The 67,267-nt window shown below is 54.6% G+C and overlaps 5 protein-coding genes and 1 long non-coding RNA gene across 17 annotated transcripts in view; 3 read left to right on the forward strand and 3 right to left on the reverse strand.

Moving 5' to 3' along the window:
• Window positions 1–785: 785 nt before the first annotated feature.
• Window positions 786–13,845, forward strand: Btbd2 (BTB domain containing 2). 5 transcript variants are annotated; one of them, XM_076919401.1, is made up of 9 exons: window positions 786–1,156; window positions 8,093–8,212; window positions 8,790–8,946; window positions 10,029–10,134; window positions 11,024–11,221; window positions 11,813–12,023; window positions 12,177–12,276; window positions 12,482–12,628; window positions 12,757–13,845. In XM_076919401.1, exons 1-9 carry the CDS (start codon window positions 801–803, stop codon window positions 12,916–12,918), a joined length of 1,557 nt encoding a protein of 518 aa, XP_076775516.1. In that variant the 5' UTR covers window positions 786–800; the 3' UTR covers window positions 12,919–13,845. The 5 variants fall into 5 exon arrangements, with proteins under 5 accessions (XP_076775516.1, XP_076775517.1, XP_076775518.1 ...); XM_076919402.1 differs by having other exon boundaries at window positions 12,854–13,845; XM_076919403.1 differs by having other exon boundaries at window positions 12,189–12,276.
• Window positions 13,846–15,330: 1,485 nt separating this feature from the next.
• Window positions 15,331–33,235, reverse strand: Csnk1g2 (casein kinase 1 gamma 2). Of its 4 annotated transcripts, none has more exons than XR_013106209.1 (12): window positions 33,090–33,235; window positions 21,549–21,981; window positions 18,097–18,137; window positions 17,954–18,023; window positions 17,727–17,875; window positions 17,420–17,654; window positions 17,244–17,329; window positions 17,070–17,154; window positions 16,795–16,943; window positions 16,384–16,510; window positions 16,174–16,280; window positions 15,331–16,038 (listed from the first exon to the last, which is right to left on the reverse strand). XR_013106209.1 is itself a non-coding variant. In XM_076919408.1 (12 exons), exons 2-12 carry the CDS (start codon window positions 21,733–21,735, stop codon window positions 15,984–15,986), a joined length of 1,248 nt encoding a protein of 415 aa, XP_076775523.1. In that variant the 5' UTR covers window positions 21,736–21,981; window positions 33,090–33,235; the 3' UTR covers window positions 15,331–15,983. The 4 variants fall into 4 exon arrangements, 2 of the variants coding, with proteins under 2 accessions (XP_076775523.1, XP_076775522.1); XM_076919408.1 differs by having other exon boundaries at window positions 16,384–16,467; XR_013106208.1 differs by having other exon boundaries at window positions 17,727–18,023.
• A 237-nt stretch (window positions 33,236–33,472) lies between these two features.
• LOC143435834 (uncharacterized) lies at window positions 33,473–40,544 on the forward strand. The gene is made up of 2 exons (XR_013106210.1): window positions 33,473–33,563; window positions 37,966–40,544. It is a non-coding gene; the product is annotated as an uncharacterized LOC143435834 (long non-coding RNA).
• Scamp4 (secretory carrier membrane protein 4) lies at window positions 39,459–52,755 on the reverse strand. Of its 4 annotated transcripts, none has more exons than XM_076919411.1 (7): window positions 52,574–52,755; window positions 46,974–47,021; window positions 46,362–46,490; window positions 46,026–46,182; window positions 44,704–44,805; window positions 42,107–42,306; window positions 39,459–40,587 (listed from the first exon to the last, which is right to left on the reverse strand). In XM_076919411.1, the coding sequence occupies exons 1-7, from the start codon at window positions 52,710–52,712 to the stop codon at window positions 40,484–40,486; spliced, it is 879 nt and encodes a 292-aa protein (XP_076775526.1). In that variant the 5' UTR covers window positions 52,713–52,755; the 3' UTR covers window positions 39,459–40,483. The 4 variants fall into 4 exon arrangements, with proteins under 4 accessions (XP_076775526.1, XP_076775527.1, XP_076775528.1 ...); XM_076919412.1 differs by having other exon boundaries at window positions 42,107–42,224; window positions 52,574–52,732; XM_076919413.1 differs by lacking the exon at window positions 52,574–52,755 and adding an exon at window positions 47,997–48,188.
• On the reverse strand, window positions 48,228–53,005 carry Adat3 (adenosine deaminase tRNA specific 3). Of its 2 annotated transcripts, none has more exons than XM_076919409.1 (2): window positions 52,938–53,005; window positions 48,228–49,583 (listed from the first exon to the last, which is right to left on the reverse strand). In XM_076919409.1, the coding sequence occupies exon 2, from the start codon at window positions 49,565–49,567 to the stop codon at window positions 48,518–48,520; it is 1,050 nt and encodes a 349-aa protein (XP_076775524.1). In that variant the 5' UTR covers window positions 49,568–49,583; window positions 52,938–53,005; the 3' UTR covers window positions 48,228–48,517. The 2 variants fall into 2 exon arrangements, with proteins under 2 accessions (XP_076775524.1, XP_076775525.1); XM_076919410.1 differs by lacking the exon at window positions 52,938–53,005 and adding an exon at window positions 52,574–52,710 and having other exon boundaries at window positions 48,228–49,758.
• An 11,742-nt stretch (window positions 53,006–64,747) lies between these two features.
• Window positions 64,748–67,267, forward strand: part of Abhd17a (abhydrolase domain containing 17A, depalmitoylase) — a 6,496-nt gene continuing 3,976 nt past the window's right edge. Inside the window, exon 1 of the mRNA XM_076919415.1 lies at window positions 64,748–64,914. The gene's annotated coding sequence lies outside the window, so the exon portion shown is untranslated. The remainder of the gene's footprint in view (window positions 64,915–67,267) is intronic.

Genomic DNA, 67,267 nt, shown 5'->3' on the forward strand with positions numbered 1-67,267 from the left:
CTGACCCTACCTCTCCCTTCCCTTTGGACTCAGCTCCCTCCTCCCACTCCTCCCCCATCTCCCATTTCTCCTCCCCAGGCTCCACTAACCTGGAAGCCCTGGCCCTCATCATCCTAGTTCTACCTCTCCTCCCTCTGCTCTTTACTCCCTCTTTCCCTCCCCTCTGCCTCCTGTCTTTCCGTGCTTCTCTCTTTTGTCTGCCCTTCACCTCTCCATGCTTTCCCTGCCTCTCCTCATCCTCCCTCTCCTGTCTTTGCGCCAATCCAGGGAGAGCCTGCGCCTCCATGGCCCCGACTACCTCCCCTAGCTCCTGTCTCTGCTTCTCTCCACTCCCCCACCGATTACCACATCCTTCTCTTTCCTCCCATCCAATCCCTCCTGTTGCCCTCCTCTCTGCCCCAGTATCCATTTCTCCCTCCCATTCCCCTCCGTCTTTTTTCCCTCTGTCTTTCTCTCTCCTTCCTCCCCTGGCAATTCAGGGCCCTCCTCTTCCTTGTCTCTCCAATCCTGGGCCTAGTCCTGCCACGCCCATCCTCCCGTCCCTCCTCTCCATGCTCACAATCGCTTCTCCCTCATCTTCTCCTCCTCTCCCCTCCCTCCCCTCCTCTCCTTCTCTACCCTCCTCCCCTCCCTAGCCTTGCCCTTCCTCCTTCCTTTCTGTCCTCCATCGGCTCCTCCCTCTTTGTCTCCTCCCCTCGGGTCTCGTCTCTCTTTAGCTCCGCCCCTCCCAGCCTCCTCTCGGATGCCCCGCCCCCAGCGACCACGCCTTCCGAGGCCCCGCCCCGCGCCGCAGCGACAAGATGGCGGCGGGCGGCAGCGGGCGCGCGTCTTGCCCGCCGGGGGTCGGGCCCGGGGCGGGCAGCCTGGGGCCCAGCGCCAACGCGGCCGCGGCCCCCAGCAACGCTGCCGCCTGTGCCCCGGGGCCTCCGCCGGCCCCGTCCCCGCCGCCTGGGCCCGGGACTGACGCGCAGGCCGTGGGCGACGAGCGCGACGACGCGGGCCCGGGCGCGCTGCTGCGCGAGCCCGTGTACAACTGGCAGGCCACCAAGCCCACGGTGCAGGAGCGCTTCGCCTTCCTCTTCAACAACGAGGTGCTGTGCGACGTGCACTTCCTGGTGGGCAAGGGGCTCAGCTCGCAGCGCGTCCCCGCGCACAGGTGGGCCGCCGGGACGTGCCCGGACCCTGCAACCCCAGTCCCTGCATCCCCGGACCCTGAACCCCACCCGGACCCTGCACCCCAGGAACCAACACCCTGGAACCCTGCACCCTACCCGGGACCGTGCATCACAGACCATGCACCCCACCTGGACCCTGCACTCCAAACCCTGTAGCTCACTCAGACCCTGCACCCATTCTGTTCCCCACCCGGATCCTGCACTTCACCTGGACCCTGCACCCGAGACCTTGAGTGCACCTCTACCAGGAGTGCACCTCAGACCCTGCACCCCCATCCAGGCCCTGCATCCCAGGGTCCTGTATCCCAAACCTTGAAGCCAGACCTTGTACTCTACTTGAACCCTGCAACCCAACCCTAATCCCAAGAACCTGGGCTGCACCCAGATTCTTTATTCCTAGATTCTACACTCCAGACCTTGTGTCCTAGAACCCTGCACCCCAAGAACTTGCAATCCGCTCGGCTCAGTATCATGTACCTACCTCAGACTCTACACCCCACCCAGACCTTTCACCACCACCTCTAGACCCTGAATCTGGGGCCTCAGCTTTTACCTTGGGATTGATTCCTGACTCCACCTCCCAACCTGAGCCTGATTCTCATGTCTCCCTTCCCACAGTGTAATTGTTGAACAGAGGAACCTCCCAGCCCTGGGGGTTCTCTTGGGTCCTGCCTCCCTTGAATCTGGTTCTAGGGCCCCCTCCGATCCCACTCATGACCGCCTAGATCCCCTCCTTACCCCACCGTCTCACCTCACACCATCTGACCTGTCACTATCAGCCTCTTGCCTCGTGTTCTTCCCCTGGCTTTGCAGCCTGTCTGAGCCATCACCCCCAGACCTCACCATGGCCCCAATGAGTTGAGCTCTTCAGGGGTTGGCATCAGTCTGGCACAGCCTCAGAAAGGATTGAGGCTTTTCAAGAGTCCTGTGTAAGCTGCGGTGACATGTACTGCCTGCCGACGCAGTTCTGGCCATGAGCCTGTTTGCGTGTGGTGGTTCGTCCGGCTAGGTGGCAGGGTGGGGAATGTGGGCGTTGGTGTGTGTAGACCTGGGGAAGGAGAGAAGTAGTCTCCTGCTCTTGGTGCCAGAGGGGCAGAGGTGATGGGGATTGTAGACCCAGAGCAAGAGGGATGAGGGGCTGTAGCCCCTGGAGAGCTTGTGGACTGGGGGGTTAGGGGTGGGGGACTGGGAGGAGGAACAGTGGCCAGTGGAGGGCCTGGCTTCCAAGTAGCTGAGGTTTCTTCGTGGTGCTGTGGAGGGTCGCTGAGAGGCTGGTGGTCTGACTTGTTGGAAGTCACCAGAAAGACCCTTCAGGTCCTTCTTTATGCTGAGTTCTCTGGGCCTCAATTTCCCTACCTGTGAACTGGACTCGTTTAGATAATCCCATCTGGGACTGCTCAAATGTGTTGCCTCCATATTGTGCTTGTAACAGTCTCTCCAGAAGGTTCTGTGGGGAAGGCACATGAGGTCTGCCAGTGTTGGCCTCCCTGTCTGGATCCCACCCACCAACAGTGTAGAAGCAGTGTGTGTGGTGACCCAGCCATGTGTGTGTGGTGACCCAGCCATGTGTGTGTGGTGACCCAGCCATGTGTGTGTGGTGACCCCAGCCATGTGTGTGTGGTGACCCAGCCATGTGTGTGTGGTGAACTCAGTTACTTCTCGGCTGAGGCAGGGGGATCGCAAACTCCAGGTCGATCTGAGCAACCTCGGGAGATGCTGTCAGAAAAACTAAAAAGACTCAGGTGTGGTGGCACAGGCCTTTAGTTCCAGCACTTGGGAAGCAGAGGCAAGTGGATCTCTGTGAGCTTCAGAGCCAGCATGGCCAATTGCAAGTTCCAGAACAGCCAGGGCTACTTCATGAGACCCTGTCTCAAAAACCAGAGAAAGATTTAAAAAAGAAACACAAGGAAACTGAAGGCTGAGGGCTTAGGAACCCCGTGAAGGGCTGGGGTGCAGCACACGTGTCAACCTGCTTCACTGCCCAGCACTGAAAAGTAAGATTGTTTTCAGGAGGCTGGAGACATGGCTTGTGCTTAAGAGGTTTTGTTGCTCTTGCCGAGGACTTTGGGATTCAACTCCCAGTGGCCACACTGGGTGCCTTAAAGCAGCTTGTAGCTCTAGTTCTCTGGGTTCTGAAGCCTCTGTTCCCAGAGGGCTGGAGAGATGGCTCAGCAGTTTAGAGCACTTCCTGAGGTCCCGAGTTCAATTCCCGGCAACCGCATGGTGACTGTGTAATGGGGTCTTGGGAGGACCTGGGTTCTAGAACCTGGCCTTCAGGACCCATGTCACACTATGTTCCTTTCGTTTTTGGGGTCCTGAGGAAGAATCCAGGGCAGTGTACAGGTGGACAGTCGCTCTCTACTGAGGCATACCCCGAGGTTCTGAATCCCTGTGGTTTCTGGCCACTTTGTGTGACCACAGAACCAGACAGAGCTACTGTAGTCAGAGTGATGGATGACTCAGAGTAAAGGCAGTACCTGCAGGGCTCCCGGCCACTCCATCAAGGTCACAAATGACATGGAGCTTTTCCGGAGTCTGTCAAGCACAGAGGGGTGCCAGGCCCCTACTGTGGCTGGGTCCTGGCTGGGCACCTGGACTGACATTGGAGAAAAGCTCTGTGGCACTTTGGGCCACTCAGAGAAGCAGGATGGCAGCTGACTGGTGCCTGTCACCTGCATGTGGGAGGGAGGCCAAGACAGAAGGACCAGAGGGTCAAGATCATCTTTGGCTGCAGAGTGAGTTAGAGGCCACCCTGGGCTACATGAGTCTCTGTCTACAAAACAAACCAAGACTTGAGGAGACAGTGGATAAAGTTTGTACTGACATAAAAGCTGGACAGACAGCTAAGAAGATAGGGGATTCTTGGAGCAACCTAGGGGTTCAGTGAAAGATCCTGTCTCAGTAGACAAAGTGGAGAGCACTCGTGACAGATGCCCGTACTGACCTGGCCCGAAAAGTAATTAAAAGGACCAAACAAGAAGGGCTTTCGGCTGGGCCGGATGTAGCTCAGTGGTGAGTTCTCTTGGATTTGAGCCCCAGTCTTAAAAAAAAAGTTTTGACCAGCTATATAGTCTCCATAGCAACTCGGCTGGAACCATAGGCAGGAGTTTCAATAAGCAGTTTTGTTCAAGCAAAATAGTTTTGCAAGAACCTCTGTGTGTGTGTGTCTGTCTGTCTGTCTGTCCGTCTGTCCCCAGTGCATGTTCTAATGTTTTTGCTGTTTGTTTTTGAGACAGGCTGTTTAGAAAGTACTGCAGTCTCCCAGCCTGGCCCTCCTTTTTTTTTTTTTTTTTTTTTTTTTTTTTTTTTTTTTTTCTCGAGACAGGGTTTCTCTGTGTAGCCCTGGCTGTCCTGGAACTCACTCTGTAGACCAGGCTGGCCTCAAACTCAGAAATCCGCCTGCCTCTGCCTCCCAAGTGCTGGGATTAAAGGCGTGTGCCACCACCGCCCGGCCAGCCTGGCCCTCCTAAGCCCTGGATGCCAGACCTGCCCTCTAGGCCCTGGCCCTTTGGTAATTTCTGAGGAGCCACTCACCCACCCAGCATTTTCCAAGGTAGCTGCAGTTTCCACACTGTCTTGCCACATGGCTTCTGAAGCCACCTGGGTCCACTTGGGGACAGTGGGCACAGTCCCTGCCTACATGCTTCTCCTTGGGGTGTGGGTGCATGACTCCTCAACGCTGCCCCTTGAGGTCCCTTGTGAAACCATCATCTTCATGCCTCCTTGTGGACAGGTCCACAGGTTTGCCGACCATCCTATTTTGGGACACATGGCTTCCCTTTGTTGTGTGTCCTGTCTGACGGAGTTGAGGCTAGAGCCTAGGCCTTGTGTCTGCTATGTACTCACCCTGGCTTAGGAGGGCCAGGCTGGGAGTCTGTCATCACAGGGCTTAGGAGGGCCAGGCTGGGAGTCTGTCATCACAGGGCTTAGGAGGGCCAGGCTGGCCGGGTGGTGGTGCCACACCACCCACTCCCTTTGTATGGTTTTGTTTGATTTTGAGACTGGGTCTTGCTACAGAGCCCAAGCTGGCCCCAGCTAACCACAGTTCTCCTGCCTCTGACTCCTGGGGCCTGCAGTGACAGAGGTCAGGCTCCACGCTTGGGGGCTGCAGTGACAGAGGTCAGGCTCCACGCTTGGGGGCTGCAGTGACAGAGGTCAGGCTCCACGCCTGGGGGCTGCAGTGACAGAGGTCAGGCTCCACGCCTGGGGGCTGCAGTGACAGAGGTCAGGCTCCACGCCTGGGGGCTGCAGTGACAGAGGTCAGGCTCCACGCCTGGCTGATTTATTGTAGTTCTTAGTTCATTCCGTGTCAGCTGGGAAAACCAGCACTCATTGTAGTTTCTAAACTTCTCTTCATAGCTGGGCATGCTGGCATCTTTAATCCCAGCACTCAGGAGGCAGAGGCAGGAGGATCTCTCTTGAGTTCCAGGCTAGCCTGGTCTACAAAGCAAGTATAGAACTACACATAGGAAACCTATCTCAACAAATGAGAAGAACAGATTTATTTCTCATTGTGTGTGTGCCATGTGTCTTCGTGTGTGTGTGTGTGTGTGTTTATGCCTGTGTGTTCAGGTCTCTGCTCCTGTTGTGAGTATGTGTTCATACATGCGTTCGTGTGTGTTCATGCAGGCTCCGCTTGCATAGTCCAGGCATTGGGTCCCTGGAACCGGCTGTGAGCTACACTGGGTTCTTTGCAGGAGTGGTGTGTGGTCTTAACCATTGAACCATCTGTCCAGTCCTGGTTCATCATTTCAATTGACTTGAGCATGGCTCACTGAGACCAAGCCCACTGACCACTGCAGGCTGCACCACTGTCCAGCACTTGACATCTGCCCAAGGCTAGCTCCTGAGTCCTCCCCAGTCTCTGGTTCCCCGTCTGGGCCATGTGAGTAGCCTTGTTCCTGTTTATGGCTGTGTGGTGCTCCAGTGTGGAGGTAGAGCACACCGTGTGTCTGACCACATTCAGTGGGTTGCGTTTGGCATGCATGTGTGTCCCTGTGTCTTACAAAGAGCTGCAGAGGGACAAGGGAAAGACTGGTGACTAAACTCTGAAGGCAGCTGGGTGTCTGCAGGAGGGCGGAGGCTGTGACAAGCAGTATGGCCTGGTCACCCCCTGGATGGGTCACCTCATTGCTGTGAATCACAGAAGGCCAGGTGTGAGCATCCTGGCAGGCGCTCTGGCTCTGCCGGTGCAGCTGTGTCCCTGAGTCTCTGCTTTGGGTCTTTGCGTGGGGCATGGCTTCCCTGTGAGGACTAGATGCTTCCTAACCAGGAAGAAGCACAGGCAAAGAGGTTATTCCTGACTTAATGCTGCGTGGGCCCGGGAACGCTGTGTGGGGCTGAGCAGTCGTCCCCCAGCCCCCACCCACGGACCAGGATGGGGACAGGAGCTTGCAGGCTGGAGAGCCCTGACTGAGATGTGTCTTTCCACCATTGGGACCCAGAGCCAAGACCTGGTCCAGACAGGCAGCTACATTGTTTCCAAGACTCCCAACTCTAGTTCCTGATGCCCGAAAGCTTGTGGCCACACAGCCCAGCATCTGCCTCCGCTTGTCCTCAGCCATCTCCACTTAGATTTTGCAGCGATGGTCATGAAATCTACAGGCATACACATGCTACGAGGGTGCTATACTGCTGAACCACGCCCCCAGCCCCTCACTGGGGGATTCTGGGCGGGGCTCCGTCCTGACCACGCCCCCAGCCCCCTCACTGGGGGATTCTAAGCTCCACCCTTGATCATTAGTCTTTTCCTTTTTGCATTTTTGAGATAAGGTCTCATTGACTTGCTCAGCTTGTCCTGAATTCCTGCTTTGGTTTCTGAATAACTGGAAATAGGGCATCTCCTGCCAGCTGTCAGCTTTCTTGGTATGTCTGTTCCTGTTTCCCTCCCAAAGATCCCCGTCATGCAGTTAGACCCCTGTTTTCTGGGTGCGCTTGATTGCTACCTAGGGGGTGGTAGTGGCTGTCTGGTCTGACCCCGGCGTCCAAGGTGAGGTCAGTGGTGGCCACACTCTCGGCAGGATGGAGCCTAGGTCCTGTGGAGGCTTGCAGGGCCTTGTGCAGCTTGAGCAGGGCTTCTGATACGGCTCCTAGCTCTGCCCTACGCATGGTGCATGGGCCCATCTGCCTAGCCAGGGTGTCCAGCTGGAGACGCTGCTCACAGCCACCCCATCACTGTGGGGACAGTTGAGTGGGACATATTCACAGAGCAAGCTTATTCCTGTGACTCAGCAGTCATTTTCATGCTCGTGCACGACAGGGCACTCACTGGGCTGGCCCTGTGATTATTAGAAGAACATGAGCTGTGTCCTGAGCCAAGTCACTGAGAGTCTTGAGGCTGGCCACCATGCCTGCCATGCATGCATGCATGCATGCATCCATCCATCCATCCATCAATCGTGCCTTGGCCCATCCACACTGCAGCAGCTGGAGTGGTCACGGCAGTCCCATGACCCTGCTGCTTCTCATCCCCAGCACCACAGGCCCCGTTGTTCTTAGGCCTTCGCATCCTCCCTGAGCTGTCGGTTCTGACCCAAGCTGTCTCGTCACTGGGGTGTTGTCTGCTTCCCCATGTTGAGGGTCAGGTCCCCAAGCTTGTCACTAAGTCCTAGAGAAATGAGGGTAGGGAAGGGAGTGGGTGGGGGGAGAACTCGATTCCTGAGGGGGGCAGAAGGGCTGAGGGAAGGGAGGAAGGAAGAGGGAGACACACAGAAAGAATGTCGACCGACCCTCATGTTGGCCTCCACAGCCTCCTCTTCCTAGTTCCCTCCTTCTAGAAGGATCCCAGGCCTGGGAAGGCCTCTACAAGCGTTGGCAGGAGTCTCTGCAGGCAGGTGTGGCAGGAGACACTGGCTGGCCTGGGCCAGATGGAGGCCACGAGCAGGACTAATGGACAGACGCCCTCTGTTCTTACACAGGTTTGTGCTGGCTGTGGGCAGCGCTGTCTTTGATGCCATGTTCAACGGGGGTATGGCTACCACGTCCTCTGAGATTGAGCTTCCTGATGTGGAGCCTGCGGCCTTCCTGGCACTGCTCAAGTACGTTTCCCGGCGGTTCTGACCGAGGTGGGGTAGTAGAGTGTGGAAAGACAGACAGACCCCTGGGGACGCCTGCAGAGCCCACCAGGGCAGCATGCTAGAACTTTGCTGGAGAGATGGCTCAGCACCCTGGTTGCTCAGTGGTTCCTAGGCACCGCCAAGCCCAATTCCAGGGGTCTAACACCCTCTGGCTCTTCAAGCCACACTCTTCACACAATGCATATACATACTGTTTTTAACCTTTTAAAAGAAGATTTAAAATTTTGTTAATGTTTTGAAATAGTCTGTATCCAAAAATGGCAAGCGTGCTGTATGCCATGCATAACGTGTGGTGTGGGATGGAACCCCAGGCTTTGTGCCCACCCAGCCCATGATCAGCAGTGTGGACAAGCATGCTGTCCCCACTGGGGCCTGGGCTCCGAGCGATTTGCCCATGGCTGCCTAAGCTCCGCCTCAGGGCCAGGGCTGTGGACTTGCCGATTCTAGCAGGTTCCTGAACCGTGTTCTGCAAACCTGTGGTGCCTGGCCGGATGGAGTGGCTGCGGGGTCACACTGTCACAGTCTGTGTGTCCTGCAGGTTCCTGTACTCGGATGAAGTGCAGATTGGACCCGAGACAGTGATGACCACACTGTACACAGCCAAGAAGTACGCGGTGCCCGCGCTGGAGGCTCACTGTGTGGAGTTCCTGAAGAAGCACCTGCGGGCCGACAACGCCTTCATGCTGCTCACACAGGTAGGGTCCAGCCCCTCCTGGGACTCTGCGGGTGACACTCTGCATGTGACACGCCTGTGTGACCACACTGAGGCTGGAGGCTGCCACGTCCTCAGCCACTGGCCACTCTTTCTCTCTTTCTTCCCTGCCTCCCTCCCTCCCTCCCTCTCTCTTCTCTCTCTTTTGTTGTTGTTTTGGTTTTGGAGATGGGGGGTCCTGAACTCACAGATCCACCTGCCTCTGCCTCCTCAGTTCTGAGATCACAGGTGTGCGCCACCACACCGCCCTCACACCCTGGGCCTCTGCTTTAGTTTCTCAGTTTGTGCATGCATGTGTGTGTGTGCGTGCGTGTATATGTGTGTGTGTGCGTGCATGTGTGTATAGGTGTGTGTCTGCATGTGTGTGTGTGTATGTGTGTGTAGATGTGGGGGGTGTGTGTGCATGCGCATGTGTATATGTGTGTAGGTATGCATGTGCGTGTGGGGGTGTGTGGGGGTGTGCATGCGCTTGTGTGTGTGTGTAGGTGTGCATGTGCATGTGTGTGTGTGTAGGTGTTTCCAGAAGACACTGGCCTCCTCTCATGCTGGAGTTCCTCGCTGCTGTGGCTGGGATCTGAGCCGGCTCCTCTGCACTAACCTCTCAGCTCTCTACCTGGGCCTGGACTGCAGACTAGGCTAGCCTGTACTACTCTGGGTGTGGGTGTGGGTGTGGGTGTGGCTCGGGCATGTGGTGGGTAGAGGACATTTTTGCATGAAGTCAGTTCTGTCCCCAGAAGTCAGGTCTTGGAGTCCCCAAGTTCGAACGCAGGCTTGGTGGCAAGCACCTTTACCCACTGGGCCTTGTTGTTGGCCACACCCAGCTCCTTGAGTGTGTGCTGAACCCTCTACTGAGCTCTCCCAGGCTCTCCTGGTGCTTTGGTTACTGTGGTTTCCATTTCTGACGTGTGTGGACATGAGAGGAATCCTGGCCCTTGCTCCTCAGAGCTCAGTTCTAGGGGTGGCCGCAGACCCCAGGTGCAGTGGCAGCACTGTCACCTGCTGGTGCTCAGATTGACCTGAGCACTTTATCCCCCTGCCTCGGTGCTGACCTTACCCTCTCTCTAGGCACGGCTCTTCGATGAACCACAGCTGGCCAGCCTGTGCCTGGAGAGCATAGACAAGAACACGGCTGACGCCATTGCTGCCGAGGGCTTCACCGACATTGACCTGGGTGAGTGAGTCGGGCCAGTGCCAGCCAAGTTGTGAGGGTCGTGTGGGCAGGGAAACGGCGGGGCATTGAAGATGACAGGAAACCCACCTCCTAAGTAACATGACACAGTCAGACGGGGTGGCACAGATTCAGTGGGACTTGGTAGCAGGGCTTGGCCTGTGTGTGAGGACCCGCCCTCCCATTCTGGGGTCATTGTGATTCCGGCTAGGGAGACTTCCTGGGCCTCTCTGGTAACGTCTGCAGCTGCACTAGACGCGCCCTGTGACTCCTGCTGATGGCTTTGTAGGCAAAATAGTTTCTGAGAAGATACTAGACTGTTAGAGTGTCAGAACCAGAGTGAACGATTGCAGGATGCTGGGAGGAGGCTGAGGCAGGAGGATTGCTGTGAGTTACAGACCTTCCTAGGCTATAGAATGAGACTCTTTCTCAAAACTAGGGCTAGGGCCCAGCTGGTGTGGCGACTTCTTGCCTGTGACCCCCACACCCCCTCATCCCCATACGCAGGAGCTAAGGCAGGAGGGCAGGCTCGGTGCTAGCCTTGGCTACACAGTGGTTTCAAGTCCAGTCTGAACTCCATGAGATTGTGTGGAAGGAAAGAAGATCAGAAGGACAGGAGGAAGAAGGAAGGAAGGAAGGAAGGAAGGAAGGAAGGAAGGAAGGAAGGAAGGAGAGGGGAGAGGAGAGGAGAGGAGAGGAGAGGAGAGGAGAGGAGAGGAGAGGAGAGGAGAGGAGAGGAGAGGAGAGACAGTGCTTGGGGAGGGCCATGTGTCAATAAAACTTTATCGATAGACATGGACAGAGGGCCCTGATTGCCAAGCCCTGGCTCTAAGGCGGAACATGCGTGGGCGTGTCTCCGCGTGGCCCCGGGCTCACAGCCTCTCTCCCACAGACACACTGGTGGCGGTGCTGGAGCGAGACACCCTGGGCATCCGTGAGGTTCGGCTCTTCAATGCAGTCGTGCGCTGGTCGGAGGCTGAGTGTCAACGGCGGCAACTTCAGGTGACACCTGAGAACAAGAGGAAGGTGCTGGGCAAGGCCCTGGGGCTCATCCGCTTCCCCCTGATGACCATTGAGGAGTTTGCAGCAGGTAACAGACTTGAATGGCAGCTGCTGCCTCATGGCCCCTCCCACCCACACCCATCAGGCTATGATCTGGGAACACTACCTGCGACTCTGGGGTCTCCAGCCATGGGGACCGTGTCTTACCAGCCACTCAGGATTCAGTTTTGGGCAGGACTCAGTAGATGAGTTGCCTGGTGTGCATGGGTTTGGCGTCTGCCGCCTTCCCGGAGCCCTGGCCTAGGAGCCTGTGCGTGGACCGGCAGGGTGCGGGCTCCACCCGATAGAAAGAAGCAAGGCTGCTCTGCAGCGGGAGGACTAGAGGGACCATACGTGTGGGAGCGGGCCAGCCCAAAATGCCAGGCAGAAGGGCACTGTGCTGGGTCCCGGGAAGGAGGCACCCCTCAATTTGGCCAGGTCCTGACAGTGAGATACCCCACCCTGAGGCCAGGTCCTGACAGTGAGATACCACACCCTGAGACCAGGTCCTGACAGTGAGATACCCCACCCTGAGGCCAGGTCCTGACAGTGAGATACCCCACCCTGAGGCCAGGTCCTGACAGTGAGATACCCCACCCTGAGGCCAGGTCCTGAGTGTGCCTTCCCTTCCTGCTGTCAGCCAGCCCTCTGCCCGCAGGCCCGGCACAGTCCGGCATCCTGGTGGACCGGGAGGTGGTCAGCCTCTTCCTACATTTTACTGTCAACCCCAAGCCACGTGTGGAGTTCATTGATCGGCCCCGGTGCTGCTTGCGGGGCAAGGAGTGTAGCATTAACCGGTTCCAGCAGGTGGAGAGCCGCTGGGGCTACAGCGGCACCAGTGACCGCATCAGGTGAGACCTTGGCGGCTTAGGTGGGAAGGGAGTGGACAGTGGGGACTGGGCAGCGGTAGATGAGACCTCGGTCCGCAGTGGACAGCGTGCCCACCCCACAGCCCATGGCCGCTGTAGCTGCCTAAGTTCGCACACTGTCCATCTGCCACTCAGTTCCTTCCGCAGGTTCTCGGTCAGCAAGCGCATCTTTGTGGTGGGCTTTGGGCTCTATGGATCCATCCACGGGCCTACTGACTACCAAGTGAACATCCAGGTAGCCTGCCAGCCCCTTCCCTGGCCATGCTGCCAGCCTGCCTCCTAGGCACACCCCCACACAGCCTGGTCCCACATGTGTCCCGTGAGGCTCTCGCTATGCCCCCAGCACACCCGTCTCCTTGAAAGCATGCCCAAGTGCCCAGGCCACGCCCTCATGAGTCCCTGTAGTCCCTGCTTGGCCGCTGAGCAGCCTCTGTCCCTAGATCATCCATACGGACAGCAACACGGTCCTTGGCCAGAATGACACAGGTTTCAGCTGCGACGGTTCTGCCAGCACCTTCCGTGTTATGTTCAAGGAGCCCGTGGAGGTCTTGCCCAGTGTGAACTACACCGCCTGTGCCACGCTGAAGGTGGGCCTCACTACACACAACGGTTGGCTTGTTCCCGGTCCCTGCAGGCTGCAGGTGCCCTTCTGTGGGTGGGAGCAAAGGCCTGGGGCATCCTGACTTCACTATGCCTCCTACCTCACCTCCTCCAGGGCCCGGACTCGCACTATGGCACCAAAGGTCTACGCAAGGTGACCCATGAATCCCCTACCACAGGGGCTAAGACCTGCTTCACCTTCTGTTACGCAGCTGGGAACAACAATGGCACATCTGTGGAGGATGGGCAGATCCCCGAGGTCATCTTCTACACCTAGGCCATTCACCCAGGTCACCCTGCCAGCCACAGGCTGCCTCCCTCCCCACCACTTCCCACATCATCACGGAAGAGGCTGCCTGTGTCCACCGTGACAAGTAAGACCGCCTGTCCCAAGGCACTGGGGAGGTGGTTAAGCCATGGGCTGGGCCCTTTCGAGACAGTCACTCAGTCTTGGGGGCAGAGTGCCTGGCCTTGGATGGACAGCGGTCAGTCCCTGAAGCTCAGGACAGCAGGCCAGCTCCAAGCCCGGTGCTGTCCGGCCCCTCCGTTCTCTGCAACTGCACATGCAATGCACTCGAGCCCACACTCGGCTGGAGCCGCCCGGCCTCTCCTCCAGCCGTCTGGGCTTCGTCCCTTTCCAGCTCCGCTGCTCCATGGGGCGTCCCAGGTCTGACCTGTGCGCTGTTGCCCCCTGAAGCCTTGGCCTCCTGGGCACGTACACAGAGTTTCTGGGAGCTCTGTCCTTCTGGGAGCTCTGCCCTAGCGTGGGTGACATGTGGGCTATGGTTCTTACTTCTCATAGCAGCAGCAGTGCCTGGCCAGCGCTGTCCACCCATCTGAAGCGGACAGGCTCTCACTGGTGTGTACAGCGGCGCTCAGCCTTGAGCCTGCAGGGCCTGAGCCATGCGCGGGTCAGACCCATCAAGATGCGCTGGGTACCTGCCAGCCTCACGTGGAACCCAGGGCGACCACAGAACACCCCTGTACATACCACAGCCCTGGCCCTCTGACAGGCCACCACACACCTGTCCAGTGATGTTCCACAAGGCGCAATCTCCAGTTTGGGGTTTCACTTCCTCATGTCTCTGTACCAGTGGCGGCCTGCCTAGAACCCATGCCCATCCCAAAGCCATGGGAGGTGTGCCCTCCACACTGTGTCCCCAAATGATTTTTTTTTTAAATAAAGGAAAACATCTGCCTTGAAGCACTGAGTGCCACATCCTCTGAGTGTTACACGGCTGGGAGCCAGGTGCGTTAGCCACCCTCACTGTCCTCTGAGGACACCTTCACAGTACGCCGAGGGGAGCAAAAAAGCAGGCAGCCAGGGCCAAGGTCCTGAGATGTGGACTGCCATCTCAGTCCCTAGGAGGCAGAGGCTGGAGGTCTGGAGTCCAGGGCTAGCCTAGGGTACATGACACCTGGCTGGTTTTATGACAAAAGAGCTAAAGAGTTCAGTGATTGAGTACCTGCTGCTCCTGCAGAGGCCCCTGTTCCCAGCACTCGTGTTGGGTACCTCGTAACACACACATGCACACTCATGGTTTATGAGAAAAATCAAACTTTGTTTTTTTGAGACAGGGTTTCTCTGTGTATAGTCCTGGCTATCCTGGAACTCTCTGTAGACCAGGCTGGCCTCAAAACAAAGCCCCAACTGTTTTAACTTCATTGTACATGTGTGCTGAGGACAGCTTGCCAGTCAGTTTTCTCTCCACTATTGGGTCCTTGGGGTGTGGCTGCTCTTGTCTCTGGCCAGCACAAAACACCAGTTGAGCCATCCTGCCTGCTCAAGTGGATTTTAAGTTTGTGTATTGTGTCTGTGTATACCACACTGTGTGGGTGCCCATGGAGTCTAGGAGAGGATGCTGCCTCCCCAGGAACTGCTAACACATGTGCTGAATGGTGAGAGACTGGGTGGGATTCAGGGCTTCTGAATCTGCAAGCATTATTTTACTGCCGTATTTCCAGCCCCTCATTTTCTTAAGGAAAAGTTTCTCACTTCTATTGTCCCTTCTCCTAAGAACCCTCTATAATTTTATTTATATTACACTGTCCGTGTCTTCAGACACCAGAAGAGGGCATCGGATGGATCCCATTACAGATGGTTGTGAGCCACCATGTGGTTGCTGGGAATTGAACTCAGGACCTCTGAAGAGCAGTCAGTGCTCTTAACCACTGAGCCATCTCTCATAATTTTGTCTGCTGGGTGGTACCTGTATAAGCATGAAGGCCTGGAGTCCATCCCCAGCAATGCAAAGGAAAACTATCCTAGCAAGCAGCAAGCTTACTTCACCCCCCTGCACCCCCCATTTCCTTTCGGCTCAGGCAGCAGCCTTCCAGCTCTGAAACAGGTAGATTCACACTCCTCAGGGCTTGGTTTTTGAGGCGGCTTCCAGTCTGCAGCTTCGCTGTGTAGACCGATGCCCTGCCCTGGCTGGAGGTGTCCCGTCTTAGCAGGGCTGCTGCTCAGACCCAGACCTGTCCATCTGCTTGGTGACTACTGGGTGCCTCAGGTTTGGAAGCAGCAGTCTTCCTGTCCCGCTGGGTCACCAGTCTCTTCCATCTTTCCCGGAGCAGACAGTGCCCAGCTCCCTCAGTATTCCCATGATCCAGCTGGGTCCTTGTCAGCTCTTGATCCCAGACTGGAATTGTCTGTCCTATGGATGGTAAAGATGGGGCCAACCCTCTGGGATAGTTTTATTTTCTTTTATTTTTATTTTTTTAAAAAAAGCCCCTAAACTCTACGGCTTCAAGGAAGCGCCGGAGAAACATAAGTTCATTTCTGTACACGTCGTAAAGCAAGAACTCAGCTCCCACGACCAAGGCCTGGCCCTCCCGTGGGACCGCCTGTCTGTTGCCCCAGGCCGGGCGTTAAGGCGATTCTGTCCCGTGGGCCCTGCACGCAGGGACACGAGTCACAGCCGCCCTGGCTCTGTGGGGCCCATGCGGTGACCGTCCCGCGCTCCGCCCCGGCTTTGGTGCAGCACTGTGGAAGTGCACGCGCCTCCCCTTTGGTGGCTGAGGCCTCCCCGTGATACCCATGCCCCCAGGCCTGCCCCCCTCGAGAAAATGGCCTTTGGATTGAGGGGACAAGCTGGACTTTATGAGCTAACGGGCGCAGCAGGGACGGCGCGGCGCTTCTCTCCTGGTTTTAAATAGTTAATGCTCTCGAAGGGGGTGACGAGACACGGGTGTAGAGATTTCCGCCAAAGTCCTGTGTGAAGGAAGTGACCCCAAGTCCCGAAAGACGGCCTGTAGGTGGGCCAAGGAGCGCCACGCAACCAAGGACACTGCCAGCTTCCTAGACACCGGCCTGGGGATCTTGGGCAGCGGCCGCACCCACCCTCACTTATGTCGCTGCAGCGATTTTCTCTTTCTCCTCTTGAAGAAGCAGCAGCACCTGCACGGGTGACAAGGGCGGTGACGGGTTATGTGGGGAATGACGACCACTGCAGTGGTTGATCGGGGTAAGGGGTGGTGATGGGTTCCCAGCGTGCAGCACGGGCATGCGCAGCCACTGCGCCCTGAGCCTTACTTGGTTTCATCCGCCACCTCTACTTCTGCGGGGGCCGCGATGGGGGCGTTGGAGTGGCCCGCGGTGGGGTCGTCTGTGTTCAGCTCTCCATTAGTGGAGTTCAGCGCCTGAAAGACGGTGGCTATCAGCCTGGCACCCCTGCCTGCTCTGCAACGCATGTCACAGGACCCTCCACCCCCTCTAGGATGGGGCCCCAGGCCGGGCCCTCACCTGGTTCTTGGTGTGGAGCTGAGCTTTGTCGCGATGTGGTGGCTGGGAGGGCACGTCAGGATGGACGGTGCCGATGGGTGTCGGCTGCGAGAGCGGATGTCAGGACAGGATGGAGCCGCAGGTGTCGCTGCAGCCCCAGGACAGTTCCTGACCCGCGCCCTGGCCCCAGCAGCCTCTCACTGTGGAGAGGCCGGCCCCTCCCACCGAGGCCCCACCCACGCCCTACTGTGTATGGGGGCTGTCTCGCCACCTGCGCTCCTTCACCAGTGGGCATCTCAAGCTGAACCCCTTCAACTACTGGGCCCCCAACCTGGGGTACGTCTTCACTGGTAGGGTACCCACCCGGGGCATGGATTCACCTATGGAGATGCCACCCCTCATACACCGAGTCCTAACCCGGCTCTCCCGTACCAGGGGCTTGCCGGCCCAGTCGTACTCGTAGTCAAACACGTAGCCGCTGCGGTCGAAGAGGTCGGTGAAGAGCTTCCTCAGGTAGTCGTAGTCCGGCTTCTCAAAGAAGTCTAGGCGCCGCACATAGCGCAGATAGGTGGCCATCTCCTCTGCGGAAGAGCAGGACCAGGGGCGTGGTCACAGGGGAAGCCCAGCAGGGACGGACGGCTGTGGGCGTGGCCACACGCTGGGGTGCGGGGAGAACTAGGGGGCGGGGCGCAGCCACAGCTCCTCACCGGGGAAGCTCTCGCACAGCACCTCGATGGGCGTGGCACGCTTGGTGTCTCCAATCTTCTGGTAGCGTTCCTTCAGCGTGTCCGCCTGCGCGACGTGAGCGTGGTCTTAGTCGGGAGTCAGCACCCAGAGTGCAAGCCCGCACCCCATGCCCCGACTCCAACGGCCCCACCCACCTTGAGCCCCTGCCAGGGCAGACTGCCGCGCAGGAAGTACATGAACATGTGTCCCAGCGCCTCCAGGTCGTCCCGGCGGCTCTGCTCTGCGGGGACAGCACCGGCTCAGCCGCAGCTCGGGCGCCGCCTTGCTCCGCCCCCGCCCGCGCGGCCCGCAGCCCCGCAGCCCCGCTCACCCTTGCCCAGGTGCGTGTTGATGCTCATGTAGCGCGCCGTGCCCGTCAGGCTCTTGTGCTCGCGGTACGGGATGTGCTTCTTGGTCTCAGGGTCGATGTACTCCTTGGCCAGCCCGAAGTCGATGATGTGGATGGAGTGCTGCCGCTTGCTGCCCGGCCGTCCGACCAGGAAGTTCTCGGGCTTCACGTCCCGGTAGATGAGGCTCTTGGTATGAACGTACTCCATGCGCGTGATCTGCGGGTGACCCGAGTCAGCGGGGCCCGGGCCCAGGCCCGCTCCCCCCGCCCCGGCCGCCCCCCTCCGCACCAGCTGGATGGCGATCATCAGCACCGTCTTGAGCGTGAAGGTGCGGTCGCACAGGTCGAACAGGTCCTCCAGGCTGGGCCCCAGCAGCTCCAGCACCATGGCGTTGTACTTCCCGCAAGGGCCGAAGTAGTAGACCTGAGGAACGCCCTCTGCGAAGGAAACATCCAGGCTGGGGGTTCCGAGCCCCTGGCCGCCTGCGAGTGCTGGCCCGGCACCCGAGTCCTCACCTGTCGTGCTGAGCTGCTTGTAGAAGCGGTACTCTAGGTGCAGCTGGGGGGCTCGGGACTTGATGGGCTCCTGCGGGGCAGAGGACTGTTACTCCACTCTTCAGGCAAGGGCGCAGGGCAGGGCAAGGGCAGGGCACACTCACCAGCTTGATAGCCACGTACTCATTTGTATACAGGTTCTTTCCTGGGGAGGCAACGGAGAGACTATCAGGACCCTGGCCTACCTAGCCCAGCCCACCCAGATCCCAAAGATGCACTGTCCTCAGAGCAGTCCACAGAAGCACCGTGACTGTCTCCTCCCACTGGCTGGTAAAGTGCCTCTGGCCACAAGTTTCAACTGCCCAGGCACTACCCATCTACTTGCAATGCAGTCATGGGGAGCCGTCTCCCCTGGGCCCTTGCAGTCACGCCAGAACCCATCCTCACTTTGGAGGCAGCCCCACAAAACGACACATACTACCACGATTGCTGGCTGAGGGGATGCAGTGCTCGGGGCCGGTGCTGCTGCCCCCACCCTGGTGAAGTCAGCAGCAGGCCCGGCCTCACTCAGTCAGCCTCTCCTTCAGGGTTCCCATTTGCTGTCTGAGCACAGGCCAGGCCCTCAGTGCTGTTTACCTCAGCATCACTAGTCACAAAGACCATCTCCGGGCCACACCCCAGTGGCTGCCCCTGCCACGCCTGCAGGGAAGGCCCTGCATACCACAGCAAGCAGAGCCACTGGGATGGATTCTTTGGCCAGGTTGTGTCTACAACTGCCTCAGCCGCTGTTAGGGCCTCTGTCCCCAGTCACAGCCACCCACCAACTTGTGAAGAGCTCCCCCCAGGGTGCCTGAGGCATAGACAGCCCTTTGGAGGTGGCCTCCAGCCACCTGCAGGGATGCTCAACTCCCTGCTTGTCCTGGGTGTCTCCATCTTTCTCCAGCTGCCAAGGACATCAGCATGCAGCCCTCTCTGAGCCCACTTGTAGCTGGGCTTGTTTCTCTGCTGGTGATGGCCTCCTAGCTCCTGGGATCCACCAGGGCGTGCCAGGTTGTGTAAGGTGAAGCGTCATGGAGTTTCTTCTAAGAGGAGACTCAGGGACAGTCCAGGTCGCCATGGGTCTCTTCTCGTCCCCCCCCCCCCCCCCTTGCAGGCACCTCAGATCTTCTGGGTGAACAGCCAAGGGCTGTCCCTTGCAAGGGAGGCAAGGCCTGCAGAGTGTGTTAAGCCCCCTCTTCTCTTGGAAGGTTTGTTCAGGTCTCCCTTGGGCCATGGCTCGCATCTGCTGGAAGTCGGGCTTCCCCGAGGAGCTCTCGTCTCCTCAGCTACAGCTGCCAACATGTGTTATGAGCAGATGTCTCTAACTTTAACCACCTTGGGGGTCACTCTTCTGTGGCTGTCCCCCCTGGAGTTTCCACTGATCCAACCCTGCTCAGCTGCTGGCCTGCCTGGCACCTGAGCCAAGTCCTTGGGAGACCCAGGTTCCCTGTTGGGATGACAGCACCGGAGGAGCAGCAGTCATGTGGGCACGGACATTCTGAGCCCACAGTGTGCAAGTGTGCCTCCTCCTCAGTGGAGAGCGTCTGCATGCAAGCTGCCAGCCTCAGTTCAAGCCTGAGCCCCCAGAATCCACAGGAAGGAGAGAAATGAGACTCCTCAAAGTTGTCCCTGACTCCACAGGTGTGTATGCAGCATGTCTGTTCCCCAACACACACACATTGACATGTTTTTCTTAAGTGTGCAGGGGACTGGGGACACGGCTGGCTCAGGAGTTAAGAGTACTGGCTGCTCTTCCAGAAGACCTGGGTTCAATTCACACATGGGGGCTCACGACAATCCCTAACTTTAATTCTAGGGGACCCAGTGGCCTCTTTCCAACTTCCCAGGTACACACACAGTGCAGTGACATACACACAGACAAAACACCCATAAACATAAAACAAAACAAAATTCTAAAAGTATGTGTGAGGGAGAGTGGGTATGGTGCACACACCTTCCAGCCCAGCACTTTCGAGGCAGAGGCAGAAGGATCTGAGTTCTGGCTTGCCAGGTCTATAGAGTGAGTTCCAGGACAGCCAGAGCTACAGGGTGGGACCCTTTCTTACAAAGAAAAGGGAAAGAGGGCACACACAAAGGGACCGAGTGTGGCCCCATAATCAGAGGAAGAAAGCTGCACAGACGACGGGCTTCAACTTCCCAATTTAATGAACAATTATCGCACTACAGATCCAAGGGGCTCAGTGGCTCAGGCCAGATCTCCAGACCTTACAAGGAAGGCAGGGGGCAGGTGGGGAGGGTGAGGGTGGGGGCAGGTAGAGGGTGGAAGCAGGTGGAGGATGGGGGCAGGTGGAGAGGGTGGGGGCAGATGGAGGGTAGGGGTGGGGGTAGGTGGAGGGTAGGGGTGGGGGTGGGGGCAGGTGGAGAGGTTGGGGGCAGGTTAGAGGGTGGGGCAGGTGGAGGGTAGGGGTGAGGGCAAGGAAACAGCTCAAGCTTGCCAGGGAAATTAGCACCTTCAAAGCTCACTCACTTTGTGGGGGCAGGGGAAAGGGAGACAAAGTCTCACTCGCTGTGTAGCCCAGGCTGGCCTGTCCCAGCCTCCTGAGTGCTATGGGGCTGGACTCCTGGCCTGGCTCACACTAGACACATTACCACTGAGGTGATGCTCGTTCTAACCTAGGTTAGGGCATAAACAGTTGCCAGGACCGTTGAGCACGCAGGAGAGGGGGCTGGCCCTGCACTCCCACCAAGGTCAAAGTGCACAAGCTGGTGGCCCAGGCTCCACTCCAGCAGGGAGAACAGGGAGCGACAAGCATCCACACCCAGCTTCTTATAGACAGACCTGCACAGGACGCAGTGGAACCCCTCAGGATCCGCACCAGAGTCCCAGGACGTGAACTGGGGCGGCTGCGGTTGTCTGAGGCCGGGACTCCCAGAAGGCACTGCTGGCCATGTCACATACATGCGTGTATGTATTTAGGGCTGCAGTGTTTCTTTTCTTGGTTTTTTGAGACAGGGTTTCTCTGTGTAGCCCTGGCTGTCCTGGAACTCACTCTGTAGACCTGGCTGGCCTACAACTCAGAGGTCTACCTGGCCTACTTCTGCCTATTGCTGGGATTAAACGCGTGGCCACAATGGCTGGCTTCAAGGTTGCGGTTTGGTATCTTATTGTGTAGAACCACTTTTCAGCCGGGCGAGCCTCGGGAGACACTGAAGCCACAGGCTGAAGGTGCTGAGGCCCAAGGCCACAGAAAGCACAGCCCTGGCCCAGGGCAGCAGGGGCTCTGCACCAGGATGGCGCCTGTGCTGGCCCTGAGCAGACCAATGAGACCTACAGTAATCCAATCTGGGAGAGGAAGGCAACTGGAGGCCATGACACTGCTGTCCCCTCAGTGTGGCCAGACTCTGTCCTCCAGACTGTGGTCCTCACTGGCCCAATGAGAAGTGTCACCCCATTGTCTGGGAAAGCACAGCCAAGCCTCCCTGGGAGCACTCCCCTCACATGACCACTGTGGGTAAGGTCTAGGACCTGAGGTGCCTGATGGGTACATACAGCCAGGCGCCTCCTTCCTCCTGAGGGGCCTGGTGATGGAGAGGAGACCGGATACACAAGACTCACCTAGACGAAGCTCCCCGAAGTTCCCACAGCCTATCTTCTTGCCGACTCGGAAGTTGGGGCCCACCATCAGGACCCCTGAGCTGGTCCCCGAAGTGCGGACGCCGTGGCTGCTCCGGTTTGTGCCGGTCTTGGACATTCTCCTGCCCTCCTCCAACTCCCCCTTCCCTCCTTTCTTGTCAAAATCCATAAGTTTGTGGTACCCTGGCCTCTCCACGGTGACTCTGCCGTGAGATCCGAGTGCGAAACCTGAGCTCGCGCCCGGCCTAGTACACCATTGCGCCCGGTGGCCCTTGGCTCCCGGCTAGTGACACCCGGGCACGCTCACAGGCCGGCGGGCCGAGGTGCTCATCATCTTGGTGGCCTCAGGGTCGCTTGCAGAGAGAGAAGACATTCTGCCAACAGGTCCCACCGCCTTAAATCTTGTGGTGCCCAGCTGTGAAGAAACAGAGGCACAGGTTAGAGGGCAGAATAGGTGACATGCCCCCAGGGGGCTGGTACAAAGAGATCTTTGAAGGTCTGAACAGGATTGGTAACATCCTTGCCTGGAGGGTGCATCTCTCCCTGTGGGAAACGCCCGTGCCCTGCTCATTGTGGGATAGGTCAGAGGTCACAGCAAAGGCTACCTTGGTGTGACCAAATGCAAGCTGAGAGAACTGAGAGACTGGGGTGGATGGCTGGGGTGCTCTGACTTGCCCCACGACTGCTACCAAGTGGCAGAGTAGAGGACATTGGAAGGCTAAAGCCAACAAGGGGGACCCAGGTAAGAGGTGACCCACAGTGCAACCACATGACCAGCCAAGACAAGGGAAGTGGTAAACTGTCCACATAGGGACAGGAGCCACACCTGACCTCAGAGGGCAGGCCAAGGGACTCCACCTACGCTGGGTGGTACACAGAGTGCAGCGCTGGGTGAACAGGGAAGGCTCGGGAAGGCCCTCATCCACACATGGGCAGACAGAGCGGGACGGACGGGAGGCCTGGAGCAAGCAACGCTTCCTGCTTGAAGACTCTCCAGGCTAAAGCAACACCTACAGTACAGGGGTTATTGAGCTCTGGGAGGGATTATTGGGGTCATTTGTCTTGTGACCAGGGCAGCCAAACTGTCATACGCTGCAGGTTCCAGAAAAGCTAGGCCAAGCAGCAGCCATGGCTGCTCTCACACCTGGCATTCCATGGCCTGCCAGTCTCGGGCCTGCAGGAACCCACAATGCCTGGACCCAGCTACTCCCTGCATTCAGCCTGATTTAAGACCCACTACTATAGCTGGCCTCTGCACTTTGTAGGTTCTTCTGTCCCCCACCCTGTTTCCCAGCTTCACCCCCATCACTGGGTAGGAGAGAAAGGAGAGGGAAGAGAGCTAGATCAGATCCCTGAATCTCATTTCTTTCCTTTTGTTTCTTCTTTGAGCAAAACTACTAACAAACCACAGGCAAACCCCTCAATAGCCAGCAACCACTGACTGTCTTGGGGCCTCCCATTTAAATGCCTCTCTGAAGTCTCCAGAATTGCAAACATCACAGAAACTATCTGCAGCTGGCAAAACCACACCTCCACTAGAGCACGAGGCTAATCAATCTGAAGCAGCCCCATGTCCCCACACCAGAGATTAAAATAAAAATATAACCTTTAAAGAAACAGAAATTCACTATACAATATGGCAACACTATAACCTCAGTGCCCAACTGTGTGTCCAGGTATAATCCATGTGTGAAGGTGGCTGTGGAGGCCAGGCCAACCCAACCTCAACCCAATTTGAGTCAAAATCTCTCCCTGAACAAGTCCCAGGAGCCCTCCTGTTTCTACCTCCCTGGCACCAGGATGACCCTGGGCAGCCACACACTTTTGCTGGCCAACAACTCACTGTGCAGCCCGGGCTGCCCCAGTCTCACAGAGATCTGGCCTGAAGCTGTGGCTGCCATGCCTGCTTTCTGTGAGGATGCAGTCCTCCAACTTCCAAGGACAGCGCTTTACCAATGGAGCTGCCACCAGGGCTTGGGTTTGGGAAACACCTGTGCAGGTTTTGTTTTTGAGACAAGGTCTCACTCTACAGCCTTGTTAGTCTTGTTAAGGGAGAGCTCAGAGTCCTGCCCTCTCCCAGCACCAATCTAGGCAGTGGTTTGGTGCTTGCTAGCTGCTTACACACTTCTCTGCTGGTCTGTGACTACTGCGAGTGAGAAGCCACAGTGGCCATCACAGAGGTCATCCTATCTGTCCACGTCCACTGACAGGATTCCCCATACCTCGGCTCTCCTGCTAGGGCATGAGGTAACTGTCAGCCTGCCTCCACAGTGGGAAAGTCTGAACTCCTTCTTTAGCAGCCAACAGGGACTCTCCTCAAGATAAAGGGGACCCCTAGAAAACCCAGGAGGTATGGGGCTGTCTTCCAGCTCAGATTCATACTGCAGGGGTACGTGTCCCACAGAAACCCTTACCATGAGTCTCTACAGTGTGGACAGCTATACCACAGGCCACCAAGGATCTGCACCCCACTTAGGACACAAAAACACCCTAGGACAAGCCAAACCATCCTCAGGTCCCACCCTTCCTCACCATGGAGATCATGGGGAGGGGCTCCTAGAAACTGCAGTCTCAATGGGCTGGGCCTGCTCCTGTCCCTCATCAGAGCACTGAGTAACAGCAGGAGGCTGAGGAAGGCACACCTGAAAGGCTGGCACCATGAGATGCCAGCACTGTGGCCTTAAAGACAGAGAGGAGACAGGTATGGATTGGGGCCTGTGTGCCTACAGGGGTGGGTGCAGAAACAGGAGACTGGCAGGGCTATGCCCAGGCCACAAGAACCTGGTAAAGGTCACAGAGCAGAAAACAGCATCTGCCCTCACTCTCACCCAGGTGTCACTCAGAATAGCCCCCTTGGAGCCTCTGTCACATGACATGGCTTCTCTTCCCAGAGTGCTCACCCATTGTGCTGGAGGCCCTGGGTCCCATCTCTAACACAGAAACAAAATGTGGGGGACTCAGCATGTCAACATGCAGGAGGATCGGGAGATCAAGGCCAGCATGAGCTACATGAGACTCTGTTCACAAAAACGCAGCAGGTCAACAAAATGATGGCTCAATGGATAAGGCTTCCTGTGCCAAAGTTGATGACCCATGTCTTGTCCCCAGGATCTACACTGTGGAGATGACTCTGACCTCCAAACACATGGCGTAGTGCAGACACACCGCCCTCTGTGCACCCAATACAATGTGGCTGTGTAAACTGCAGGCACAGAGGCACTCTCAGGGTCCAGCACCTTGCCCTCGGCGTCCCTGCATCCATCTGGAGGCACCGTTCAGGGACAGATAGAGCCCAGGACTCTAGCCATCACCTCAGTGTGATCAACTCACACACAGGGAAGGGTCAAAAGGGTTGAAGGGTGTGCAGGGAGCGAACCCTTCCCAGCACTCGTGTCCTACTACAGAGCTGCACACACCTCAAGTCCCCAGACAGGACATCACCTGGGGATCAGGTGTGCTCCCCCATTCCACAGTGCTCAGCCTGTGTGCAAGAGTACCCTTCACAACCCACAAGAGGCCACCATGAGCTGGGTAGGGAGATGCATCGGACAGTGGCATCAGAAGACCGTAGAGTGTGGACACCTTGCTGTGTCAAATGCAAGGACCTGTACAGGGGTGTCAACGTCAGGAAAGAGGAGCCTCCTGTCCATCACACACCAACATGGGGCATCCCAGGTCACCAGAAGCAGCAGGGCTTCTTGGGGTTTAGAAAGTACCCAGATGGGGCTTGGCCTTTCAGAGTCCCCAGCAGCAGAGGACATCAGCCTTTGTTCTGAGGAGGACAGGGATGGGCCCACTGTGTCCTCCTCAGCCTGGTGACCTGCAGAGCTGCCCACAGCAGGCCCAGAAGCCCACCTATGATGTGTGGAGGGACTCACACATCTAGGGACTCAGGCCAGCTAGGATGTACACAGTGGGAGTGGGTCGCACTGGGGGACAACAACTGAGAGGCAAAGGAAGGGTCCTGTATGGGGCTGGAGGAGGAAGCAGCCCCTGATGTACCCTTGTGCCTTTCAACCATGGCCTTCCTGGCCAGTGAGTGTGCTGGCCACGTCCTGAGAGGACATGGCAGCTGAGTAACATCACAGAGTCACCTGTACATCTACTGTCCCCATGCAGCTACAATACAGTTGGAGACACCACAATAGCCACTGCCTGTCATGTCAACCCCACAGGGCCAGGAGAGGTGGCTAGGCCAAGGAGGCTGTGAAAACTGCCATGAGACAGGGCTGTGACTGTGTGGGACGGTGGGCATAATCTGAGGTCACCATGACCACCCAACACATGGCCACTCCTTCTCGAGGACTCACAGGAAGAACTAGGTTACGTGGCCATCAGTAGTGCCCAAGAGAGTAAGCACATCACAAGAAGGCTGTCATTGCAACCGTGCTGTCTCAGGCACAGCTGAGCACGTGCAAAGTGACCCAAGACCCAGAGAAGGGGAAATGCTTCCGGCCCTGGTCTTGGTTAAACCGTGGAGCTAAAAATAGAGCCCTTGGAAGGAGAGCAGGGCTCCCCAGCCCTAAATAAACCCTCCCTGGTCTGACCCACAAGGCCCAGAGCCCAACTCTTTCTCTATGTGAGGCTGTCTCCAGAGGTGAGCCCAGGCTCCGGGGAAATGCTGGGCTGGCCTGCGTGACGCTAGGCCACAGAGCCAGCTGCATGGTGCCCACCGCTCAGGGAGCTGGCTGACAGCAGGCTGGACTCCCACCAGACACACACAGCCCTCCTTGCAAGGCCCCAGCACGCACCTGCCCTGTTCTTTTTGGGGTCCCCCATCTTGCTGGGGCCCTGGCTGCTCCTCTGCCGGAGGCCCCCAAGCCCCTTCTCTGCATCTCCACTTAGTGATGTCACAGTCCCTGGCTGACGTCATTAGTAGTCCCCAGGCTAGACCTGGCACCCACCTAAAGGGACAAGCAGGGACAAAAGCCACCATGAGAGCCCTGCAGTGGGCAGGGCTCTGGGCTACAGCTTCAGAGTTATGGCACATTGGGACTCCCAGCACTAAGTATCCTGGAAGACAGCTGGAGAAATTTGGGGATCAAGCCAAGCTGGGAAAGCAGCCTGATCAGAAAGGAGCTGGTGCCACCTGGCCACGGGCAAGTGAGCTGTGCATCAGGTCAGGATCTGATGACCAAGAGATATGCACCATCCTACAAGGATGATGACAGTGGGAAAGGGAGAGACTTGCACAGGCTTGCACAATGGCCCGGAGACTTCTCAGAACCTTGTCTTTGGAGGAAGGCACCTCAATACCACCATGGCTCACTTGCTCCTGGTCACAAGTCACTGTTCCCACAAGTGTGGGGAAAATGGCTGGGGTGGGAGTGGAAGGAACACTACAGCTGGGCTCTCGTGGGCAGGGGCAGTGGAGCCATGCCACTGTGTGTGTGTGGTGGAGGCTTGCTGCTCTGCATGGACCTCACCAACAGTGCCCAGAAAAGGGCTGAGAGCCTGGGCCATAGCCCCGGAAAGACCTGTGTATGTGCCAGTGTGACAGTGAGAGTCTCAGTCATCTGGGGGACCCATCGACCCCAGCCTGAGCGACATGAGCTGCAGTGTCCACCGTGCTGGAACACACTAACATTGGGTCAGCACTGCCACAGGATAGCACATGGACCTACTGGAAGGGGCGGCCCGGCGCCCTGACAGCCAGTGTGAACTATGGAGAGCAAAGAGCCACTACCCTGCTCTCCCTCCGCTCTGTGCCTGAGGAGTAAACGTTTCCTCCGCATAAACCACAAAAGGTGAGGACAGGCAGAACACTCAGCTGGCCTACTCACCAATCACAATGCCCCCACACTAGAGCAGAGTGTCCCCCAAGGTCACCAGTGCCTGAGGCTGAGGACCTCGTACCCTCTGCACCCATGTGGTTTGCCATAGGTGACGTGAGACACATAGCCTCTTGGGTTCTGTGAAATCTCCTGACCCATGTCTCAGCAAGGGTAACTCTGTTCCTAGGAAACTATGGGCCATATCTGGGGACACAGGGTGGCTATTATCATGAGGGGTCCAGCATGGAAAAGAGGCCAAGGTGCAGCTCAACAGAGCCTAGAGCCATGCAGTAGCCATTGTAAAGCCCAGTGGGGAGCCAGGCTCAAAGCTAGGCTCGGGGCTCAGATAGATCTGCGGGAAGACATGAAGTAGGGATCGGTGACCACATGCAATGGGCGTACACAGGCATCACCCCTGACGACGGCCTACTGTGGTGGGGCCACCAATCACACATGAGAAAGGACAACTCAGCCAGCAGCAGATCCTGAGGTGAAGGGGATTGTCCACTGGGAATTTTGGAAGTGTCACCAGGAACAGTCACAAAAAACTCTGTCGGGGCTGGTGAGATGGAGCGGTTAAGAGCATGGACGGCTCTTCAGGAGGTCATGAGTTCAAATCCCAGCAACCACATGGTGACTCACAACCATTCGCAGCAAGAGGGAGAAGGGAAGGAAAAACAAAAAAACAAAAAAACAACCCCCCCAAAAAAACCCTGTTGATTTTCTTTTTGAAACAGAGCATGTACCCCAGGCTAGCCTTGAACTTGCCACATGCCTCATTTCCCAAGCACTGGAATTCCAGGCCCGAGCCAGGGTAGACTGATTTACATGTAATCTTTTGTGTTTGTGTGCTCATTTGCCAGGGGCTGGAGCCAAGGGCTGCCTTTCTAGGTAACTGTCTACCTGACTCACACTGAAGCCGCGTCTCTCTTGAACCCAGAGCTTACCTCTTTAGCTACCACAGACGGCTCAGTGTGAGGACGGGTTACAGTCTCCTGGACCCTGGGACCACAGGTGGCCACAGGGTCTAGCCTGCCATCTAAGTGAGCACTGGAGACCTGAGTAGGCAGTCATTGGCCCACTTCCTCCCCAGGACTTTTACCCAATCCTGGCCTTGACCCCCAATCCTTCTGCCTCCTTGCCCTAGTGTGGGAAAGACAGGCATAAGCTACCATCCTTGGTTTTAACATTTTAATAACAGTATACTGGGGTGGAGCCCAGAACTGGGCATTCACCTCCTCTCAGGGGCCCAACTGCACAGACAAAGGCAGCATGTAGATTTCCCAGGAGCCCACAGGGGCATGTCCTGACAGGAAGCACAGGCCACAGACACAGAGTGGGAGAGGACAGGCTAGCGCCTGGAGATGCATACCACCTGCCAGCCCTGTGGGTCTCAGCTACCCAGAGCCCAGCCCTTCAGTGCCTGGGGCAGCTGCAGACTCTGGGCTTCTGGCAAGGCAGACTGTATTCCTACTTCCCATGTCCCTCCCCCAACCTGTATCCACACCTAAAGACCTACACAGGCCTAAGCCCGAGCTAGAAGTGACTTTAGCTGTCCCAGGAGTACCCTCAATCTTTCCCACTGTAACCCCAAGAGAACATACACAGACCAAATCCCAGTAAACAAGGAGATCAAGGCTATCCTCAGCTACCTGGGATGCTTCCTCAATAACCTACAGCAGAGTCAAGGACAGTTTCCCTGGATGTAGTGCCACAAACCGATGCCCTGGCATTCAGGAAGCTGAAGGAGGCATGAGCTTAGGGCCAGGTTGGACCATACGGTGAGTTTAGGGCCAGCCTTGGCTACAGAAGTTAGGGCCAGGTTGGACCATACGGTGAATTTAGGGCCAGCCTTGGCTACACAAGTTGTAATATCCTATCTCAAGAAACAAAACAGTGGGCAAAATGCTCACCATGCAAACGACCAGTATCAATGAGGGAGGAAGTGCCTGGTCCAGGCCAGCCAGGCTCCACAACAGAGCCCTGTCAAACCCAGAAGTGCAAGAAGAGAAGCAACCTTACCAAGTTGACCTCTGACCTCCACAGGCACACAATGGCATGTGGCACCCATTTGTGGGTACACCTGAGATACACAAAATCTTGCATCAAAAGAGCCAGGCACGGTTACCAAAGCACTGAGAGTCCACAGCAGGAGGGTCTGGTGTTCGAGACCATCCTAATCCAGGAGAACTCTTGTCTCACAAATCTAAAGTTAAAACAAGCAGATGGGGTTTCTTCCCACGTGAGAGTCAGTGGTGGTACCCTGGCTGGAGACCCACACTTACGGGCCTCCCTCCGTCACAGACAGACCATCATCCTTTTGTCCCCTGTCATAGGCGTGTACAATTCCATGTGGGGACACCCTGGTTTCCAGCTTTCACTGCAGATTCAGTGTGAGGCTGCATGCTGTCACTAAACTCTGACCCATGTCAGACTCTGGAAGACCTGTCTTTCAACAGGATGTGACCTCAATCTGTCTCACCCTGGTGACGCTGAGCTGTTCCGAGGGGCGAGGGTGTGGTCTGCTCCTTCAGAGGGAAGTGGAGGCTGACTAGCAGGAATGGCTCCTTGACCACTGGGTCCTAAATGAGGCCAACTTCCCAGTGTGGGGCCTCTTTCAGAGGAGCCACCCATAACACCTAGGCTCTAATGGGAGCACCCAAGGGTAAAGCTTGGGTCTTGGTGAGCAGAGGACAGGAATGCCAAGCATCATGTAGTCCTCACGCTGTCACCAGGCACTAGGGGCATTCCTTCAGGACTGGGAACCAGGGCCTGCTCCTTTGCCATGTTTGAGCATGGACAGATCTGACAGTGGCAGGTCCCAGGCGTGGCTCTCACACTGCCAACTGTTCTGGGTGTTCTGTGCCCTCTCTACCCAAGATGGAGCCTCTTGGTGACAGTGAAGTGTATGGGACAGCATAGAGGGAAGGAGTCCATAGAGTCTGATGGCCCCCCATAGGCCTAGGGAACCTGTCCCACCCAAAGGTAAGCAGCCATGGAGTGTCTCCTCGGGTGACCAGGTGGCCACCCAAATACTTCATATTTCTGCACTTTGGGAGCCGAGTGGAGACCTGCTAAGTTTCCCCAACACCACACACCTTGAGGTCAAGACACCTCCCGGAGACCAGGATGGGAATGACTCTGACCCACTGAGGACCAGGATGGGGATGACTCTGACCCACTGAGGACCAGGATGGGGATGACTCTGACCCACTGAGATCAGAGCAACTCATGAGCAGGCACTGCTGCCCAGCCTCTGGAAGTAACAGGTGGCAGGGAGTGGATAGGACAGCAAAGGGACAGAGTGTGTCCTAACCCACAGGGTCATACAGAATGGGCCTAGTCAGGGTATAGCCATCCTGGCTTTTACCAGGGTCGCTAACATCAGGCCAACAGACCCCAGCTCATCCTGTATGGAAAAGATCACCTCTCTATAAAAGGTGTTATGGCCACCTCATGGCCACCATGCCACACACGCAACACAAGCCCCAGATTTGGGGTCTTCTCAGGTAAACCTGGATGAAGTCCTAGCCACTTCACCCTGACCTAGCCCCAGGACTCTTGGGCTAGGGCCTCCTTCACGTGGCCCCATCTGTCCCCCAGATTACAAGAAAGCCACTGGCCTGTCCTATACCATCTTGACACCAAAGACCACACTACAGGACACCTAGTCACAGCAGGACCCTCAACCCTGCTTCTCCTCACTCTTCTCACTGGGCTTACCACACAGCGGAACAGGACCTCACCAGGCCCTAGAGCCTTGTAGAAAGGATGGCGGCTGCTGTGGGGGAGGGGCCTAGGTGGGGCATCTCAGCAGGAAGGAGTCGGAGAATGAACCCCATCTACCGAGCAGCACAGTGTCTGTCCAGCCATGTGTGAGTTCCCGGGCATCTCGGATGAGCACATCCCTTATTCAAGTTCCCCATGAACACAAATGGTCCCCTGCGTTTGCCTGGCACGCCACCGTTTGTCCCAACTCCCAAATGGGCATGTGGGAACAGTTCAATCACCAAGGATCTTGCCTATGTCCTCTGCCAGACTTTTCTGTATGATTACAGAAAAGTCCCCAAAATCACACGATATTCCAGACCATGGTGGACAGCACTGGCTGCCTGCCTCTAGAATGTGCTTGGAGCCCAGTGACCACTCCAAGGTATAATCTAAGAAGATGAGAGGCCACCTCTCCTCTGAGCAAGCAGGCCCAGGGATAAGAAGCATGCAGACATTACATCTCAGCCCACTTGCCTGCAACAGGCCCTGGAGCCTAGGTTAGTTTTGGAGCCTCTAGATCTGGCCCTCCGTGGGGGTCCTCAGTGCTCTGCTCAGTCCATCTGGTTCCCCCCCATGTTCTCTGGCTCCGAGGAAATCATCAGGGCTCAGCCTTTGTAGGAAGGGTGGAGAGTGAACAATGTCTGTCCAGGTCCTGGAGACCCATGGCAGGCAGGCAGGCACTGCATACCTGGGGGGGGGGGGGGGGGGCGCGCACCCGCCAGTACCAAACAGGTCCAGTGGCAAGAGATACCTGCAGACACCATTCTCTACACCCAAGCAAATTCCCGAGGGCAGGCGAGGGACCCAGACAGCACCTGACTTGACCATAATAATCTCTGTAGGCAGCTGGAGTTTCTCCTAGACCAACAAGGCCTTTGTGCTCCCATAGTCCCCAGATATCCACTACTAAGGCTCCTGGACAAAGACCCTCATCAGCCTCCAGAGCCCTGAGGGATGGGCTGGGGAAGCAGACTGCAATCTAGAGAGGATACAGACATGTCTCCACCTACAAACCACCTCCCAGACAGCTTCCTGCAAACTGCCATCAGGAGGCCACCAAGATGAAAACCATCTGCCCCCAACCTAGAAGTCCAGGACACCACAGAAACTGCTCTCTGAAGACATTCTAATCCCATCTCTTATTGCACAAAGTTGGGGCAGAGTAAACCAGACGGGATCCAGCAGCCTGCTCAGACATCTCACCCCTCCCGCCTTGATCCGTGTGTTTCCGGAAAACAAAGCCGGTGGCCAGAGCGGAAGGGGGAGGGCGTGGGCAGCTGGGCCTAGAGTTCCCAAGCAGCTCCCTGCAACAGGTCTGACTCCACCTAGACAGGACCCTCTGTTCCAGACCCTAAGCCCCTCCCCCGCCCCAGCTCTTCTCCAACTCAACAAACCATCAAGGCCACAAATAGTTCGGAGTGACCATCAGGAAGAAGGGCTGGGAGTGTGAACGGACAAGGACACGAGTCCAGATGGCAGGAGGCCCGGAGACCAGGTGTATAGGGGGTCTGGGGACGAGAAAGGATCATCCGGGGGGACACGATGAAAAACGAGGGAGGGGGTTGCAGGTAGGCTGAACACCTAGTAAGGAGACACAGGAAACTGGGAAGTCAGAGCGCAGGTACACGGATGGGGTCAAAGTGAAACGGAATACTAATGAAGAATGAGGGGTCTCAGGGGGAGGGTGGCCGGAAGGGGGGGTGCCTGGGTGTCGCAGGTGAGCTGAGCACCCGGGAAACAGTGCCCACTCGAACTCAGGGACCAGAAAGCCAGAGCAAAGGTGGAGTCAGACAGTAAGGGATACTGAGGCAGGGTGACCGGAAGTGAGGGTCGCCCAGTGCAGAACACCAGTCAGGAATCTTAGGATGCGGACATGGTTCAACCCGGCCCGGAGTGGGGTTATCCGGGGTCAGTGGGAGTCACGGGGTCCCGGTGCGGCGGGGGTGGGGCGCGGTCGACCCTGCGCGCGCAACATTACCTGCGCCCCGCCTGGGGCCCGCGGGCGGTGGTGGCCGAGCTCAGCAGCGCGGCGTCCCCCGCTCCGGGCCCCGCGCACGTTCGCGCTCCGGCTCGGGCCCCCGCTCCGGCTCCCGCGCTACCGGGGCGGGCCTCGGCATGTTCGGCGGAGAGGGCCGGGCTCCGCCGCTCCGCCGCGCCCGCTCCGCGGAGCCCCCGCGCGCCTTACGCCGCCAGCGTCGGCCAGCGGGGGGCGGCGGCCTGCGCGCTCCACTGCGCAGTCGCAACCGGGCCGCGAGAGGCGTGCGCGTTCTACGTCACAGCGCGGGGCGTGGCCTTGAGGCACGGAACGCGGCTTTACAACCAATGTGGGTATGGTATTTGAGAGGGGCGCGGCGCTTTACGACGATCAGAGCAGTGGCTTGGAGGCGAGGGTGGAGCTTTACGGCAGTGTGCAGGCGTGGCTTGAAGATGGGCGCGGAACTTTAACCACAAGGTAGGGGAGTGGCCTAGAGGCAGGGTGAGCGCTTTACGACGGTTTGGGGGCGTGGCCTGGTGGCAAGGCGGAGCTTTACCACAATAGGGTGTAAGTTGGAGGGAGCAAAGCTTTATCTTAACGCAGGGGCGTGGCCGAGGGGCGGACACGCTGTTTTGCGACGTGCGGCTGTTGGTAAGGAGTCGCCGCGCTACGGCCGCTGCGCTTTGCGGACAAGCCGAGGCCGCCGGTGTGCGGGTCCCGAGGGACACCAGAGACTGGTGGCGGCGGGAGCGTACCTGAGCTGTGAATACGACCAGCAGCGGCCCCACCCTTGTGCGGGCGTTGTTTACGCAATCCTTTAGGCATCATCCTTTCGTTGCCATGGAGACGCGTGGCGGTCTCCCAGGCGCCAACCCACAGCCATATCTGTGACGTCACTGTCTCGCCACCCAACGTCACGGTAGGCGTTATAGAGGGGCGTGGCCTCTTGTGGTTAAGGTTGGCGCTGGATCCGGAAGTTTCTGCCATAAAAGAAAACACTACTCTAAAATTAATGGTCCGCACCGCAGCAAAATGTCGCTTTTGGTTAGCGGGAAGTGGTCAGAGTCAGGGCTGTCTGTCTCGGTTTTTTTTTTTGTTTTGTTTTTGTTTTTCGAGACAGGGTTTCTCTGTGTAGCCCTGGCTGTCCTGGAACTCACTCTGTAGACCAGGCTGGCCTTGAACTCAGAAATCCGCCTGTCTCTGCCTTCCAAGTGCTGGGATTAAAGGCGTGCGCCACCACCGCCCGGCCTGTCTCGGTTTTAATTCTTTAATTTTTTTTTTTTTTTTTGAGACAGTCTTGCTATGTAGTTGAGGCTGCCCCCAACTCTTAGAAATCCCTCTTGCCTCAGTCATCAAGTGCTAGGGTAACAGACATGACCCCATTACCCCTTAGTTTTTCTCTTCGTTCTTTTGCATGGCGATACCTCCCCAGGTGCCAGAACCTCTGGGGTCCCAATCCTGCAGCAGGTCAACTGGGGCCAAACGGCAGCTCCCCTGCCAGACTCCTGCACCTAGCGCAGGCTTCGTTCGCTTCTAACTGGCACTCAGTCGGTGCAGTTTTCAACGTGCTTGTTCATGCATCGCGGTAATGAAGGTGGGGAGGGGCTGCTGAGTAGGGTCCTTATGTGAGACTCAAAACGGTGAACTATCCAGGGAGTCCTCAGTCCTGAGGGAGGGGAGCCCAAGTTTCAAATGATAGCATGGATGGTGAAGTCCCAGAGGATGCATTGCTTTGGCCAGATAGCCCCCGGAAAGGCCAGATCTTACACGCCCAGAGCCCAGCTTCTCCCTCATCGCTTAGGGCTTAGAAGAAAACAAAGAACAAAACAACAACAACAAAAAACAAGCCGTGACTATGGTGTCCACGGGGAAGGCTGAATCCAGCTTTTAATTAGCTGAGCGCACGCCCAGAAGCTGCAGGCTGTAGAGAAGTCCACCCCAGCCTCTCTCTCCTTTTGCTACAGCATGAACTGTGATGGGATGGTTATGTCTCCTCTCAAGTCTAGTCTTCTGGGAGCCAGAACAGGAGTGTGCACACAGTGGGTACTCAACCTGTGTACTGGGAAGGGTGGGCTGGTTACTTAAGACTTAAACCAGTGAATGGCTGTGGGGCTGAAAGTATACAGGAGTTGAGGTCGGGATTAGAGCCGGCCCAGGCAGCAGTCACACGTGTCACCTTCTCTGGTCCTCAGTACTGTCTTGCTCTAAGTTTAGGTGAATGGCAAGGTCTGTGGGTATATGGTGGGAATCCAAGAAGGAATAAAACACTCTAGCTAGCTTCCCAACTAGGTGCAAGGGACTGTTCTTGGCAGGGCAGTCCCGCAGAACTTTGACCAGCCCCTCCCTGGTCGCCTGCTGCAGGCTGCAGAGTCTCAGGTTCCCTCTTGTTTAAGACCGCCTTCTATGTTCCGATATAGACGCTGAGGGTTAGAGAAAGACTATGGATTCATCTGCCGCTGCACCACCACCCTGTTCCTATGCTTCTAAGTGACGGATACCTCGACTTCCCAATGTCAGCTATAGTGGGGTGCAGTGTCCCCAAATCATTGGTTTCAGGGCTGCAGCTAAGGGCTGAGCTCAGGCGGGATAAAGAAGGAGGAAGATGGGCGAAACACAGGTCTGGCTCCTGTGAAACAGTGAGGGCTAGTGGGGTGGCAGGGAGAACAAAGGAGTGAGCCTCAGGGGCACCAGACTCCTAGACCTCACAACCACCCAACCTACCTGATTGGCAAAACACAATCCAACCAGATCCTCCCCTGGGACAATTTAGCCTAACCCCCTGCCTACTTTGATTGGCCCACCCTGAGCTGAGGATCCTCCCGAGAACCATGATAAAGCCCTAGCCCTGAGTCCCTGTTAGTAAAGTTGGAGCCCAGAGAGTGTGGGCAAACATCTGTAATCTCGCACTAAGGAGGAGGCTAACCTGGGCTACAGAGGCTGTGTCACTCTTTAAATGGCAAAGAGTCGGTGAAGTAAGCTGGAACTATTCATGTTTGGGTCAGCTTCTGGTGAGCTGCCGGCTCAGGTTGCTTTTCTGAAATGCTGGAATTTTCTCCCATTCTTTCTCCTCCTCTCGCTGAATTTGTTGGTTTGGGGTTTTTTGTTGTTGTTGTTTGGTTGGCTTTTGGTTTTTCAAGACAGGGTTTCTCTGTGTAGCCCTGGCTGTCCTGGAACTCACTCTGTAGACCAGGCTGGCCTTGAACTCAGAAATCCGCCTGCCTCTGCCTCCCAAGTGCTGGGATTAAAGACGTGGGCCATCACTGCCCGGCCTATCGTAGGGTTTGTTTTGATTGTAGGTCCACACTGGCACAACAGGTGATAACGCAGTCAGGCTCAGCAGGTTAGAACACTTTAAAGTTTTATCGTTTTGTGTGTGTGGTTGTGTGTGCACGTGCATGGTGCATGTGCCACAGCCCGTGTTAGGTTAGAGGCCAAGCAAGTGAAGCCCACGCTCCCTCTGCCTTTATGTAGGGTTTGAGTACTGAACTTTGGTTGCCAGGCCATCCCATCAAGCCAAGAATTTTTTGTTTGCTTGGTGTCTGTCTGTGTGTAGACAGGGTTCCACTGTGTAGTCCAGGCTGACCTGAAACTTACTATGTAGTCCTGGACTCACACAGATCCTCCTGCCTTAGCCTCCCATGGACTAGAAATAAAGGTTTGTGTGCACCACCAAGATTTTTTCTATGTTTATTTTTATTTCATGTGTATTGGTGTTTTGCCTGCATGCATGTCTGTGTGAAGGTGTTGGGTTCCCCGGTACTGGAGTTTCAGACAGTTGTTAGCTGTCATGTGGGTGCTGGGAATTAAACCTGGGTCGTCTAGAAGAGCAGCCAGCACTCTTAACTACACTGAGCTTTCTCTCCAGACCCCAAGATTTTTTTTTCCAGAATCTCATGGCCTCATATATGGCAGAGGTTAACCTAGAACTCCTGGTCTGCTGAGGACTGGGTGCTGGGGAAACACTGATCCCCTGCCCAGACACCAGGGTTATGTTGTCTGCAGAAAACCCCAGCAGACCAGGCGACTTTGTCACTTGCTTGGAGTGGAGTTCCTCAGCAGCTGGAGGAAGCCGACAACATCCTGTCCCAAGCAGAAGGTACAGCATTGCTAAGGGGCTGCAGCGGCTCACTCTGCACTGCTGTTCTCGGAGGCTCTGGGTACAAATGGCTTCCTCATGCTGAGTGGCAGGATGCCCAGTCTTGCCCCCACAGCCCTGGTGTCTGGGCCACCCAGCAGGGACTAGTCTTGGAAGACAGTGCTATTGTGTTGTTCTCTTTATGTTGCTCCTGGAACTGGGGATTAGTCCAAGCTAATCCCCGGGAAGTGTGTGGGAGCTGTGGGTGCCGCCCGCGGGAGTTCGCCTTGCCTTGGGATGGGCCTGCACAAAGTTCTGGGCCTCAGCTTCATGTATAAAAAGCAGAGTTAGAATTGAGCTGCCATGTGGCTTCCTTTTGATGCCACTTGACTTGATGCCCTGTATGTAGGAGGGAGGCCATCACTGACTGAGATTAACTGCTAATCTCTGCCCTCTGCAAAAAATGGAGGAAGATATTTGTCCATCAACTGATTTGTGATACCCACTCTGCCCATAGACTGGAAGGCATCACTGGCTGGCAGACTGCTTGCTTACTGCCTGTCCTACACAAAGCATGGAGGATGTCATCCGCCCACTGACTGTGGGTGTCGGCCCAGAGCTTGTCAGACTGAATGGCAGCTGCATGGTGATTTGTGATGTCTACATGGGAGGGAAGAGACAAGCACATTTTATCCGCTTACCATCCTGAGACAAGGCAGACTCTGGCAGGGAGCTCCCTGAAACCCCCAGATTCTGACAACGGTGATTCTATATACACTTTTCCTCTGTTTCCCCATTTTAAAGCATTCCAGAGCTTTCTAAACATTAGAGGAACCATCCTAAGTGAGAACTCCAGGGAGAAGGTTCCAGATTATCAGCCATTGGTGGACGTCTTCCTGGCTTCAGAGATGAACACGCTCTGCGCTGTCCCCAGCACCCTGCCCTGCCAGCAGAAGAGGTGAGCAGGACACCAGAAGGAGAGATGACTGGGACACTCCGGTAAAGAACAGTGCTTCAGCACACCTGTCATCCCAACATGGAGACAGCTGAGGTGAAGGCAGGAGGACTTCTGTGAGTTCAAAGCCAGCCTAGTCTACAGAGTTGAGTTTCAGAAGAGACAAGACTACACAGAGAAACCCTGTCTTGATGTCCCCTCCCCCCCAAAAAAGGTGGAAACAAGAGAATCAGGAGTTGAAGACCAGCCTTGGCCACATAGCGTGTTCAAGGCCAGCCTGTGCTGCAGGAGACCTTGTTTAAAACAAACAGAAAAAAACCTAGAAAAGATTAAAAGGAGAAAGGCAGAGACTGGGTCACAGCGTGGGATCATACTAAGGACTTTGCAGACAGGGCTCAGTGTGGGAGTGGAGCAGAAACCCCTTGGCCTTTGTTCCAGGAAGGGCCCCTCAGACTGAGAGAAGTCAAGAATGTCCCCGGGTAGTTTAAGGCAGAGTGGCACCACAACCATGGAGAGAGGATGGGCTGGCAACTTCTGAACTATGGGGTTCCTCTCCTGGTCACTCGTGTGTGTGTGTGTGTGTGTGTATGTGTGTGTGTGTGTGTGTGTGTCTGTGTGTAGGCACAAGCTTACAGGGGAAGTTTCAGGGAGCTGGTGCCCTGTGGCAAGCTCGTCTCCATTCTGTGGGACAACACAGAGGTCAAGGAACAAAGACGGATGGCCCCAAAGTAGCCACTCTGTCGGGAGTCCAGCCCTGCCTGTTTCCAGTGGTACATGGCAGCCAGCGACCCTGTGTCCTTGGACTTGTAGACACATCACCCATCTCACTGTGGTCCTTCTCACAGCAGGTACCTGTCTGCCTCTCTGCTTTTTAATGGCACCAGGCAATTGGATGTCCAGGACTACCCTAGCACCAGGCTAATGTCCTCTGCAAACACTCCATTTCCATGGGTGCTCCCATGAGCACCCACCTTCTCTGAAACCTTTCTGAGACAGAGTCCCATGTAGCCTAGGCAGGATTTGAACTTGTTATGTAGCCCAGGATAACCCTGAGGTCTTATTTTCTGTGTGTGTGTATGTCACTCTGTATGCTTAGCATCCAGGTAGACAACAGAACATGGTGGGGCTTGCCTACAATCCCAGCCCTGGGCAGGCAGAGGCAGGAGGATCCTTGGAGCTCATCAACCAGCCTAGGCAAATCTGTGAGCTTCAAGTTCAGTGGAAGGTGGTCTCAAGGGCAAGGCAGACAGCAATAGAAAGCAGGAGGTGATGCCAGCCTCTAGGCTCCACACTGCAGTGCACACATAGCTTGTGTCTTCCCACCCACAAATACAGGCCCTGCTGCAGAAAGAGAATTTATTTCTAGAATATTCTCACATAACAAAACTGACTATGGCGTGTGAGCACACACCCAGGGGTGGGCAGGGAAGAGCTGCAGGTGTCACCTATGGCGGGCACTTGACTTCATCCCCATGCCACTCTGAGATGGGGTAGAGGCCAGGTGCCCAGTTTGGCATGATACTGGCACACGAGGGACATGGCCCTGCAGAGAGGCCTGGAGACTCGGTGACTTGGCTAGTAGCATCAGATCATGAGGAAGAATATTGAATCCAATGCCATCATAGGTGCTGTGGGCATTCCAAGACTTGGTTTGGCTCTCCTGGTGAGGCCACAGCTGCCCTGGGAAGGCAGAGGGTGTGGGGAGGAAGTTCAGGTCTCTCTAAGGCACACATCTGTCCAGGCAGTCCTGTGGCTGGGGGCTTAGCCTGTCCCTCTCTGCCAGTTGCCCACAGAGAGGGAGGGGCCTCCTGGGGGCCAGAACACCTTCACCCAGATGGATCAGGGTCTGCAGGTGGTCAGAGGATCCTGGGTAGTGGAGGGGACAGCAGGTTGTCACTGTCACGAGGGATGGGATGAGGAAGTAGCAGGACCCAGAAGAACATGGGTATAGTAGGTGGCAGAGCAGAGGCTGCAGGCACAGCCACCATGCTCCTGACTGCCCACGCATACCTCTGTACACAGTGCTCTGGGCCTAGTTCTCTACATCTCAGCCACACAAAGGAAGTGAGCTTGCAGGCTGAAGCCTCTCCTGCACAAGCTGGGGTCCTACCCTCTTAACAGGTGGAGCAGGGCAAACCCAGCCTGGCCCTGGGAGGATGGCAGTAGACAATGGCTGTTGGGCAGTGCTTGCTGAGGGCTCAGACAAGAGATGAACAGGGACCAAGGACCTTCTGGGACCCTGGGGAGATGCTCAGGCCTCAGGACCAAAGGTGGTGGGTCCAGCCAGCTGCCTAAGGCCAGTGGCCTCCGCTGGAAGAGTAGCTGGGGACAGTAGGGTACTCAGGCAGGCTGTTCCCAGAGAAACTGTTAAACTGGGCCTCCCTCGATGGTGGGTTCCTCCAGGTGCCAGCGCTCCACTCTGTCTGTGCCTTCTGGAGGCTTCCGCCAGCCCCACGGTAGATCCTGTGCACCTGATAATCAGGGGCAAGGATAGAAAAGAGGAAGTCAGGAAGGCAGAGGCAGGAGGATCTCTGAATTTGTGGCCAGCCTGGACTACAGAGTGAGTTCCAGGACAGCCAGAGCTACATAGTGAGACTGTCTCAGAAATAAATGAAAACCCAGGCATGTTAGCACACACCTTGAATCCTCATGTGGGAGCCAGAGGCTAACCATGAGCCCCTGGGCTGGGGTACAGCTTACGGTGTAGAGCAGTCATCCTGGTTCCATCCTCTCCCAGCACCATACAAACCAGGTGCAGTGACACAGCTGTCACTCCAGCACTCCAGAGTCAGAGGCAGGAGAATCAGGCGTTCAAAGTCATCTTTGGCTACCCAGTCAGTTTGGGACCATGCCTCCAAGTTTGGGACATGAGACAATGCCTCCAAAATTTGAAAAAAAAAAAAAAAAAGGCAGAAGCCCTGAAGCTAGACTGGCCCAGCTTGCTTTCCCAGGCCCGCCCAACCCAGAGTGCAGCCTCTCCTCCACGTTTGGAGTTTGGAATCCTCTTGAGAATTCTTCACAGTACCCCGAATTCCTGGGCTAGCCTGGGATGTGGGGTGACCCAATGAAGGGGACTACCTGCCATTTCTAGCTTCACAGGGCTGCTCTGGCACATGGAGAGTGTGATCCTGTTACCCCCAGACAGGGCTGGCTACTACACAGATACCATGTGCCATCTTGGATTTCATCTGTCAACATTTCAGGACCTCTGCAGGGCCTGGGCTGCTCGTTCACACACACGGACACACACACACAGAGACACGGACACACAAACATACACATACACACAGGGACACAGCATACACACATGGACACACACACATATACACGTCAGCCTCACGAATGGAAAGTCAGGCTCTGGGCTGGGCAGGGTGGCAGCCTGGCACATTCAAAAGGCCCTGGGTTCATGCCCTTGAAACAAACTGCAGGTTTATCTTGGGGCTGGAGAGATGGCTCAGTGGTTAAGAGCACTGACTGCTCTTCTAGAGGTCCTGAGTTCAATTCCCAGCAACCACATGGTGGCTCACAACCATCTGTAATGGGATCCGATGCCCTCTTCTGGTGTGTCTGAAGGCAGTAACAGTGTACTCATATATATAAAATAAATCTTAAAAACAAAACAAAACCGAAGGTTTATCCTGTTCCTTGCAGGCATCTCTGCCCTAGTGCTGTCCACAGCAGACCTGTGCTATTTCTGGAGGCATGTGTGTGTCCAGGTGGCACTGCTGCAGGTCACGGCAGTGTCTGGTGAACTTGGCTGGCCTTGGGGGGCTCCCTGCCCTCCTTACAGGGAAGGCTCCTGAGACAAAACCATTGGTGTCAGTGACACCCCCTGCCCTCCTCTGGGATCTGAGGTGTGGACACCTAAGCAGAGGACCCTGTCAATTCCCAAGTGAGACTCCCTGTCACAGCCTGCAGCTGAAAACATGGGGTGTTCTGCGTGACTGGTGAACAAAGAATGGTGAGATAAAAGAAAGTCTTAGGACTCACCTTCACAATAGTGACAGCCATCACAACAGCGGACAAAGAGAACATGATAGCTGGCATCAGCATGACCACAGCAGCCCCAACACTGGTCCCAAAGAATCCAATGGCTGCCAGCCAACCACTGCAGAGCGAGAGAGGGGATGGACACGGAGTGGAAAGGGCTCAGCACACTGAAGGGCCCTGTCCTCCATATGCAAAAAGCCCTGACAAACAACAAGGAATTGGTAAATAAGGCCTACTCCTGCATATATGTACGGAGCCCCAACAGATTATAGAGAAAAAAAATAACTTTGAGGGAGCCAGGCTCTGTTAATGACCAGAAAGTGACTGGCCAACCCAAAATGATGGTTACAAAAAAAAAAAAAAAAAAAAAAAAAAAAAAAAAAGTAACCATTTGACAGGTTTCAGTTCCTAGAACACACTGCGAACAGGAAACAACACAATGTCATGGCCCCAGTGCCTCCTACGGGTCACTATAGCATCTTTCATTCTCCACACTGACATCAAGTGAACTAAAACTTGAGACTTAATCAGTGGGGCTTGGTGGGACATATGTGTCGTGTCATTCAGGCACTCAGGAGGTGGACACAGGAGGGTCAGGCAAGAGCTCAAGGTCATCCTTGTGTGTATACAATCTGAGAGGCCAGCCTAGGCTATGTGAAACCCTGACTCAAAAATTAAACCAAACAAAACATATGTGATTTTTTTTCCTTTTGTTTTTTTTGGGACAGGGTTTCTCTGTGTGGTCCTGGCTGTTGGTCCTGGTCACTCTGTTGGACCAGGCTGGCCTCAAACTCAGAGATCCACCTGCCTCTGTCTGAATGCTGAATCAAGGGTGTGCACTACCATGCCTGGCTTGTGACTTACCTAATCCTACCCATCCAGCTCCTGTGGTGTCAGGAAGGATCCATTTCTGGCCCATTTGTTTGGTTTGGGCTTCTTCGGCACGAGGGCTCGGACCGCAGGCTGGAAGCAGTTTTCCTAGGTTTGTTTCCAGTGCCTGGCATGTGCGTGCCTGTGTCTGTGTATTAGAAACTGGGGTCTCTCCCTCTGTTGTTCATTTCATAAACTTACTGGGAAGGGGGCTGGGCAGTCCTTTATGTGCTGAGCCCTCTCTCCACCTTCCACCATACTGCTGTGACACTGGGTCTAGGTTTAGCCGGACTGGTGGCTGTCTCTCTCCTACCAGCACTGGGGTCACACATACTGTCACCGCCCATGGAGACACAAGCTCGGACCATGTGCCTCCAGAGTCCTCACTTACTGGAGCTGCTGCTTCCTGACTCTGTCTCGCTCCTGCACACGGCAGCTCAAGTGCTGGTGGGGCACCGTGCCTGCTGCTGCTGCTGCTGCTGCTGCTGCTGCTGCTGCTGCTGCTGCTGGAACTTCCTCCTTTCTTTTGGGTGTAGGGCCCCCAAAGCCCAGATCTCATCCTGGCTCTTTGTCCCCCTCTGACACTGTCCTGAAGGGCTTTCTTAACTGAGACAGGGCTCACCCACGTTTGCCTTGACTCTGCAGCAGTCTTCCCTCAGCTTCCTGGAACTAGAGGCATGAGGCCACCATAGCCACCTTCTCCTAACCGTGTCTGTTCCTTTTGAGACACAGGGTGATCATGAGCGTCTGCAGTGCTATGGACTCAACTGAGCACCGTAACAAGTGCTCTGCAGATGCCAGTTATACCCCTGGCCTTGAACTCATGACCCTTCTGGGTTCTAGGATGACAAGTGGGCCACCATGTGTGGTTTATGTGGTCCAGGAACTGAACGCAGGAACCCAGGGCCTCATGCACATTAGGCAAGTGCTGTACCCGCTCTGCTGAGCTACAGCCCAGGCCCTGAACTCACTCCTTATGTAGACCAGGCTGGTCTCAAACTCACAACAATCCACCTCCTTTACCTTCCTCAGTACTGGATTAAAGGCGTGTGCTTGGTCGCAGGCACATAGAATGGTCAGTCACTTGTGTTCACAAAGATGGCAACCCCAGTGTCCTGATGCCCACTGTTCTCTGGTCTGGGGGGTCAGGGCTGCTGGGTGGCGAGAGGAGGGAGCTGGGCAGGGCTCTGCCCTCAGTATCCCCTTGGTAGCCCATCCATCCTGAGAACGCCACCTGCCTATCTGACTCAGGCACTGGTGGCATGCCTGGGTGATGGGGTGAGTGACAGCCAGTTCAAGGGTTACAGATCCAGCTGCCGGGGTGGGGTGGGGAGCTTGGTTCATGAGAAGAGTAAGGGGCTGACAGGTTACGAAGACACCTGGACTTTATATGGACTTTGACTAGGACACACAGAAGAAATAAATGCCCAGACACAGTGGCACATGTCTTCATCCCAGCACTAAGGAGCCAGGCAGGCAAACCTCTGTTAAGTTCCAGGCCAGCCAAGACTACATAGTGAGAGCATTAGAAAAAAAAAGAGGGTCAGAGGGTGGGGGATCGAGACAGGCCTGGGAGCAGCTGAGCAGTGCCCCCTGCTGGCGGCCCATGGCACACTCTCCTAACATCTGTCTGGAGAGCACCCTCCCTGGGGCATGCCCTGCGCCCATGCTGGCAGAGGCTCTCAAACACAGACATACAGGAAACACACATCCTTCTGTCTGCTTACCATGCTCCCCAGCCCGAGAAGCCGATGGCCTGAATGACGGTCAGCACAAACTGAGCTCCAAAGATGAAGAAGAATGTCATGAAATTAAAGGAGCTGTCGGCTCTGTAAGTGACAGAAAATGCAAGGGTCACCCACACTTCCTGAGGGAGTGGGCCCAGAGGGAAGTCTGAGTGTCAAGGCTCCTTTGCCCTTGATGGACTGAAATGACTTAAGGCTCTCCAAGCCTAGACTGCCACTTCCCCGGGGACACCACAGAAAGAACTGGAGCCTCAGCGTCATGGAGCATGGCTGATGCCATGTTACCAAGAGGGTGAAGGGCCATCAAGCAGCTGCTTTCGTTTAGAAGGGGGATCCTGGGCGTGGGAGGTGGGCCTCTGCTCTGGGACCCTCTTCTTTTCTCCTGCTATGGTGACTTGGCTGAGCAGGCATCTGTCTGACTAAGGAGCCCTCTGGGCCTTTCCTATTCTCCACTGTCCCTCAGGCACCATTTATGAGCTAACAGCACACGTGGATGAGCCAGCTGAGGGCATCCGCAAATGGGCAGACGGCAGACACGGCAGGTCTATCTACAGGCTGGAATACTAGGAGGCCCCTATCAGGAACAAGGCTCTGGCAAAGGCCACAGTCTAGGGACCTTGTGCTCAGAAACAGAAGCCACACACTACAAAGTGTCTAGAACAGGCAAATCCAGAGATAGGAAGTGGATTTGTGGAGGCTGGTTTCCTTTTGGGGTGATAGAATCTTCTAGAAGTAAGCACAAAGGCTAAACCACTGCACTCTAACACTGAGGCTCTCTGCATTAGGAACCACAGTGCACGACACAGGCTCAGTAAAGCCATTATTAAAACTTAGAATAAGGTAGAGGTGCCTGCTGCCAAGGCTGATGGCCTGACTCTGATCCCCACAACTTATCTGGTGGAGACAGAACTGTCATGAGACTGCTACAGCTGTGTCATGGCACATGCACACCCCTATGTCTCCGTGTGCAGGCCTGCAATCCAGAGGCTGCAGCAGGGAGGGGAACTGTGACCATACCTCCACAGTGACACCACATCAAAGCTCCAAGGAGGCCCAGGGGCCCAGGGCTCACAAGCTGCTTGCCTTGTATCTCACACCGAGCTAACCCCAGCAACCCCACGACACCGGAGAAGTAGAGGACAAGTACTGTTGGTGACTGGGCCAGAACCTATCCTGGATGGGCAGGTACCAGCTTCCCAGGAATCAAAAGGCACAACCTCCGTGGGTCTACAACTCTTAAGCTTGCTCACCCCACAGAGTGGGCCTAAAATTCTGTGCTCTGAGGGCCCCTGGACCAGGCTTACCTGAAGGCCTTGTACGCAGGCCGGAACCAGCACACGTAACTGCAGGGAGTGAAGATAACCAGCCAGAGCAAGGCCAGGCCAAAATTGGCACCCGCTCCGCCCGCAATCCACCAGGCCAGGCAGGCCACCAGGTTTACACCCAAAGTGGCACAGTAAACTAGAAGGGGGACACAGATGGAAGAGTAGGAGGTAAGTCACCAGGGACCTAGGCTGGGGCCCAGGGACCCACCCACCTGCACATTAAGGATGAGCCTTGTGCAGGAACCAGGGCCTTGCACATTGCCTGGACCACAATGCTCCTGCACTAAGCTGGGCCCGCCCTCCCAGAAAGCTCACACATCCAGAGCCGGTAGATCCTCTTCACCAGCACCTGGTGCTCCACGGGGATCTCATCAGAGAAGTCTTGGTAGAAGCAGGGCTTCAGCCGCAGGAAGTGAGGCAGCGGGGGGAAGTTGTTCTCCTTTCCTGCAGGAAGGAGACCCCCAGGTAGCCTGCCACAGCCAGATGCCTGCCGGAGCACCCTCCCAGCACTTCAGGCTATACAGCACACAGACCCTGCAGGATCAGCCATTCACTCTGGGCTGCAGCCAGCCGCATACCAGCACTGCATGTGTTTTGGGGAGTAGAAGGAAAGAACCCACCAGAGACTGGCCGCGGTCAGTATAAAGGCCCCGGGGTCAGCACCCAGGGTCCAGGAGTTGTTGGGCTGGCAAGCAGGACAGGAAGAGGTGGACAGCGGGAGGCCCCTCCACAGCCCCTAGGAGAGCGGGCACAGCCCTCTAGGATCTCTAGTCTCAGCCTCCTTCACCTGCAGGCTGGACGCTGACAATGCCCCACTGTGGCACTCAAGGTGTCACAAGGCAGAAACTGGGGAGGCCAGGTCATTCTACAACCTGCTCAGGAGTCTCAGTGGGACTGGGGACACTACCTGGAGCAGGACAGACTCACCTGCCATGTCTGTATCAGTTGACCTGGCACCCAGGCAGACGGGGCCACCTGAAAGGAGACTAGTGTTAGGGCCTTGGTAGCCACTGGGACCAGGGAGACCCTAACCCAGCCCACGGCTGCAGGCTCTGCTGCATAAGCCAGCCAGTTTGGCTGCAGTGGGTGTTGGGCCCACCTCATGTCACTTTTCCTCAGAGCATCCTTGGAAGAGGACGGATGTGTCAAGCCACCAGATGATTCCACCCATAGTCTTGGAGCCAAGATGTTCTGGTCTTGGTGGCCCCACAGATGGCTCTGAGTGCCTGCTGACACATCCCTCAGTACTCCCAGGCTATCAAGTCACCCAGAACAGAGCTCTCCGCCACATGACAGGCACCTGGTCACACCAGCTTGGGTATGGAACTCATCCATGGGCTCTTGTCATGACCCTGGCGGGCCCAGGGGCATCTAGCAGTTACTTTTCAAAGTAGCTCAGCTCCTAAGCGCCTCCTTCAAGACATGGCCAGGCACGGCCCCACAGGGTTTCAGATGAGAATATGGCAGGGGCACCCTGGTCTCCCAGTTCAGGCCCTGCTCAACCAGGTTTCACTGGCACCACAGTCCCATAGTCTCAGGTCGGGCTGCTCACAGGCCTGCCTCAAAGCCTCCTCCTGCCCCACCCTGTCCCCTGGTCACTGGAGGACGCCACAGAAGCAGTCTCCCAGGAAGGGCCCTGGTTTCCCTTAGAGGAGGAAGGGTGGAAGGACTATGAAGATGCAGACAGAACCCAAGCCCCACCTCTGCTCTAGGTAGGACACTTCTCTGTCCACCCAGCCCAGGCCTTGCCTTTCCTGCCTGGGGCCAGAAGGTGCACAGCCAACCCTGTTCAGCTCCTAAGAGCAGCTTGGTACTCACAGGCACCGCTACCAAGCAACCAGCAGACGTCAGATGTCCCAGCATCCTGCTCAGAGGACAAGCACCCCACCACACTTACACTGAGCCTTCTGGAGCTCCCTCCCACCCTCCCCTCCCTCATGAAAGACATACACAGGATGTCCATGAACAGCCTGTGGGCGAACAGACCCCCGGCCGATAGGCATCTAGACACACATGAAACCTTCAGGAATCCAGAGACAGGGAAGGGTGCCTGCTAGGTTGTTTCTGCCCCCGGAAGCACGAGGAGCCCACAGTACTCAGCAGGGCTGCCCACTCCCCTTCACAAGCCATAGCCTGAGGCAGAGGTCGAACCCAGCCTGGCACCTGAGTGCAAACGGGAACTTAGTTTGAGGTGCTTTATTTTCACACTCATGGCTGCTCCCTGCCCCGAGCCTGGAGGACCACGGGGACTATAAGACAGCCACTGGGCTAGTAAGCAAAGCTGAGCCCCACGGTCGTCGCAGCCAGCAGACAAGAAGCTGCAGTCTCAAAACTGAGAGGCTCACAGTCTGGCACAGATGGTCAGTGTCCTCAGACACAGAGGGTGGGGCCCCCCAGGCCCAAGGCCATGGAGCTGCAGGGGATGCGGGCTGGCCAGGAGCAGAGAATGGTCTAGAAGCAGGTCACCAGGCCTATGGGTCGGGGTCCAGCTGGCGGCACTGGTCCTCGAGGATGCCGCGGAACACCTGGAAGCGGTGGTTGAGGTCTGGCCGAGCATGGACACGGAAGCGCGAGCCCAAGGCGCCATCCGGTGAAGGTGCCCCATAGAAGACGCGTTGGATACGGGCGTGGACGAGGGCCATGGCGCACATGACACAAGGCTCTCGGGTGACATACAGGTCATAGCCGGTGCACACATAGGGCAGGCCGTCCTCGTCCAGCTTGCGCACGCTACCGGCGCGGGCGCCCTGAGTGGCAGTGGCCTGCGTGAAGGAGCAAGCCGGGTGGCGTCTGAGATCACAGGAGCCACGGCCCTGTCCCTGGGCCACCAGGTCGATGCACACCATGACAGCATGCAGCAGGGGGCTGGCTACGCTGCTGCAGTCGTGGCCTGTGGCCAACACGTGCTCCGAGGCTGGGTCCACTACGACAGCGCCCACTGCCCGCAGCCCCTGCGCCGCTGCCCTTTGGGCCGCACGTACTGCCCGTTCCATGTGGGTCTGCATGGTGGCTCGCGCCTGCACAGAGAAGAGTTGCCCGGCCAGCGCGCTGGTCACCTGCTTGTCTTCATGGAACGATGTGGGCCAGTGGGCCCGCGCCTCCTCAAACTGGCTCCGGGTGAGAGGCGGCCGGGCGGGCACAGGCACCAGAAAAGGTGTGCCCAGGCCACGCGGGTCCACGGCCTGCCTGGGGAGGAGCTCGGCCAGCGAGCGCGGGCCGGCAGAGGGCCCTGCCAAGCACAACAGCAGATCCGATGAGTGCGCACCGCCTGCACTACGGCTGGGGCGCACCCGCTTGAGGTGGGGCTGGGCCGGAAGTGGATAGACAGCAGACACCTCCCGGAGGAGGCGGGACGTCTGGCGCTTGTCCAGGACAGGTGCAGCATAGGCCAGTACCAGCTCCACGGCCCCCGACTGCTGCTCCGACAGGACAGGGAGGGCTTGCCATTGCGCCGGCTCTTGCTCCTCACTTTCAGCCTTCTCAGGCCCAGGTTGCTCTGCAAAGCCTGAGGTGGGCTCCATCCTCAACGGGGCTCGACTGTGGGAGACAGAGATGGGACTGGAGCATCATCCGTCAGCTTCAGTGGGGCGGGGGTCTGTCCTGGGATGCTGTGGGTCCCGCCAGGCCCGGGAATGAGGAGTCCAGAGCGCCAGGTAGAGTTGGCCTACTCCCCAGTCGCATAAGGAATAATCGTGCCGGGCTCTTCAGGCCTCTGACGAGTCCACGTGCACCCAACAGACGCCGTGTTGCGGACAACGTGGAGACAGGTATTCATTACTATCAAATCCAAAAACCCACCCCAGCAGCATGCACAAAGCCCCGGCTTCCAGACCCTGCCCTGAGTAAATCAGGCCTGGTGGCACCCTGTCATCCCAGGAGGTGTAGGCCAGAGGATCAGGAGCACATGGTGATTTTGAAGCCAGCCCTATGAGGGGCTACAAAAAAAAAAAAAACCAAAAAAACAAAAAAAACAAAAAAACAAAAAACAAAAACAAAAACAAAAACAAAAAACAACCCAAAAAACAAAAACAAAACCAACTGAGTAGCCACTGACAGTCTTTGGCTGGCCTCAAGACTTCAGGCCTATAGTCAGAAAGAACCCTGCAATGTTCTTTCTGCAAAGTTCTGCCTGCAATGTGGGGAGTGGACCTGTCTAGTCCAGCCCATGAAAGAACAGCCTCACAGGGCCATCCAGTAGGTGCAAAGGATGTGGCCGGAGCACATACAGATCCTGCCTCTGGCCCCAGGGCATTCCGAGCTGCTAAATGTCCCATTTTCTACACAGTGAATATATGAAATATAAACATATATATTCATATATATGTTTATATTTCATATATATATATATTTCAGGACCACCCCCCAAAAACACACAGACTGAAAGTGTGGTCTATGGTACATGCCCATGGTGGTCTACCTGGTAGCATACACCTGTCAGAACTTGTGGGGCACAAATAGGAATACAACTGTAAGCTGGAGGCCAGCCAAGAGCAACAGAGCAAGACCCCATCTCAACCCTATGTACCCCCTAAAAAAAGGTAGGTGGCAGGCCTAAGCTGCAGACCCTGCCGAGAAAGGCAGTGTCCATGACCTGCCTCCACAGTGGACCTGTGTTCAGTTATGTGGCCCGTCCAAGTCAACCCACTTCCTGCTTTAGAAGGCTAGCCTGGGAACCTGGCTATCCGTGGCACCAATGCTCACGGCCTACTATGCAAGCATCCAATAAAGCCTGAGCTGACAGCCAACACTGTCACACTCAGGACAAAAGCCGGGCTCTCCAAGCCACCAGTGAAGGCAAGGCTGTGGGAGAGGGGTCCTCTCAGGCCTCAGATGCTTCTCATTGCTCACTGAGAGCTAGACAGGGCAAGATGGCAAATCTGAGGAGGACAGCGGCACACAGCAGCTGTCACGTAGACCACCTGCCATTCAGTTCCCTGCTGCTCAACTGTCTCGCTATCCTTAGGCCTGAAATCATTGGCTTGGCTGACAGCCAGCTCCTTGCCACACCTTGCCCTGACAACTAACCACAACCTACTGGCAATAAGGCCAAGCAATCCTCAGAGCAGTGCCTAGAATCCCCCCAGGAGGAGATGGGGTGAGCTTAATGGTGGGGATCTGCCTGCTCCGCTCGAACCCCCAGGTAAATATAGAGCACCAAACAAACGAGAAGAAACTTGGGTAGAAAAAAAGTGCCCATGAGGTGACCTGCAGGGCTGCCTGTGGGCTAGGCTGCATTACCCACCATCATACCCCACACCCTGACCCCCACCACCTATGCGATGGACTCAGGTACATCTGTTGCCTTTCAGAGCTCACCCTGGCTGCCCAGGTCATGAATGGCTCTATGGGCTAACTAGAGAATCACAGGTGCCACCAGGAGCCCTAAGACTAGAGAGAGAACAGCAACGAGCCTGGTGTCACCATGGCTGCCCCTGCACAGGCCCCATGAGGGGCATGGGGACATCTGGCCTCCCCAGGGCACACACCATGCCTACAACGCACAGCGCCTGCCTGGGCCACAAAGGACCACTGTCTCCAGGGCAGAAGACACAGCCTTATTTGTCCCCTCGAGACTACAAGGGACACACAGCCAGGGCTTACGGACCTCTGGGAAAGTCTATGAGCTACAGGATGGTGGCCAATGCTGTGGCCACAGGGACCCTTCGTAGTCACTGCTATAGAGGCCCATTCTGCATGCTTGCTTTCCTGTTTTGTTTTGAGACAAAGTGTCCCTGTTTAGCCCAGGCTGGCCTAGAGTTCACCGTGTATACCAAACCAGCTTCATCCTCTAGTCATCACCTCGCTCGTGTTGGGACTGACAGGGACACCAGCATGAATGACTCCCTTGTTTTAGGTGACAGGTGCCCACTGTACATCAGCATGGAAGAGGTGTGAAAGGGGCTCCTTGTGACACAGAGTGTCCTGCACTCTGCCAGACACTCCCCACAGGCTTAGGAAACCACCTCTGAGGAATCTCATCCCCTCTGCAGGCAAACAATGGGCCTTGGGTGCAGGGTCCAAAAGAACGGGCCCATGGCTGGACTTGCTACAAGGGACAGCAAACAGTACCACTGCATCAGGTCTGGAAGCACAGGCCTGAAATACCAGGCACTCAATAAGCCATTAGAGGAGTTCTGGGCCAGCTTGAGCCGTACAGCAAAACGTTCCAAAATAAAAATCAAAGAGGGCTCGGGCAGGGCTCAGCAGTGGAGAGCCTATCTATATTCTACAGTGAGGGGCTGAAGCTTAAGTCAAGGGTAGAGGTCTTGCCCAAATCACCCAATGAGGGGATGGGGTGTGGCGCAGGGGTAGAGGCACTACCTCGAATACTCAACGGAATACCCTATCGAGGGGCTGGGCACAGAGATAAGCAAAGATCCTGGAATCCGCTTCTGAAGGGAGGGGACCTGGATCAGTAGCACAGTGCCAGTCTAATATAACCAAAGTTCAGAATTCGATCCCTGGTACTACCAAAGATACCCTAAGAATTCCCATAGGGTACCAGAGCTTAAAGGGAAACTGCACACCTGCTGTAAAGATGGTGAATAGATAACCCTGAGGCAGGGGACTGTGATGACCCGGAACATACAACCGGAAGCAGCTGGAAATCACGGGGTTTCCGGAATCAGAAGTAGGGTACACGCGTGCGCCGCAAACCGACGGCATAGAGCGCGGTGGGCTCAAAGCCCTGTGCGCACGCGTACTAGCGTTGATTGCTCGCGCACGCGCACCCCCACCGCCTCCCGGGAAGCGCGCAACATTCAGCCTACGCGGTCTGCCCCGACAAGGCTTTCCCCCCCCCCTGTCTACTGCCCTTGCCTCGTCGCTATCCCCGGTGCCCCGTGGCGGATCCGGAACGGCGGAAGCCGAAACCGTACGGCAACTGCTCACCTGAGGGACGCCGGCGCGAACGCCACGCTTATCCAAGTCCTAGCAACCGGGCCGCCACGCCTGCCTCCGCGGGGCACGACGGGAGAGTAGTTCCGTGGGCGGGGCCTGCACGATAGGACGCCGGAGCCTCGACTACATTTCCCCTAAGGCTGTGCGCGTGGCTGCTTCACCGGCCCTTGCTGAGCTCATCTGGGGGCTTTTCTTCTGTGCTGCAATGGGTAGAATACTGTGTAACCGGTTTAAGATCTAGGTATGGTACTGAACTCGGCCCCTGTGTGACACTTTGAGACATCAGCGGACAGAAGACTTGAAGCAGAAGGAGATTCTGTGGCCATCTGTAGTTACTCAAAGAACATCTGCCATCATACCTCTGTGAAGTCCCATGTTGCTGCTGAATAATCACTTCTACTGCTTGGAAAGTAACTGTAGTCTGAGGTTTCCGGTCCACCAGGCCCTCATTTTCCTCATCTGTTCAATGGGTGAAACAAATATGTGAACTCCTGAATAAGAAATAAGATCGTGGCTGAGGCTGTAGCACAGTTCGTGGAGTGTTTGCCTAGGAGACCCTGGATTCCATCCATAGCACAGCTGATCATGCCAGCACTCTGGGGGTGGACACAAGAGATCAGAAGTTCAAGGTGCTTGGGGCGAAAGCCTTTAATCCCATCACTTGGGAGGCAAAGGCAGGCAGATCTCTGTGAGTTCCACGACAACCAGGACTACATGAGACTCTGTCTTGAAAAACAAAAGATGAAAGAAAATAAATGAAAGAATAAGTAATAGAGACAGGAGAGATGGCCTAACATTAATACTTTTTGATTAGTTACTAATTGTTTTAAATAGAGTCTCACTGTGTAGCCTTGTTTGCCTAACAAGTCATTCCCAGGCTAGAGTCCCAGCGTCTCCCGGGCCCTTCTTCATCTGTGGCTCAGCAACCAGGACATAAACTGCAGACCGCCTCGCTGAGCTGACAGCCAGAAAGGTAGAAAGTGACGCTGGAGAGCCCAGGATTGGCCAATCTCCAGGGTCCACCTGTTTGCAATCTTCCAGGCCGGTCTGTTACACACAACCTTTCTGGAATAAGGAGTGTCTTGTGACCAGCTATCAGAGTACAGTAGGTCCCATAGGATTGATTTATGGCCACTTGCAAGACAGATATGTGGGAGATTCATGCGGATGTGACCAGCATTACAGAGGTAGAACCTTAGGTTCAGTGTCTGGCTTCCAGGAAGCCATGTGAACCAAGGGTCTCAGAAGGAAAACCAAGAGTTTTGAGTCATCACAACAAAACAGAGCCATCAGGAAACCGATGTTATTTCTTTTAATATTTTTAGCTAAGCTCAGGTCCATAGAAATACTACGCCAGGGGCTGTGGAGGTAGATGGCTCTGTAGCTGAGAGCACTGGCTGTTCTTCCATAGAATGAAGGTTCAGATCCCAGCACCCACATGGTGGCGCACAACCATCCCTAACTCCAATTCCAGGAAATCCTATGCCCTTTCAAGACTTCTGTGGGCAGAGGCACATACATACATGCAGGCAAGGCACAATATACAACAATTTAAAAAAAAAAAAAAAATGCTCTACCAGGGTTGGAGAGACAGCTTGCCAATAGAGAACCCTGACTGCTATCCCAGAAGACCCCGGTTTGATTCCCTGCACCCACATGGTGGCTTACAACCATTTGTAGCTCCAGCTCCAAGGGATCGAATGCCTTCTATTGGCCTCTATGGGTGCTAGGCTGGCTTGTGTTACAGAGGCAGAGAGATATGCAGACAAACACTCAGATGCATCAAATGAAAATAGACAAGTTTTCTAAGAGATGCTATGCAAGGAAACTAGAGAGATGGCTCAGTGGTATAAAGGACAGCCTGTTCTTCCAGAGGACCCAAGTTCAACTCCCAGCATCCCAGGTCAACTTGGGATATTCATTAGGAGCATATTCATTAGGCTCCTCCCTATTCAAGCTTATATATGCCTTAAAAACTGCTGAGGGACAACATTAGATTAACAGAAATGCCTAGAAAAGGCAGAGACTAGCTTAACTGCCTGGAGGAACACTCTCCTCTCTCACCCATTGAGTGAGTTACCTTCGAGGTAACTGCACTGCACTTCTGGGGACACAACCCCATCACACAGACAAACATGAGGGCAAAACATCAATGCACATAAAATAAAAATAAATGTTATCTTTAAAAGATGCTATAGAATTCCTCACTGTTGAGCAATGCCGCTGCCCCTCACTGGGGGATTCTAGGCAGAGGCTCCACTCTGAATCATGTCAGTATCCCCTCAGTTATATAGCAGTTTCTCTTTTAATTAAAACCTATCTTGGGTAAACTGGACATGGGAGTGCATGCCTCTAATCTTAGCACTCAGAAGGTAGAGGCAGGCACATCTCCGTGAGTTCAATTCCACCCTGGTCTTCATAGGGAGTTTGAGGACACCTAGGGATTCAGAGGGAAAACCTGTCTCAAAAAAAATAAATAAATAAAGGAAACAAACACCACCACCACCTCCTTAAGTCCCAGAGAGTAAAAAGGCAAATGATGTTCTCAGGGGATATGAAACATTTGATTTTGCAATGAAGCTGTGACATTTAGAAGACAATTTAGTAGTTCAGGAAGTCCCTGACACTGAGCATATTCATTAGGCTCCTCCCTATTCAAGCTTATATATGCCTTAAAAACTGCTGAGGGACAACATTAGATTAACAGAAATGCCTAGAAAAGGCAGAGACTAGCTTAACTGCCTGGAGGAACACTCTCCTCTCTCACCCATTGAGCTGACTGCAGCCTGTGCTGTGTGGTCCAGGTCCCCAGCTTTCTGAGGTGTCAGCTGTGGCAGGGTGGGCTTTGAGTCTTTTTGCTACTATAAGTAGTTCCTCACCCACACTCTTGTAAGTAACCCCAGTAAAACTAATGGGGCATCGAGTTAGACTTGGTAGTGTCCTTGGTTTGGGCTGTAACTGTCCCTGTTTGAAGTGAACAGATAATTGTTTACTTAGCTCGAGAAAGAGTGTCACATTCTATTGTCCCAGAGGATCCTAGGCAGGAGGTCTGCTTCTGAGCCACACCTCCAAACCTATTTTTCCTTTAATTTTTTTTAACTTTTATTTATTTATTTATTTATTTATTTATTTATTTGACAGGCAGTGGTAGCACTCACCTTTAGTCCCAGCACTTGGGAGGCAGAGGCAGGAGGATCTCTGTGAGTTACAAGCCAGTTTGGTCTACAGTGTGAATTCCAGAACAGCCAGTACTACATAGAGAAAGCCTGTCTCAAAAATTGGGGTGTTGCCAGGCAGTGGTGGTACGAACCTTTAATCCCAGCACTTGGGAGACAGAGGCAAGCAGATTTCTGAGTTCGAGGCCAGCCTGGTCTACAGAGTGAGTTCCAGGACAGCCAGGGCTACACGGAGAAACCCTGTCTAGAAAAACAAAAAACAAACAAACAAAAATTGGGGTGTTGGTGGTGGGGAGTACGAAGAGGGCTGGGAGTTTAGTCAAGGGTGGAGTCCCACCTAGAATTCCCCAGTAAGATGCTGTGTGTGTGTGTGTGTGTGTGTGTGTGTGTGTGTGTGTGAGAGAGAGAGAGAGAGAGAGAGAGAGAGAGAGAGAGAGAGAGAGAGAGAGAGAAATCATGGGTGGAGCCTTGCCTAAAACCTTCCAGTGAGAGGCTGGGGTCCTGCCTCAGTGTGATTGCTTGCCTGCTTTGTAAGAGACCTTTGGTTTGATCACCAAAAGACAGAGGGGCATAGACTTCCTGGACTGGGTATGAGGGTAGGACTAACTCTGGGTCCACTGCTGCCTTTGCAAGCCATCAGCCACCTGTGGCACCTCTATGCAGCTTGGTGGTGCTACTTTAAGAATTTCCCACTTTCTGCCTTGCCTCTACAGGCTACAGGAACCATTCCGACTCCCAGCCATGAAATCACCCATGATCTGGGCACATCTAGATATGAACTCTCAAAATGCAGCTGTCTTCAAGGCATAGCCCCCAAAACCTGCTTTGTAATTTGGGGAAAATATCATGGGGTAGTGGCTGTATGCCTGTGACCCCAGCACTGCGAAGACCACAGCAAGAGGAACACTAGATTGAGACTAGGCAAGATATATTGCAGAATATTTCCAGTTCACAGTCTCAGAAACCCAGAGACTGTGAACTGGAAACACCTGTTTCTTCTTGTGGTGTGGCACACACCTTTAGCCCAGGAGCGTCCCATAAACAAGAGCTAGGGAAAGAGAAAATAGGTCAAAATCAAGCGGAGAGGTGAAGCAAGCAGCCAGCTGACAGGGAGTGAGCATAGGAAACCCGGGAAAGAGGAAGGAGGGTCTCTGAGTTAAAGGCACTTGAGACCTCATAGAGGAGAAGGCACTTTTTCCTTCTGGGACATCAGCTGAGGAGGAAGGAAAGCTGGGTGCTTTCTCTGCCTCTCTGAGCTAGCAGGCTTTCACCTCAGCATCTGGCTCCTGAGTCTTCATTGGTAAATCAAAGGTTTGGGATTTTGGTTTTAAAACTACAAACCTGAGTTAAGTAGTGAGAACCAAACAAAAGGGAGTTCTAGACCAACCTGGTCTACAGATCAAATTCCAGGAAAGCCAGGGCTACACAGAGAGACCCTGTTTCACAAAAACAAAAACAAAGAAAGGAAGGGAAAGAGGGGTCAGAGCACAGTGAGCGAGTAAGAAGGCTTGCCTGGCATGCAGGAAGCCTTGGGCTCCATCCCCAGTGCCACGTAAATGGGGCATGGCAGACCTGTTGCCCAGCACTTGGGAAGTGAAGGCGAGAAGTAAGATCAGGCATTGGAGGTCATCCTTGGCTACATAGCTCATTTGAGAGCTGCCTGGACTAAGTGAGTGCTTATCTCAAAAGAAAAGGAAGGAAGGAAGGAAGGAAGGAAGGAAGGAAGGAAGGAAAAAGAAAGAAAGAAAGAAAGAAAGAAAGAAAGAAAGAAAGAAAGAAAGAAAGAAAGGGGCGCTCTTGCTTAAACTTCAGAACAAGGACAAATGTCTCTACAATTTGTCTCCTGACCCTGAAGCTTGACAGCCACTGGGCCATCTGAGAAGGTAACTGCTGGGTGACCAAGACAGTCTCCGTTCACAATGCTGAATCTGCCCCAACCCATCTTTGTCTCTGCAGCTTTTAGTTATTAATTATGGGTTTTCCTTTCTTTTTTAAGAAAAACATTTTATATTATGTGTATGTCTGCATGCATATATGTGTGCACCGTGTGTGTGGGACCCACAGACGATGCCACAGTTTCAGGTGCTGTGCCCAGTGTGTGCTGTGTGCTGGGCACTGAACCCAGGTCATCTGAGAAGCAGTCAGTGCCCTTAACTACTGAACATCTCCTTGGCTTGTTTTTTGTTTTTCTCTTTTTCTCTTTTTCTATTTTTCTTGTCCCTTTGGTTTAGTTTGGTTTGGTTTTATGAGACAGGCTCTCTCTGTGTAACCCTGGCTGTTCTGGAACTCTCTCTGTAGCTCAGGTTAGCCTGAAAACCCAGAGATTCATCTGCCTCTGCCTCTCAAGTTCCCAAGTGCTCGGATTAGAGGCACGTGCCATGGTTTCTGTGGAAAGTCGGTTATGTCAGAGTTTCACTGAGGCAGACACGTGAAAGGACACATGATGTTTTTTTGTTTGTTTGTTTGTTTGTTTTTGTTTTGTTTTTCCAAGACAGGGTTTCTCTGTGTAGCCTTGGCTGTCCTGGAACTCACTTGGTAGACCAGGCTGGCCTCGAATTCAGAAATCCACCTGCCTCTGCCTCCCAAGTGCTGAGATTAAAGGCGTGCGCCACCACTGTCTGGCGACACATGATGTTAAGAAGGACCCAACAACACTGGATGAAGGACCCAAACACTGGACGGTATTGGTACATCTTGCCATTCATTATCGGTCATCGTTTGTTGTGACTTCATAGAAAGAAACACACCAAAAAACTTCTGGTAGTGTTCTGGCAGCTTCTTTCCACTTCTGTGGATTCGGGATTGGCAGTGATTGTCAGCTAATACAGATTCAAGTGAAGTTTTCCTAAGACAGACTCGTGAGGTGTTGTGCTGAGGCACGTGTGGGAGGACACGTGATGTTTGGAGGCAGTATAAATAGGACTCAAAGGACAGTGATAGTAGGCACGGCAGAGAACTTCTTCTAGTGTCCCTGCTGGTCCTGGTGGCTCCTGCTGACTCATACAGATTTGGTGAAGGCCTGGCTGTTTCTGCTGGGTTGTGCCGAAGCTACTGATTCCTGTTTGGTGTTTGCTAGTGGACTGAACTGAGAACAATGAAGATTGAAATCTCCCCAAAGAGCTATTTCTAAACAGGTCCATTTCCCTGCATCCTAATAACCACTTTTTCCTTCTACTTCTGGTGGTAGTGGGCTAGAAGGGTGGTGGAAGCATTTAAGAACCTTTATTAAAAGTAGAGTTTGGGGTTGGAGACGTGGCTCAGCAGCTAAGAGCACTGACCCCTCTTCCAGAGGTTCTGAGTTCAATTCCCAGCAACCACATGGTGGCTCACAACCATCTGTAATGGGATGCAATGCCCTCTTCTGGCGTGTCTGAAAACAGGGACAGTGTACTCACATATATAAAATTAAATAAGTAAATAAATAAATAAATATTTTAAAAATGTAGAGTATGGAAAATCAAAGGCCACACACCCACACTGCACAGCAGTGGCGGCCTTCCCAGTTATGTTTATGTGCTTTATGTCGGAGTTCAGGTGTGGGTTTGTGGGTGTGGAGGTCAGAGGCTCACAGGATCTTGGTCTTTTTCCACTGTGTGATTCCTGGGTGTTGAACTCAGGTGCCGAGGCTTGGAAGCACTGTAGCACATGCCTTTGCCTGCCGCACCATCTCAGAGCCCTTGTGTTTTGACTTCTCTGTACTCGCCCTGACCTTGTGCCTGCCTCCATCTCCTTCAGAACACCGACATTTCAGGTGTGTACTGCTTTGTCTGGCTACAACAGTGGAATTTCCTTTTACAAAATGTCCCAGGGTAGGTGGGCAGCATTGTGAAGAGAGGGCAGGACACATGCTTCATGGAGACAGAGGGACATGGAGACAGAGGGGAGATGAGTCGTATTCCACCAACTGTGATCTGGTGTCCCCTGGTCATTCGTACCCCCAAAGCCCCCTCCCATTTCCTTTACTCCCTGAGGATCTCATCTGGGCAGAGTTTAGCTTTCTGGCTTAGCAAGCCCTGGCTCCTCCCAGCCCTGAGTTACAGTGGCCTGGAGGAATTTACAGGATTGAAGAAAGAGTTCATTAAGAAAATCCTCAGCATCCAAGCTTAATGGTGCACCTTTAATCCCAGTTTCATGTAGGCAGAGGCAGATGAATTTCTGTGGGTTTGAGGGCCAGCCAAACATAGGGAGACCCTGTCTCAAAACAAAAGAGAAGTCACTGGGAAAAGGAAGTGTCTGCTTTAACGACCTTTGGATCTGGGGCCAATCCAACAGCAGCTCCAAACAGCCCTGGGCAAGTCTGGGGGCGTGGCAGGAAGCCTTGGGCAGTGGAGCCAAAGCTATGCAGACCTGAGCCCAGGAGGATTCTGGGTTTGTAGTAGCAATTTATCTCTGCAGAGCAGGGATGGGGACAGGAGGGGACATGGAGAGTCAGAGACAGCAGTGGGGGAAATGGAGACAGAAGGACATGGAAACAGACAGAGGAACATGGAGACAAACAGGGACATAGAGACAGAGGGACATGGAGACAGCAGCTATCACCACCGAGGTTTTTCAGGTTGATTTTTGAAGAAAGTTTGTCATCTTAGTCTATCAATCTATTTGTCATATCTATCTATCTATCTATCTATCTATCTATCTATCTATGGATCTACGTGTCTGTCTGTCTGTGTGTCTATCTATTTTTGAGACAGGGTTTCTTTTCTCTGTGTTCCTGGCTTCCCTGGAACTTTTTTTTTTTTTTTTTTTTTTTTTTTTTTTTTTTTTTTGGTTTTTTCGAGACAGGGTTTCTCTGTGTAGCCCTGGATCTGTCCTGGAACTCACTCTGTAGACCAGGCTGACCTCGAACTCAGAAATTCACCTGCCTCTGCCTCCCAAGTGCTGGGATTGCTGCCCTGGAACTTACTTTGTAGACTAGGTTGGCTTTGAAGTCATAGGACCAGCCTGCTTTTGCCTCCTGAGTGCTGGGATTAAATACCCTATCCACTATACCACTTTAACCTGTTTAAAAATTCTTTTTTAGAGGGGTTGGGGATTTAGCTCAATGGTAGAGCGCTTGCCTAGCAAGTGCAAGGCCCTGGGTTCGGTCCTCAGCTCTGAAAAAAAAATTCCTTTTAGGTTTATTAACTTAATTTTATGTGTGCTAGTGTTTTGTCTGCATCTATGTTCTGGGCATCATATATGTGCCTGGTACCTTTAGAGATTAAAAAAGGGCCGGGCGTTGGTGCCACACGCCTTTAATCCCAGCACTTGGGAGGCAGAGGCAGGCGGATCTCTGAGTTCGAGGCCAGCCTGGTCTACAGAGTGAGTTCCAGGATAGCCAGGGCTACACAGAGAAACCCTGTCTCGAAAAAAAAAAAAAAAAACGGAAAAAAAAAAGGTCAAAAAAGGATGGTTGTGAGCTGCCATCTGGGTGCTGGGAATTGAGCCCAGGTCTTATGGAAGAGCAGCAGTGCTCTTAGCCACTGAGCATCTCTCCAGCCTGTTTTTTTTTTTTTTTTTTTTTTAATTTAATTTAAGTTTTTGTTTTGTTTTTCGAGACAGGGTTTCTTTCTGTAGCCCTGGCTGTCCTGGAACTCACTCTGTAGACCAGGCTGGCCTCGAACTTACCTGCCTCTGCCTCTGAAGGTCTGGGAATGAATGTGCCCCTATTCCTGGCTGAAATTATCTGTTTAAAAAGTCAGGAATTTTGATCCAATGCAGTATTTATTTGTAAATTTTATTATATTTATCCATTTAGTGTGCACAGGGATGTGGCATTAAGAAATTCTATGGAGTCTGTGTTCTTCTCACGCCCACAGCTCCCATGAACTACTATTGGGCTTGATGTCTCGACCTCTGCCCACTAAGGTAACTCGCATCTCACTGGTCTCCCTTATTGCTTTGTTCATTTGCACATATATTTATTTACATCATTATGTGATGTGTATGGGCATGTGTGGGGGTGCACGTGTGGAGCCAGAGAGTGCCTGTGGAAGCTGGTTCTCTCCCACCATCTCCTGCCTGAGGGTGGAAATCAGGTACTTAGTCTGTAGGTGTGTGCACAGTGGGTTTTGTTTTATTTTGTTTTCCCCCCACTGAGCCATCTCACTGGCCCTGTGTATGACTTTTTGAAAAAAAAAAAATTAAACATTTTCTTTCTTTTGTATGTGTCTGCCCTGCATGCTGTGTTGTGGCCATCAGAACACAGTTTGCAGTCATTGGTTTTCCTTTTATGTGGGTCTCAGGGATTGAACTCAGGACTGCGGAAAGCTGGGTGTGGAGCTGAGTGTCTGGAATCCCAGCATTCAAGAGGTCAGCCTTCACTACAAAGAGACTTTGTCTCTAGAAGCAAGCAAGAGCCAGGCAGTGGTAGTGCACCGCTTTAATCCCAGTGCTAGGGAGGCAGGGGCAGGTGGCCTCTGAGAATTGGAGGCCAACCAAGGCTACATAGTGAGACTCTATCTTAGATAGATAGATAGATAGATAGATAGATAGATAGATAGATAGATAATGGATGGATGGTTAGGCAGATGGATAGATGGATGGATAGACAAACAGATGCATGAACAAAACTGACTGGAGATGAGGTTCAGTTGCTAGAGTCCTAGTGCAGCATAAAACCCTGGGCAACAGGCTCCCGTCCTCCTGGCAACTGGGAGGCTGGGGCAGGCAGATCAGAAGCACCACACAGCTTCCCGTCCGGGTATGTTCAGAGCAAGCCCATTTGGGTTGTATGAGACTCTTGTCTCAAAAGAGGTTGGGAATGGGGTGGGGAGAAAGGAATGAGAATGTAGTCTGTAGGATGTGGGGGTGCCCACCCTCACTTCAGTAGTCCCGTGGCAGAGTACTCTAGAGTTCAATACTACTCTAGGCCACCTGAGATAGTGTCCCCTCCTACCTGAAAAAGAACTTGACTCAAGCTTGCATGGTAGTTCATGTCTGTCGGTCCAGCGCTCTGGTGGTTGAGGCAGGATTGTTGAGTTTGAGGGTCCAGCATGAACTACACAATGAGTTATAAACCTGATCTATAGCATGAGGTTCTGTCTTAAAAAACTAAATGGGGCCGGGTGGTGGTGGTGCACGCCTTTAATCCCAGCACTTGGGAGGCAGAGGCAGGCAGATTTCTGAGTTCGAGGCCAGCCTGGTCTACAGAGTGAGTTCCAGGACAGATCCAGGGCTACACAGAGAAACCCTGTCTCAAAAAACCCCAAAAAACCCAACAAAACAAAACTAAACTAAACTAAATGGGAAGGCTGGAGGGATGGCTCAGCGGTTAAGAGCAGCTACAGGCACTGGGCAAAACTCAAGGTGCAGCCTTTAATCCCAGCACTTGGGTAGAGGCAGGCAGATCTCTGAGTTCCAGGACAGCCAGAGCTACATAGAGAAAAACTATAGAAAACAAAACAACAAAGAACATTTACTGTTCTTGTGAAGGACCTAGGTTTGGTTCCCAGAACCCATGTAATGGCTCACCAACAACCCAACTGCCCATAATGCCAGTTCCTGAGAATGTGAACCCCTCCTCCTTGGGTACACTTGTGCACACACCTGAGTGCAGCCAAAGCACCATACATATAAAATAAGATAAAGCAGACACTCTGCCCCTACACAAAACTCAAAAAGAGGCCCAGTAAGATGGCCCAGTGGGTAAAAGGTTCTTGCCATTAAACTTGAGGACCTGAGTTTAATCCCAGGGACTCTCGCTAGAACAGAATCGATTCCCACAAACTGTTTTCTGATCTCCATAGGAGCTCCATGGTGCAGTAATAATATGCGCAGAAATAAAATTGAAGCCAGGCAGTGGTAGCACATGCCTTTAATCCCAGCACTTGGGAGGCAGAGGCAGGCAGATTTCTGAGTTCGAGGCCAGCCTGGTCTACAAAGTGAGTTCCAGGACAGCCAGGCTACACAGAGAATCCCTGTCTCGAAAAACCAAACAAACACAAAACAAAACAAAAACAAACAAACAAAAAACCAACCAACCAACCAAATAAATAAATAAATAAATAAAATTGAGCTGTAAAGGTGTTTAGCCTATACGTGTCTGTCGGGTGCCTGCAGAAGCCTGAAATGGGAGTGGAATCTCCTGGAAATGGAGTTACAGATGGTTGAGAACCACCTTGTGGGGTGCTGGGAACCAAACCGTAGTTTTTTGTAATGGTAGTGTTCTTAAATGGTAAACACCTCTCCAGTTCCATGTCTTGAGACCCTGAAACTCATTTTATTGCCTCTTCCAGGAATTCAGGGAGGGAACGGGCGAATGGAAGGAGGGGGAAGGCAAGAATAATTTAACCAACCAACTAGGAATGTAATCTTCATCCTCTGAACGCGGCTTTCTACTCCTGTCAAAGCCACACCCTATTCAGGCCGCGCTCCTAGACCTCCCTTCACCAGGCACCAAGTCCCCGGGCAAACTCGTTTGGCTCTTCACATCTATTGGGGGGCCCCCATGAAAGCCCCGCCCACAAAGCCAGGTTCCGCCTTCCATCTCGAAACCCGCCCAGCAAACCGGCTCCTCCCTCTCGTGGCCCCACCTCCAGCACATGTACCTCCCTCACAACAACCCACCCAATCCGCTTCGTGGTCGCTTTGCCCCGCCCCCATAAACAGCCAGAGTCGTCCTCACTTGCGCATTCGCCTCGCATCACTTCCGGGGCGGTGTTAGGTCAAGCTCACTTCCGCCCGCGGCGGAGCTGCGGTGGTGGCGGTGCAGGAGGTTTGGTCGGGGTCCCTTGGGGACAGACAGACAGACGCACGGGCAGGCGGCCGGGAGCCATGGAGTGCGGCCCCCGGGCCGGCGGGCGCGGGCGGCGGTGAGTGCGGGTGGGCGGGCGGGCGCGGGCTGCGGCGGTTTGCGGAGTGGGGCCGAATCGAGCGGGGCCCTGTGTCTGGGACCTCCCTGCGCTCTCCGGGGATGGCTGCGGGACCAGCGCACCCACCCTGTCCTTGGCATCCCCATGTCCCCGTGCAGCGATCCTGGAGCAATCGCTTAACTTCAGGACACGGCTGTGCTCCAAGAAACGCCCGGACTCAGCCGCAGACCGAGCCCCTATCCGACACCTTCTCCGCTTACATCTGTCTGCTGACATTCACCAGCTACCTTTGACCCTCGCCTGGCGTCTTCCTGCCAGCTGGGGCCCACTGCCGGCTTCCCTTATGCAGCCCAAAACTCCTTTATGGTTTCACATCACCCCCATGCTGCAGCAGAGCCTGAGGGTGCAGCTTGAGCGAGCCCTGTTCCCCTGGGATCCCTTGCAGTTTTTCGAGTCTTCTCTCGCCGCCCGGGTTTACCTCTCCGGTCCTCTGTCAGTTAGCTATTTCCTTTTTTCAGGTGTGTGCGCCCACGCAGAGGGCAGCTTTCTGAAGTCAGTCCTCTCTCCTACCATGTGGGTCCCCTGATCCAATTCGGATCTTCAAACTTGGTAGCAAGTGCTTTTACCTGCTGAACCATCTCCCGCAACCTGTCTGCATTCTTTGGACTCTTCAGCTCCTAGACGGTTGCCTCCCTACTCTGATTGGCTGGGTGAGGCATATCAGTGCAGACAGTCATATGTAGGTCATCCTAGAGCCCTTACAGTAGCCTGGTTGCTTGTAACACCAGGGCCTGGTTTTATGTTTGTGATCACAATACTTGGGCATTGTGGCAGTGAGTGAATAATCGTGGCTTACAGTACCCAGTGGCACCCATCTGTGACATGAGGGCCCACATGCTGTGTGTCCTCCATATAACACTGGCAGATCCTGGAGGCTTATGTTTTTAATGTTTTCTACAACTTCATTTTATCTGGCTGCTCTGCACATGGTTGTTGAGTGGAAGTGTAGTTATTGGTCTTCATGGTCCCGCCCCTGTGGACTTTATTGTAGGATGGAGATCTAGTTAACTGTAGAAGGATCTAGAATCATGAGTATGAGGGCTCCTCACCATATGGAGGACTCAGGGTGCTGGCAAAAGTAGGGACAGCTGCAGGAAGGAAACTGAGGCCTCCCCTTGCTTGACTTGTCTAGAAAACATACTGCAAGTTGAGACCCCAGAAGTTGCACCCCTGATAAGTTGTGGCTAGGAGTGATGTCTGTTAATAGAAGGGAGGACACCTCTAAAAGGGAGGTCACTCAATGGGTGTGTGCTGCAGAAAGTGTCAAGGTAGCCAGGGTGGAGACTCGGACACAGGGTGATGGTGGCAAGAAGGCAAGGCGAGAGTGCAGTAGGGGGAAGGTTCAGGTGGCACTGGTGGATGGAACCAGCAGCCTAAAGATCTGTGGGAGTGGCCCGGAGAGGAGTGTGAGGGAAGCACCCCCTTTCCTGGCCTGTTTCACCTTGTCCTCCAGTATGGTCAGGTGTTCTTTCTCACTGGACCACAGATCCTTCCGAGCCTTCTGTTACTAAGGGGTGCTCCCTAAGGGGTGCTCCATGAGGAGGCTTTGGTTATAAAGCCAACGTCTCTAAACATTGACCTTGTGGGTATTTGGGGCAGAGTCATTCCCTGATGTGGCTGTTCTGGGCTATTCAGGGTCTTGGACAGATTCTCTGGTCCCCACCTACTCTGCACTAGGCGTGCTCCCAGTTATAGATGTGGCCTGGTGTCTTGTTGGTCCCCACCTGCTCCATGCTAGGAGTGCTCTAGGTTCCAGGTGTGGCCTGGTGTCTCTTGGAGACAGGTTCACCTGGATTTTTGAGAATGGCCACCTGGGCGCTGGGGACTTGTTAGAACTATCTTTGGCTGTCATAGCTGTTCTCCCAGTGTGTCCCTGAATTGGTATGGACTGCGACATCACTCTCCCTAGTCCCTGGCCTTACACCTCAGATTCACAGGGATCAGAAATGTGTGTGTGCGCCGGGCGGTGGTGGCGCACGCCTTTAATCCCAGCACTTGGGAGGCAGAGGCAGGCGGATTTCTGAGTTCGAGGCCAGCCTGGTCTACAGAGTGAGTTCCAGGACAGCCAGAACTACAGAGAAACCATGTCTCGAAAAACCAAAAAAAGAAAAAAGAAAAAAAGAAATGTGTGTGTGGGCCCACAGCTGCATGAGTGTCATGTGTTTCCCTGTGTCTGTTGTCCATGTCCCTCTGTTCCTGTGGGTTTATATGCTATGACCTAAAACCCAGGTGTATGTGGGTATCCTGTTGAAATTGCACTATGAAGTCTATGAGAGAAGGGGGTGGGCTTTTC

Source organism: Arvicanthis niloticus, chromosome 22 (genome assembly GCF_011762505.2).
Source record: "Arvicanthis niloticus isolate mArvNil1 chromosome 22, mArvNil1.pat.X, whole genome shotgun sequence".
Lineage (NCBI taxonomy): Eukaryota > Metazoa > Chordata > Mammalia > Rodentia > Muridae > Arvicanthis > Arvicanthis niloticus.

Bases quoted from the DNA above. Each gene is read 5' to 3' on its own strand.
- Btbd2 (XM_076919401.1), top strand. From the start codon at position 801: ATGGCGGCGGGCGGCAGCGGGCGCGCGTCTTGCCCGCCGGGGGTCGGG. The intron at 1,157-8,092 runs GTGGGCCGCCGG...GTTCTTACACAG, and splicing joins CAGCGCGTCCCCGCGCACAG to GTTTGTGCTGGCTGTGGGCA. The intron at 10,135-11,023 runs GTGAGTGAGTCG...TCTCTCCCACAG, and splicing joins CTTCACCGACATTGACCTGG to ACACACTGGTGGCGGTGCTG.
- Csnk1g2 (XM_076919407.1), bottom strand. From the start codon at position 21,735: ATGGATTTTGACAAGAAAGGAGGGAAGGGGGAGTTGGAGGAGGGCAGG. The intron at 18,138-21,548 runs GTGAGTCTTGTG...TTGCCTCCCCAG, and splicing joins CTTCGGGGAGCTTCGTCTAG to GAAAGAACCTGTATACAAAT. The intron at 17,155-17,243 runs GTGGGTGGGGCC...CACGTCGCGCAG, and splicing joins TGCCCTGGCAGGGGCTCAAG to GCGGACACGCTGAAGGAACG.
- Scamp4 (XM_076919411.1), bottom strand. From the start codon at position 52,712: ATGCCGTCGGTTTGCGGCGCACGCGTGTACCCTACTTCTGATTCCGGA. The intron at 47,022-52,573 runs GTGTGCAGTTTC...GTCTCCTTTCAG, and splicing joins ATTCACCATCTTTACAGCAG to GTGGCCCCGTCTGCCTGGGT. The intron at 42,307-44,703 runs GTAAGCAGACAG...GTTGTTTGTCAG, and splicing joins TTCTCGGGCTGGGGAGCATG to GGCTTTTTGCATATGGAGGA.
- Adat3 (XM_076919409.1), bottom strand. From the start codon at position 49,567: ATGGAGCCCACCTCAGGCTTTGCAGAGCAACCTGGGCCTGAGAAGGCT.